We start from the raw sequence: 70,906 nt of genomic DNA, 5'->3' as shown, positions 1-70,906 counted from the left end.
GCTCTGCCACCAGAGCCCTCATTAATAAGATCATTTTCTTCTTCTTCTTCTTTTTTTTTTTTTTTGGTGTGTGTGACGGTAGGGATTGAACTCAGGGCCTTGTGGATGCTAAGCATGTGCTTCACCCCCAGCCCAGTGGGGTTATTTTCTAATAGGACATCTTGTTTGTCCTTCTTTTTTTTTTTCTCAGTAAGCTCAGCAGAGTCTCCCCGAGCCCTTCCTTGGTTGAGCTGTGTAAGTTTGTAGCATCTTGTTTTCCAGGAATGGGCTCTGCCCTCAGTGACTTTTGCTCTGTCTGAACCTTTGTGGTGAGCACAGCTCATTTGGGAGTTAACGGGGTCCGCAGCCGATGGAGACTTTGAGGAGGACTGACTGCCAGGTCTTTTAAAGTGGCCCTCAATTAACCATCTTCTGGCATCTCTCTCACATCGATTGATGGGTTATCATGGCCCGTGGAGGAAAATCCTGTCTGGATGCTTGCCATCTGTCAGCCATGGGAAGGTTGGTCTCTGCTCCCTCAGTCAGTCCTGCTGAGGGCGGGCTGCAGGAGATGGGTTTTTAGGGTACATGACAGGGTGGTTTAGAGAGTCGGCTGGGCCTGGAGAGTAGATTTTCTGTCCGGTGGAGACCCCACTATCTTCTCCCCAGCAGTTGTCCAAGGCCTGGGATTGGCTCTGGACTGCCCCCTGGGTGCCCCCCGTTCTTGTCTCTTGATCGCATTTCTTTGGATGGGTCCTTCCAGACTTCCCCCTCTGCCCACATTATTTGCTCTATGGGGGGACGGTCCTCAGTGGCTCTCACGTATGTCACTTCAGGAGTTTTCTGCTAGGACTCCTTTTGCCATCTCTCCTGCTAGAACCGTCTCCTCGAGACACGATTCAGAATGTTTGCTTTCTTCTTTATGCTCTTCAGGGGCTGTCCCCTGCCCAGGGGCGGAAGCCCAAGCTCTTCAGCATGGCACCTGAGCCTGGCCCTGGCCTGGCCACTTTCTGCTGCATTGTCTTGGTCGTCCCTTACCCCTCTGCACCACCATCCACCCACTGTCGTGAAGCTCCTGCATTTCTCTGGACTCCAGATCCCTGGGTCACTCTTCATGTCCTCAAGCTGCCCTGTGTTGACACCCTGCATTACACCTGAACCTCCATCCAGAAGGACCCACTCCTCCTGTTGAACACCTGGCACAGGAGACCTCTCTTCTGTGGGTCCTTCCTGACCCGTCCCCCATAGTTAGAAGGGACCCTTGGCTCCATTCTCCATGTCCTTCACAGCACCATTCATATATCTGTCTCCCCCTCCTCCACTGTGAGGATGTGGGTCTTGTCACCTGGCCCTTTGACACTGTGACCATCAAAGAAGAGGCACCATAAATATTTGTGAATGAATTCGTGAAAGGAGCCTGGAGTCAGAGGTGGTGGGTGATGCTTGTTCTGCATCTCTCTCTGGCAGTTTCTTGGACTCTCAGTTTGCGCATATCTGTGAAGAGGAGACAACACACTTTTCTCACCAGATGGTAATAAAGTTAAAATGAGAAGACACCACCGGGTTTGGTGGTACATGCCTATAATCCCAGTGACTCGGGAGACAGGAGGATGGTGAGTTCAAAGCCAGCCTCAGCATCTTATCGAGGGTCTAAGCAACTTAATGAGACCCTGTCTGAAAATAAAATATAGAAAGAACTGGAGTGTGGCTCAGTGGTTAAGCATCCCTGGGTTCAATTGCTGGTACACAAGAGAGGGTGGGGGAGGGAGAGAGAAGACACCTGTGGAAGAGCTAGGATTGTGCAGACTTGGGCAGTGCCTGCGATAGCAGGTACAGAGTCCTTTCTCCTTTCATGTCTATTTCAGGATGATACATCTCCTTGTGTCTTTTGTCTTCTTTCGGAGACAGCTTCTTAAACATTGCCCCCCAATAAGAGGGTGTACCCAGGGAGCTTCTTACAGAATCTGAACTAGGTTGGCCACCAGGGGCAGAGGCTTTGAACCCTTGCTGTGTTGTCAGGCCCTGCAGCAAATGTTCAAAGCCCAAATCCTGAAATCTCAGTTCCTGCAGGGCCTGGCGCTGGATGGGGATTTAGAAACAGCCCCGCACCGCGTGTCTCGTCCTTGGCCCCGTGTAAGTCAGCGAAAGCCTGGACGTTGATGCCTACACTGGTGCTTTCTCAGGATCCTCAAACCATCTGTCATTCAGGTGCCTTCACTGTGCCCCAGAAGGATGATTTTTATCAGGCCTGTGGTATCTGTTAATGCTGCATCGAGGCGTCCGATTGGAAGAGGCAAGAGCAGAGACGCAGTGGAAGGCTCAGAAGGGATCAACGTGGCATTGAAAGTTTAATAATTCAGAAAATAAGGAGTTTTTAGGGAAGTCACTAAACAGCTTAAAAAACTTAAGTAGATGAGGTCAAACCTGTTCGATCAGGCCCTAGGCAGTCAGTGTCTACATAGAGGGCAACTGAAGAACCCTCGGACCCCTCGCTCGCTCACCTGCCGGGTTCACCTGCCAGCCTGGCCCCGGCCAGTTTTGCCATCACTTCCTCTCAACCCCTTCCCTATCTCGCACGGGCTCCCTCTCCCACCTGAGGCCCTTGGCCACCACTCCTGTCCTATTACACAGCCCGGGAGTCATCTGCACCAAAATTCTGATCTCTGACTCCTTTTGGGGGTTGTTAAGGCAGACGATCTGGGGAATCACTGATGATCGTTTTCCTAATAATGAAGGCAGTCCATTCAGGGTGCAGGGTACTTAGAAAACTCAAAACACAGAGGGGGAAGTCCCTTGAACCTCCACCAGCTTTTAACATCTTATTTATCCTAAAAAAAAAAAAAAAAAGGCAGTATTCCCCCCCCCCCAAAAAAAAAAAACACACAAATATGTCGGACGGTTATTTTTCTTTGCAAAATATTTTCAAACCCTTTATAGCCTTTTCTCCCTTTTACTTGATAACATGCTACCAGCACTTTTAGGTGTTTATGAATATTTGTCTCTGTGATTCTTATGGTTTTATTGGTGCATTATAATTATACATTATAATGGGATTCACTGTGACATATTCATACATGCACATAATTTGATCCGTTTAATTCCCCAGGACCTCCCTTGTCCTCCCCCTCATTTCCTTCCTCTATCAGTCTCATTTTTCTTTCTTTTCTTTTTTTTAATTTATCCATTAGTTGTTTACCAAAGTGGAATATTTGTACATGGACCTGGCATAATTGGTCAGTTTTATTCCCCAGTACCTTCCTTAGCCTCCCCCTCCTCTGTCCCTCTTGGTCATTTTGTTCTTCTCGGTTGGTCTCTGTTTTCATGAAATCCCTTTCTTATTCCCTTTTTTCCTCTCTCATTTTCACATGTGAGAGTTTTTCTCTGTGATATTTAGTGGCTACATAATACTCACTGCCTGGGGAAGTGCTGTAATTTACTTAATCTGTTCTTTCTCCGTGGACCTCTTTCTGCTTTTGTGAACTCCCCCATGGTGTGGTGCTCCTTCTTCCCTGCACTTCTCCTGTGGGGGCTGCTGCAGGTTCATCCCGGCCCCAAGGGTTCTGCTTCCTGTGTTTGTGATGCTGTGCCCTGGTCAGGACCCACTACCTGTCCATTGTCATGCTTAAAGCACGTAACCTTGAATTCACAAAGGTGCAACCCCACGGCTGCCCACAGATGAGGGCAAAGGGCAAGAGCCCAGAGCACCAACAATGAAAGTCAAAGTCAAGGAGGAAGGAATGGCCATGGGTCATTTATGACAGTGATAGGTACTGGGAAAAACCCCCAGTTGAGTATAGACAGTGCTCTGTGAGGGTGCTCTGTATTTCCAAGGTCCCTGGCTGCCCACACTCACTGCAGGGGGAGGTGGTTGTATGCTGAGTGATGGAATACAGATGCTCAAATGGGCACAGCTGGCTACACCTGGCTAGAGTGAAATGCATATCATTAAAGGCCCTCAAATCTACAGTTCTGGAAAGCTGGTTAACAGAAAAAGTTCCTTGGCCATTGCAATTGCTGTCTGGGGAATTTGCACTCGAGACATTTGAGTCCGGCAGGGCAATAGACATGTGTGGGCTGAATGTTTGGAGCCCAGGTCTGTGGCCAGGAGAATAAAGGGGATCCCTGGAGAGCAGAGGGACAAGGGGACTGTCCTGAGGAGCATGGTTGGAATTAACAAGGCTTTCCAGTTCTGGTCTTCTGAGACTTCACGGTGCCCTGAGCTGTACCCTTGGGCTGCTTTGAAGTCTCATGCGCTTTTTGAACCCTCTTTGCCCTCTCTGCCTCCTCTACTCTGTGATTATCCAGATGACATCCAAGAGGACATGCTGTGGGCTCATTGCTAGTGATTCCACCACTAAAGGGTCACCACAGTTCCTCCAGGAGACCAAGGAATGTCACTGAGAAGGCTCTGGCTGGTGGGATCCCACTTGGTTTGGGGAGAAATGCATATCATTAATGGCCCTCAAATCTACAATTGAGCATTGGTGGTGTGTACAGGGGTGCTTTCAGGGGTGGGTGCTGGAGGGCTGCTCCTAGAGCAGGCTCCTCTGAAGACCCTCAACTCAGAAGTCTACAGGTTCCTTGACAGCTCAACAGCCCTGTTTTCTATGTCCATGGGGTGGTGGGAGACGGAAGGAAGGGACATTGTGTTGAGGGATGTGCTGTGCTGACTTCTCGCGGCCTCAGGGAGCCGTGGGCACGTCTTCATATCCAGGTCTGTTCCCCAAGCCACTTGAGAAGGTCCTCACGGCCCTCTGCCTTGTTTACCCCTTGCCCACGAACGCTGTCCCTGTCTGTAGTCACCGAGGTGAGTGACATCCTGATGCTGCTGAAAGAAACCCTCTGCCGTGTTTTCAGAAAGGGCAGGCTTAGCAGTCCTCTTCCTGGGGCCCCATGAGCATCCAGGGATGCAGGGGTGGAGGGAGGGAGCACACAGAGATGGAGCTTGACAGGCGCAGAGGAGGAGTTATTCCAGGCCTCAAGCTAGCAGGGCGGCAGGGGGGGCCAGTCTAGCAGCCACCTTTCTACCAGACTGAAAATCTGGAGAAACTTAGGGTATCCTAGGTCCAGAAATGAAGCCTACAATTGTAGCAGCAGCTGTGAAGGGGAGCGAGCCACCGTCCCTGCTGTGAGGGGGCGTGAGCCCCCGTCCCTTCCTGGAACTCACTGTGAGCTTGAGGTTCTGCAGCCCACTGGGCTTGGCAGAGCAGGCGGGGCCCCAAGGCTGCCCTCCTCAAAGGAGGAGCCCATTTCCGCTATCTTCGAAACCAGATGGAAAGGAAAAGTGGTCAGGGTAATTACAGGGAGAGCATTTACAGGCAAGTAATCGGATCCTGTCTTTTAATTTTTTTTTTTTTCTCCTCCAGAAAATAGAAGGCAGATACTGGCACTCGTAGTCAACTAGAAGGGTTTGGATTGGGTGCTGGTTGAGTCCAGGTGGAGACGAGGAAAAGGCCTACCCTGTGGCCGTGGGCCTATCCTGCTGCCTCTCTTTCCAGATGCTTCTTCCATGCTACCCTTAAGAAGGCCATGAGGGGGCATGCAGAAGATGAATAGAAGTGGAGGGCAGGACTCTGGGGCATGGTCCCCACCTTCTCTGGAGAGGAGTTGGGAGTCATGGCAAGAGGCGAGTGATAGGAGAGAGGGGGCAGAGTTAGAAGAGCAGGAGGTATATGGTCCTAGTGCCACATATGTTATGGGATGGAAGAGTTAGGGGCTTCCAAGTGATGGCCCTTGGACTAGGACTCACACTAAGCTTATGGTGCATGGAGATATTTTTATATCTCTTCCCCATGGTTTAAATGATTATGGTGGGTATGCAAAGAGAGAAGGGCTCATTGATATAGGAAAAAAAAAAGAGAGAGAGTGAGAGAGAAAAGAAAGAATAACCTAAATATTCACCAATGTGGTATAATCCTATGATAGAATACTATATAGCTATCCAAAAGGAAAGAACTCGAATTTTATTTGATTTAAAAAAAAATTTGAGGAGGAAAACCAAGAAGTGTTAAAACAGTATAAGGGATGATGATATTCATGTAAAAATGCTGGACGATACAATCTGTTATCAATGGCTAAAAGTTATTTTTTTTAAAATTCTGGGTTCAGGAGTGTAGCTCAGTGGTAGATGGCTTGCTTAGCATATATGCAAGGCCCTGAGTTCTATCTCTAGCACCAAGAGAATTCTGGAGAGCTATATCCCTAGGTTACAGTTGTGGTATTCGAAGAAAACGAAGAGGAAGCTAGATGACCGGTGGTGGTAGTCTAAAGAGATCGAAGGCTTGTTATAGTCTAATAGCTAAACATTTCTAAGTCAGTATTTCTAACCTAAGTAAATGTTAGATTATGTAAGAATTTTCTGGAGTCATAGCTTAGCAATCCACTCAAGAGGCAGCTTCTGCATTTAGTAATGAGACCATTAGGCAACGGCGGAGCAGCAGCCCTGGGCTCACTAGGCTGAATGCCTTGATCGAGGACAATCTGGCAGCCTGGTGACTCAGCAGTGTAGATGTCAGGGAGATGGAAGCCGGTTGGGGTGAAGTGAATCATTGGTAGTCACACCTGAGACGTGGCATCAATAATTTAACATTGATTAATCATTGTCTTTACACCAGCTCTATTTTAGGCACCACTGGAGATTCAGATAAAAGAAAGAAGAAAGAGATGAATGAACAGTATTTTTGCCCTTGGACATCACACCCGGCCAGGCCCCATCTTGTGTCCCTTGACTGTTAATTGGGTCTCCTGCTCCCATTCTTGCCGTCTCTCCACCCATCCTCCAGCTCCACCAGAGCTGTGATTCAGAGACCTGAACCTGAGCTGTCTCTGTGTGGACCTCTGGTAGTCTCTTTCGCAGCATCCCTGGCCCCAAAGGAGCTGCTTCACTTTATTGATGTGCCTTTCAGTGCCCTCTTCCTCCTGTGCTGATGCGCCCTCCAGTCGCCTGGCAGACCCGGGCCAACCTCTGCTAATCTGGGGACGTTCTCCATTGTTCACATGTGGCCTGGGCTTCCCTGGCCTCACAGATCCACTGCTTTCATGAAGGCTTTTGGACCTACTTTCTCCCTCTCAGAGGCTCAGCCTTGCCCTTTGCACCTGCCTCACTGTTGGCATATTCTGTTGTACAATAATAGTTATGCCTATTTTTGGGGGGGAGGGGGAGGATTATCACCCCCGATTAAAACTCTACCTCATTCATCTCTGCCTTCCACTTTCATTCTAGGTATCCATTGAAAAATAGGTTCTGAAAAAAATCTTGATTGAAAATGTAGTGTATGTATCAGTTATTTTTGCTGTGTAACAAACCATTCCAAAACTCAGTAGCCTAAAACAATTATTTTGTTATGCTCACAGAATCTGAGGGTCAGGGAGTTGGGTGGGGCACAGGAGGTAAGACTGGAGCTTTAGCCAGGGAGATTGCAGGGCTGGGAGGTAGAGGGGTGTATACTCATGTGGCTGGCAGGCACTGTTGGCAGGTGCTTGGAAGCTCTGCTAGGGTTCTGGACCATGGCTTCTTGAGGAACCTCAAGACCACGTGACTAGCCAAGTGGAAGTTGTGTTGCTGTTCATGGCCCAGCCTTGGAAGTCACACAGTCACAAGCCTGCCCAGATCCAAAGAAAAGCGAATTAAGTTCTACTACTAATTACTACTATTACTACTACTACTTCTTCTTTTCTTCCTTTTTCTCCTCCTCCTCCTCTTCCTCCCCTCCCCCGCCCAGTTCTGGGGATGTAGTTCTGGGCCTCATGCATACTAGTCAAGTACCATACCATTAAGCTGTATTCCTGGCCCCAAACTCTACCTCTTGATGGGAGTGTGGATGGTGACATTGCAGAAGAGACCATGGGACAGGAGATACTTTTATTTTCATGTTTGGAAACTGCAACCAATCATGATGATTGAGAGAATCAGTCCACATCTAGAGTTAATCAATCTCTCTCTCTCTCTCTCTCTCTCTCTCTCTCTCTCTTTCTCTCTCTTTTTGGGTGGGGGGAGACCGGGGATTGAACCCAAGGATGCTTAAACACTGAGCCACATCCCCAACCCTTTTTTTAGGTGATGCTGGGGATTGAACCCAGGGCCTTGTGCATGCAAGGCAAGCACTCTACCAACTGAGCTATATATTCCCACCCCTCCCAATCCTTTTTAATATTTTATTAAGACAGGGCCTAATTGAGTTGATAAGTGTTTTGCTAATCTGCTGAGGCTGGCTTTGCACTCATGATCCTTCTGCCTCAGTATCCCCAAGTTGCTGGGATTACAGGCATGCACCACTGTGCCTGGCTGGAGCTAACATACTACAACTGCTGCTGCTAAAGTTGGTGGCTTAACATTTGTTGAGCATATATTATATTCCAGGAATTAAGTTTTAAATATAGCAAGGGCTATGAAGATTACACCATTTTACAGATGGAGAAACTGAGTCTCTGGGAGGCTATGTAATCAGCTCAAGATCTCACAGCTATTGCCTGTGATGTGGGAAGTCAGCAAGGGGGGAGGATTAGGAATTGGCTCCACCCTTCAGGTTTGCTGTTGGGTTGTTTAGAACTGCACTTACTATATGGGAGTTGGTGGCTATTTCAAGGAACATTGGATTTGAGATGGGACACTGGGTTGCCCAAGCTGGTCTCGAACTCCTGGGCTCAAGGGATCCTCTTGCCTCAGCCTCCCGAGTAGCTGGGACCACAGGGGTACACCATTGCACCCAGCTCAAGAGACAGCTTTGATGAGAGTAAGAACCCAGAGGCAGGTCCCTGTGCCTGTGGTCTTGTGAAGCTGAGTCTCCAGTTGTCTTGGTTTTGTGGCTCCCCCTGTGCCCTTGAACTTTGACTATACTGTCCCTAGAGGTGGTGACATTAACCTGGCCCTGGCCTTCTTCGTTAATGTGCTTTTCATAATGCAGGTATATTTAGCCCTATTTTATTCACTCCCCAACTTCTTGCCTCAGGTTCAGTATCTGTGCAGGGAAGTCACTGAGAGTGTCTGTCTCATGGGGTCTCTGTGAGGGTTAAAATTAGTTAATGCATAGTTGACACATGCACAGAACTTGGAATAGTGCCAGATACCTGGCGGGGACTCCGTAAGTGCTGGCTCTGGTTCTTGGTAAGGCCCAAGCTTTATGTTTGTCTGTTCCCTAATCTGGAATGGGGTCAAACAGAGGATCTTTTAGCTTATGTTACTTCTTGTCCTCCTTTAGCTGAGGCTGAAAAACAGGAATCCTCAGAAGTTGACTCTGATGTTCTGGCTGACGCTGCTTTCCGGAGCTCCTCTCTTTGAAGCCTTTTAGTTATGTGAAGCACTTATTGGCCTGGTCTCCACCTATCCAGCATGCTGCACGTAGCTGTTCCCAATTTTAACTTGAGGTTACAAGGTTCCCCACTGTGTCCTCTAAGACCAGGTGGGCAAGAAGAGGCAGTTGGCGTTCTATCACTTATCACTGATGCTCTCGGAGCATGTTCAGTACGAGCCATGGACTACGAGAACCATTAGTCATGTTCTGTGTCATGGAGAAAGTTATTTAACCTTGAAGACCGTTTCCTCCTCTGGTAAATGTGGCTGTAATGAAATCGACCTCGTTCAGTTGCCGTGAGGATTCAATGAGATGATGTATGCAGAGCAGTAAGGACGGTGTCTGGCTCACTGAAGTGTTGATCATTATAGCCATTTATCTTCATCGTAAGAGTACCATGTACTTGCTTATTTAAAAAATGGAGCCCGGCGCAGTGGTGCATGCCTGTAATCCCAGGGATTTCAGAGACTGAGACAGGAGGATCACAAGTTCAAAGCCAGCCTCAGCAATTTAAAGCCACCCTAAGCAACTAAGTGAGACCCTTTCTCAAAAAAAAGGGAGGAGTGCTGGGGATATAGCTCAGTGGCTAAGCACCCCTGGGTTTAATCCCAGTACCAAAATAAATTAATTAATTAAAAAACAAACAGAGAAATAAATATTAAAAAAATGGGATTGAGTGTGGTGCATACCTGTAATCCCAGCTGCTCAGGGGGCTGATCACATGTTTGAGGCCAGCCTCAGCAGCTTAGTGAGACCTTGTCTCCAAATAAAAATAAAAAGGGCTGGGGATGTCACTCAATGATAAAGCACGTCTAAGTTTAGTCCTTAGTACCAAACATAAATAAGCAGGAAAATTGGGGGAAAATAGAGAATAGGAGACATTGATATTCCTGCAAAGGGTGAGGGGGAAATCACTCATATTCACATCTCTGTCATTCAGCCCAATATAGTGTTTTGTATGATCATTTTCTAGGTATAGGTTTTTTTTTTTTTTAATTTATTGCAAATGTAATTTTAACTCAAAGTTAAACAGTAATGTTCTTTTTAATACTCTTATGTTTATAAAAGTTTTTTTTCCTATTTTTAGATTGATATTGGTAGAAATGAGGCAAAATTTTTAAATATTCATTTGCTGACCTACACAGTATTATTTGATCTGTTGGGTTCCCTGTGAGATTGCTACATTATCTATTACATTGTTTCCGTATTACAGACAAAGAAATATACTAGTGGGACTGAGTCACATGCAGAATTTGGGACAAGGGGGTGGTGACAAGGGGGTGGTGGATGAACTTTGGTGATAAGGTAGGCCTCCACTGGAAGAGTAGACGTGAGATGGCAAGGTGAGTCCTCCTGACGCTTTGACGTGCTCCGTCATGCATCTTGATCCTATAAATTGGATCCTGTGCTTAGAGATGTAGGTCCCTGAGCCAAGAACGGGTTCCAAAAAAAAAAAAATGCATGAGAAGCACAGTGTCCTCTCACTGCTGAATCAAAATGCCCCTAGCCAGGATCATCTAGGACTTGGCCACAAAGCAAAAGTTGGAGCATCCTTGGGTAAGCAATATCTTGAGAAACTGTTTAAGTGATAGCATGTGTTTGCCAGGGACTGTCAAACTCCATCTGAAAAGAACATGGCCTTGTGCACTCATCATGATTCTTAATCTTTTTGGGGGTTGTAAATCCCTTTTGGGGGGGGTGTTTCGAAATTTGTGGACTCTTTTTCCAAAAGAACTCACATGCACATGCATCATTGTTTTTCATTTGTTGTAACTAATGAAAATGCTCAAGGTATATTTTGGTGCAAAATGAATTACCCCCAAAGGCTTAAAACCACAGTGAACATTTATTATCTCAGACTTCGTGACTCAGGAATTCAGTAGCCTCTGAACTGGGCAATTCTGAGCAGTCTCCCTGGAGGTCCTCTGGGCCCACTATCATCTGAAGGCTTGCCTGGTGCTGGAGAATCCACTCCCAGGTTTCTCAGACTCATAGTTGGGTAGGTTGGTGCTGGCTGTTGGCAAAAGTCCTCATGTGGTCCTCCCTGTCAGGTTGCTTTGATGCCCCACTACATGGCATTTGGTTCTTCTTCAGAGTATGTGATCTGAGAGAGCAAGGAGAAACCCCAGTGTCGTCTTATCACCCATGAAGTCACGAGCCATCCATTCATTGTTCATTTCCTGTTGGATACACGGGTAGCCCCATTCAGTGCATAGAGCAGGGTTTGGGGGTGGAGGGTGATGGAGCTTCAGTGCCTCTCCAGCTGGACCACTTTCCCAGCACCTCAGGGTGCTCACTAACCTGTACATGAGGATCTAGGGTTTCATCACTTGAGCATGATTGGTTAAATCATTGGCTTGGTGACTGGACTCCATCCCCAGCCCCACTTCTGTCCCTGAGGTCTGGCGGCGGTGGTGGTGGTGGTGGTGGTGGGGTGAGGGGAGGTGTTGAAATTTCCAACCCTGTAAGCATGACCAGCTCCTCTCTGGGAACTCTCTAAGGGCCCACCTGGCGTTGCTTCATTAGCATAAACTCTTGTATGGCCCAAATCAGCTCATCATGAATATGGAGAGATTCCTACGATTCCGCCAGTTCCAAAGGGTCAAGGAGTTGAGGGCCAGGAACTGGGGCCAAAGACCAAATACTCCCCCCACACCACACCACCACCATTGCACACATTTTACTGCAATAGTGAATACAGAAAAATATTTAGGCAGCAATCATGCATCATTTTTATTTTTTATTAAAAAGTCTTCCTAGTTATAAAACTAGTTCACGCTCATTGCAGAGGATTCGGGGAGGAAGTAAAAAAAAATAAAGAAGAAAAAAACCCTTTGCCACCCTCTAACCCAGTATTTTCTCTCTAGTCCTCTTTATATAGTTATGTATAACACTTTGATCTTTCCTTTTGCTTTACAAAAGTGATATTTGCTTATTGCAAAGGAATCCAAAGAGTACAGAATGTCTGAGGTTTAAGTTTTTTCAAAAAGCAATTCTTGCCTGGGAGGAGCCTTCTGTTGTCGACTGAAGATGGAAGGGGCCCCAGGGCTGGAGGATGTAGGGCAGGGCAAGAGACTAGGGTCTGCGTGAGGGCGGCAGGGACCACAGCAGGGACAGTAGCAGAAGGGCATTGTGAGGGTGCAGTGTGGAAGGGGAACTAAACTCTCCAGAAGAAAGAGTTAATTTTTATTTCTATGCTAAAATCCACTTCCTAAGTACAGCAGTGTTTTCCGGGATCAAAGGCCCTTCATGGGGTGGGAGGGAAATTAAGGAGACATTTAATAAATGGGTACAGCTGAGTATGTGTGGTTGCAGTACAATCCCAGATTTATTGGTCAGATTGTTTATATATCTTTTCCGGCCTGGACAAGTTGTTTTGACCCTGCTGCCCTGGCTCATTCAACGGCCACTTAACACTATTTACCTTGTGTGCGGCAGGTGTGTGTGATCCGCTTACCCTGGTACGGTCTGTGAGTAGAATGCACTCTGGCTAAACTCCTCGTTGCAACATCATGGGCCGGGTCTGGTAGGTCTCAGCTGCATTCCTTGGACAGGGAAAGACAAGAGGAGAATGAAACTTTCTTGAATCAACTCACTGTACAATCTCTAGAAGGAAGGAACTTAAAACCACGGAGAGCCTTAACTTAGGATAGGTTCATGTGAGCATCTGGCCAGCACCATCTTGAGAGAGACATTTTAAAGCAACCTTTCTTGACCCTGGGGGAGCTTTAAGATATCCTATTGCCCAGGCCGCGTTCCAAATCGGTCACGTTGGACAGGTAGAGCTCGCCCTGTGCCCTGTGATTCTCTTGTGGATCCAGGGTTGAGGAGTAGTCCTTAGAGGAAGGTGCCGCGGCCCTGACCTACCTGCAGCCTTCTTTGCAACGTGTGGGGCCTGATTCTTGCTTCTCTGTCATGGAAGGCTGAAATGAAGGAGACCCAAGTGTTATGATTGTCGTTAAGTTGTTTTCAAAGTGTCAGCATTTCAGAATGACTACAAACATTTGATTCAACTGTCACAATGTGTGTGTGGGTGGGTGTGTATTTAAAATTGTCATTAAGAGAGTACATATAACCAATGTTATGTGCCAGATTTTAACATTCTGAAAATTACTGACGAGTTCTCTTCTCCATGGTTTTAAATATAGTCATGAATGTCATCAGCCAGAATGTATCACAGTCACATAGCACTTTGCTCCTGTATTCCCCTCCTCTCGCTCCACCCCTCTTTTCCATTTTTTTCTTACTTCTCCTAGAGCCAAGATGGGGTTCTGTGTAAGACTTGGGGAGAAACGGTTCTGTGTGAATTGGATTAGAAGCCACAGACCTTTCCTTGTATAGCCAGCGGTTTTGAGGTCTCTCATCTTGCAGATGTCAGCTTGCTTTGAGGCACAGCCAGCTGGGCTGGCCTGAGAGCTGCCTTCCACTAGGCTTTGAGCATCCCCCCAGTCCCCCCACCAGCTGGGTCCACTTTTGATAGGTTTATGCTGGGGCAGCTGCCCTTCCTATTTGGGGATAGAAGGGAAACTGCCATGGGAGTGATCTGTAGCTAGGAGTGAAGGTAGGCACTGAAGTGTTCTTGAGCAGTCGTTGGCCAGAGCCTGTCATCTGTGGATCCAGAGCCACAGAACGTCCAGTCAATTTGGGTCCTAGTAGCAGCTCTTTATTGAGAACTCATTGTGTGCCAGGCACTGTGCTAGGGACTTTATTGACATAGCCAGTTCTGATCCACAGCTACTTCTATGAATAGAACTTGTGTGCTTTTTCTACTATGCTGCTGTGCCTGGCTACTGCTGAGTGGGGTACAAAGGGGAATGCCTCCTCCCACCTTTCGAGTAGCTCAGATACAGTGTGCTGTAACAAAAAGCCTGAGACCGAGCACTGTGTTTTGAAAAAGGTTTATTTAGCTCACGGTTTTAAAAGCTGCAACTCTAAGACTATTGTCCCCATGAGTTCTGCCTCTATGACATTGCTCCATTACAACATGGTGGATGGCATCATGGCAAAAGCCTGTGCAAGAGGTCACATGACGAGACAGGAGCCCAGAGACAAGGGAGAGGCTGGTCTTGCTCTTTTTATAAGGATCCACTCTTGTGGAACCAGTACTCACTCTTCTTGGGCCTTATCTCACACTAGGCCCTGTCTCTTAACGATATCACCACCCCTCACATCACCACACTGAGGACCAAGCTTCTAGCACATGGACCCTGGCGGGGCTGCCGAGGGACGGGACCCACAGTCAAACCATATCCAAGCTAGAGCAGTTGGCATGTAGTGAGAAGTTCAATTCACCATATTTTATCTGTGTCCCTGTGAAGGGATGCCATGTGACAGAGAACACGCAGAAGGCAGGCAGAAGTGACCTTGGAGAGCCATATCTCCGCCAGAAGGCCGGCGTCCCGGGCAAGTCGGGGCTGAGCGCTGCGGGGCGGCCTGTGGCTGTCCTGTTACACGTTTCGCTGTGCACTGTCTGCTTCCCGCACTTGGCCAGTTGGTGGGAATCTGGGCGGCAGGGATCTGCCTCGGCGCTTCATGTTCCTATCAGCGTGTGCTCAGCTCCAGCTGGCAGCAGCGTGTAGGAGCTCCGCTTCCATTTATGGAGGGAAAGGGAAGGAAGGAATGCTCCTTGGGATGGTGGCGGGGAGTAGTTACGTTTGAAAGTGTAGAGCGTAGCCCCCCCAAAAGGGCCTCTCTCCGGCCAGCCTTCTAATTAAGGAAGAAACGTTCAATTTCAGCTAGATGGTGTGAGAAGGTTGCTTTCGTTTGTTTTCATCTGAATTTGTGCCAAGGGTTCAACTTTTCCTGCTCGTTTTGTTTAAAACTTTGTAAACAGCCATTAATAATTAGATATAAAACTGCTGCCTAAATGACAGAGGGGCTAAGTGAAATTCACAAGGGTCAGCCGCCGAATAAGTAACAGGACCACGTCCTTGCATGATCAAGTTCCCACATATGCAAATTAGAGACAGTGCTTTAACCACAGAGTGTTTTAATTAATATTTATAAATCACACAGAGCCTCTGAAAGGGCCAATAAGCTATTTATATTATCATCGTGTCACACAAATAACAAACCCTCTGGAGATGGCGGCCTGTGTTTGGTCTGAAAAGTAAGCGAGTGTGTTGTGTGTGTCTGCCTCTCCTACAGGTGTGGTGTCAGCACAGCGGCAGGTCACAGTCCAGGAAGGACCCTTGTACCGAACAGAGGGCTCCCACATCACCATCTGGTGCAACGTGAGTGGCTACCAGGGACCCTCCGAGCAGAACTTCCAGTGGTCCATTTACCTGCCGTCCGCCCCAGAGCGGGAGGTGCAGATCGTCAGCACCGTGGACTCTTCTTTCCCCTACGCCATCTATACCCAGCGTGTCCGAGGTGGAAAGATCTTCGTGGAAAGAGTCCAGGGGCACTCGGCTTTATTGCACATCACAGATCTCCAGGCCCGGGACGCCGGGGAGTATGAATGCCACACGCCCAACACCGACGAGCGCTACTTTGGGAGTTACAGTGCCAAGATGAACCTAGTGGGTAAGGAGATGCTGTTTTCATGTGCCAGTGTTAGGCCTGAGTCCCCGTGTCTCGTACCGCGTGTTTATCAGGACTCCCTGGATATTTTAGAGGTCAACAGGTGGCATACGTGAACAAAATTTCTGTGCTCACTTGTAAATAATAGCATGCTGGTGTTAAAACTTAAAAGAGAGCTCATGCAAATGTTATGCACTTCAGAGGCTGACCAGACCTCCAGCTGGTGAAAGGGATTATGAAAAAATATAAGGCAAGGACTTTATAGGTGATGCTGATATAGAAATGATATACAAGATAGAGACTATTACATCAGCCAGAAGGGAGGTAAAACCCCTGTAGGGACAAAAGAGAAACTTCCTTTGCCCCTTCCAATAGGCAGATGAGTAGAATAGTTTTAGGAGGAGGTGTTCATGGGCATGAGGGTAAACTGGAGGAGAGTGACCACCCAGATAACCCAGGGAGGCCCAGATGCTTATAGGTCCCTCTTCACAGGGGAGAAGGGGATGGGGAATGAGGTAATTTTGAGGGGTAATAAGTGATTTTAGGTGAATGAACTGGCCAGTGTTCAGACAATAGTTTGTAAATTATTCTCCCTGGGAAGTGAGTGGGCCAAGAAGACGGACAGTAGCTTGTGACAGAATCTGCCCAGGTGTGGTTGCATTCTTCCGTCTTCCTCCCTGTGGATATGAGTTTAGTTAATGAAAACCCAGGACAGGGACCAAAGGTAATTGCTTTCTTCTTTGGCAGGTCTGGTCTTTATGCAGATAAGGGAATATCAGAGTATAACCTCTTGCAGCAGATGCTGCTTTCCCAGGGCCTTTCACTGAAAATAATCAGCACATGAGGTTGCCCTATTTTGAGGGGGAATTCCCTGGACTCTTTCAACTGTCAGAAAGGATGGCCCATTTGGACAGGCTCTGAGATGCCCGGGTGCTGCTGAGTTAGGAAGAGAAAGCGGCTGCAGGTCCTTGCTCAGCCCTCTGGCTGCCCGAGTAAGGAGTTGTGAACCCGCTGTCTCCCTCCATGTGTGTTGAGTGACGGGGAGGAGTGGGGGGGGGGCGTCTTTCCACGTTGATGGCCCTGGCCACGGTTTTACAAAGCTAGTGTGAAAGGTTAACAAGATCAAGGCTGTTATTTCTCTGCTCAGGTCTTTAAATCTCTGGTTTTTTATTATCACAATTAAGCAGGAGTGTTGATGGTTCTTTGATTAACAGCAACACGGAGTTTTGCTTATTTTTTTTTCCTTCCTCAAATAACAGGAGGACTTTAAGACCCAGTTCTGAGATATACAGGGAGAAGATGCCACACTGGTTGTGACTGGGGTGCCCTCATCAGAGAGAGGGGTGGTATTTAATCTCCAGAAAGATGTAAGGATCAGGGTCAAATTCCCACCATGGGAACGCAGGGCAGTCTCCTCACTTGCCTGAGTCCTCCCACACTGTGGCTTCCTTCCAGTGTGGACCATTTTGGCTGAAAAATTATATGTGTTAAAAGTAGGGCCCGGGCGTGTCGGCGCACGCCTGTAATCCCAGGGGCTTGGGAAGCTCAGGCAGGAGAATCGATAGTTCAAAGCCAGCCACAGCAAAAGCGAGGCACTAAGCAACTCGGTGAGACCCTGTCTCTTTATAAAATACAAGATAGGGCTGGGGATGGGACTCAGTGGTTAAGTGTCCCAGAAATAGGGGATAGTGAGGATTTTCTCTGCAAAAATCAAAACAAAACCAAAGCTTTCCAAGGGCAATGCGTTGTTGATTAAGTTGTGGAATAGAGAGGACAGTGAGTTGAGGAATAGGGAAAATGAGGCCAGCCTTTGCAATTTCGCAAGGCCCTAGGCAATTTAGCAAGGCCCTGTCTCAAAATAAAAAGAGCGAGGGGTGTGGCTCAGTGGTAAAACACTGCCAGGTTCAATCCCCAGTACTAATGAGTGAATGGATAAAGGAAGGATATCAAAGCAATACGGAAATCAACAAGAAGTCAGCGAGGTGTGGTGGTACACACCTGTAATCCCAGTGATTCAGGAGGCTGAGGCAGGAGGATTGCAAGTTCAAAGCCAGCCTCAGCCACTTCTTGAGGCCCTAAGCAACTTAGTACGACTCCCTTTCAAAATAAAGTAAATAAAAGGGCTTGGGATGCTGCTCAGTGGTTGAGTGCCCCTGGGTTCAATTCCTAGAAACTCCCCCCGCCAAAAAAAAAAAAAAAAAGCCTTATTAGACTTAAAAGAAAACTTTTTTGACACATTATGTTTAGGAGAGTTAATTTATCACAGTTAATTAAACTGTTAAAGGTAAGTGTGATGTTTCCCTGCCCCCTGAGTGTGTTTCACAGCGAAGCAGAAAACTCTTCCTGTGTATCACCTTTCAGGGTTGTCTGTGGCCTTGGGACAACTGTCAGAGGCCGACTCCGTTGGGAACAGAGGAACAGTCGTGCCTGTGTACACAGAGCAGGGACCTTGCTTCCAGTGAGTCCCAGACGCTGTGGCTTTGTGTCGGCTCACTATTGGGACGTTTTGTGTTGCAGTGATCCCAGACTCCCTGCAGACCACCGCCGTGCCCCAGACCCTGCACAAAGTGGAGCAGGATCCGCTGGAGCTCAGTTGCGAGGTGGCCACAGAGACGGTCCAACACAGCCACCTGTCTGTGACCTGGCTCCGGCAGAAGGGTGGCGAGAAGCCGGTGGAGGTCATTTCCCTGAGCCGGGACTTCATACTGCACTCCAGCAGCGAATACGCCCAGAGGCAGAGCCTGGGGGAGGTGCGGCTGGACAAGCTGGGGAGGACCACCTTCCGCCTCACCATCTTCCACCTGCAGCCTTCTGACCAGGGCGAGTTCTACTGCGAGGCCGCTGAGTGGATCCAGGATCCCGAGGGGTCATGGTATGCCATGACCCGGAAGCGCTCCGAGGGTGCCGTGGTCAACGTCCAGCCCACTGGTCAGTTTCTCTGAGCCTCTTGTCCCTGTTTGTCACCTGGTAGCGAGGGTGGTCAGACACTGGGAGGGTGCGGGGACATCTTTGGCTCTCATGTGAAGTTAGAGATGATCTTGCCCGCAGCTGGAAGACACAGGGACATAGGTCTCCTGAGACCTGGTTTTCCAACAAGTTCCAGACAGGTACTGCCCAGGCTGAATCTTGCCTGTTGTCCTGGTTTCTTTACCTACACGCTATTGTACATTTTTTAAAAATATGGAATTCATTTTAAAATTTGAGAAATTTCACAGAAAGCAATTCTACGTCATGACTCTGGTTCCCATTCCTGTTTAGCCACATTCGATACCCCTTTGCTGGTATTGCCCTTCTTCAGGTACCAATTCATAGAAGACCTTGTGGTTATGAGCCTTTCATTGGAGGCCTAGAATTATGAACTATAGAAATTATTACTTTTTATATTAATATTTCTTTAGTGGTGTTTTACAATTCCCAAACTGCTTTGTCATTTGTTGTCACGATCCCTCAACAGTTTTGTCAGGTGATTAGGTAGGAGCATTTCCATTCCATAGGTGAGGATGTGGAGTACAGATTACTTTATGGAGGGACCTGAGGAAGAGGCCAGTCCAAAGAGCACCGTGTCCCACCATAGATGCTTTCTCAAGGAAGACCTGGGTAGGGCCCCTCAGGAAGTTGGGTGATGTGTTGAAGACTGTGGCAAAGTGATAGTGGCCTGGTGAGCTGTATTGATCTCCGGCTTCTCTTGGTGTCTACCACTCTAGGCTCCTGAGCCTGCTAAGCTCCAGGTCAGAGCCAACAGCTCTTGCTATGCTTATTCGGGGCTGGGAGCCAGGATCTCCTGTGGGCTACCAGCCCCTGGCTTTGGTTGGAGGATGATCATTAGGTATCCTGAAAGTGACAGTGGCCTGTGAGCCTTTCCTTGTGTTGACACTCACCACTGGTGAGGACTTTGGTGGTCCTGGTGAGGGAGTGGAGATTTGGGTTATAGATGGGCTTCTCTCATCAAGACCTTCTCTTGACCTCCTTTCCCATTTGTTATAGTCAGTTGTCTTGGTTCTGTGTGGTTCCTCTGACATTCAAGAGCAGTGCTTCAGACTCACCAAATTGGACCCTTTATGGGCCTCATCCCAGAGTCCTGAACCAGGGGACCCTTGGGAGGGACCTGGGAATCTGGGTTTCTGGTGCACTTCTCAGGTGATTCTTCGATTGTCTACAGTTTGTCAAGTACAGCTCTAGAGGGAATAGGGCGGAAGGGCTTCTCTGGACATTTATTTAGTGGAGGGACCCCAGGTTTGAAGACTTTTACCAAGGGATTGGGTTCCTAGACATGGAACAGTGATCCGCTCTGTAGGACCCAGGGCTTTTAGCCTCTTCTGGATCTTCTGAAGTTAAGAAGTCTACCAAAGGGGCTTTATTTCCTATTTTGAATCTTAATGCTTTTAAATTAGGTTGCATCAGTTAATCTTCTTTATTTTAATCTTACCAATTTGGAATTAGGACTTTTTGAATTTGCCCTGCAAACGTATCTGGACTAAGCCAGCAAGGGGAAAATTAACATCACCAAAAGTCGATGACTTTGTGTTCCTGTTCAGGCTCAGTGGTTGCATGACTAACTTTGTCCTTTGCTTTGTTCATTTTAGTCAACACCAGTCAGTCTCTACGGCACTGAAGTCGTGGTGCAAGGCCATAGGGGATGCAGAGATGAGTAACACTTAGTCTCTGTACTTAAGAGTACTTGCAGACCTGGGAACCAGTGGCCAAGGAGAAGGTGCTGAGTGCTCAATAGCATTTGCAGAGTGTTCTGGAAACACAGTAAATGCAAAGATTTTTGCTGCTGTGATTTTTCCCTGGATGGAATATTGGTTAAGAAAAATCCAAGAAGGTTGGTGACTTGATCTGTCTCAAAGCTTGAGGAGATGGAAAGAGGAAGAATCTGAAGGCACAGAATGATTTGTTTGGCAAGTGGAGAAAAGTCATGCATGACTAGATGTTGAGTCGTAGGTATGGGTGGTGGGAGAAGAAAGGAAAGGTAACCTAGGGCCCTAGATCCTGTGGTGTGGAACTTGGACTTGACTCTGTGGACCAGGAGTTTCCAAGCCTGGTTCTTTCTTCTGGGAACTTCCGAGGGGAAGACACCGAGGAACCCCCGGGAGGTGCCTGAGAAGGTCCACCTAGTGCATACACATGTCCGTATGCATATGTGTGCATCCTGGGGCTCAGGGGGAGGTGTGGGAGGGCCTTAGTCTTCCCCTCTTGCTTCAACCGTGTTGGGCAGCCAAAAGATTTTATATGAAGAAAGGAGTTCTCCTTCCACTGCCTCCTGATAAAATTTGAAAAGGGCAGGATAGAGATTTTTAAGCAGTTAGTGACCGATTAGGGGTTTGGAAGGAAGAACTTACGGGGGCCACCTGGAGGCTGCCCAGACAGGTTGGGTTTGAGGTCAAGAGACCTGGTAGAAAAGAGCTGTTACAGCTAGAGCAGTGGCAGTGGCCTGGAAGGGATGCCGTGACCAGAGGCCGAAGGATGGAGGACTTGATGGAGGGAGGAAGCCAGCTGGAGGGAGCCCTGGGGCTGGGCCTGGGGCTCCTGTGGTTCTGGGCACCGTGGGGAGGTTGGAGGAAGAAGCAAGGGTAATGAGACCTGCAGAGTCCTGCTTGAAAGTCAGTTGGGGTGACGCTGGCTGTTCTTTAGTCAAGGAGTCCATCCCTCAAACTCTTAGAGAGATGCTCAAAATGTAGAAGGAGGCCTGTGAGTGAGGAGGACCCAGGGAAAGCCCGTGTGGCCACAGGAGGAAGAGGCTCAGGAGACCTGTAGAGGGGGTCCCTGGGGGGTCAAGGCTCGTTCCAGTGAGAGACAAGACCAGAGTGTTCAGGCAAGCAGGAGGAGAAGCCGAGGGGGAGACGCCAAGGATCCCAAGGGACTTGGGGGGCTCCAGAGGCTGAAGCACACTTGAGAAGAGCCTTTGCTTATGGTGGGGTGGCATAGGTTGAGCCACGGGTGCCATTGGCTAGGTCAGTTACTTGTGGGAGAAGGGCCAGAAGCCAAATTTCAGTGACCGGGACTCGAAAAAGCCTAAATTAATTACTGTCCATTTACTTGACTGGACATAACCGAAATCTAATTGCTCTTCTGAAAGGGGGCGGTGTTACATATCCTCAACCTGGGAGCATGAAGACTTCCCTGAGCCAGCGGGCATTCCCCTGGGATGCAGTCTTTGGCTGGCAAAAGAAGAAAGCCAGTTGCAGCCAGCCTGACCCAGGGCAAATGGAAATTTCTGAGGTCTAGTGCACCCCCCATCATGTCCACACTGGCGTTTATGTGGAAGGAGTGCTTTTTTTAGCATTGATGTTGGGTTGTGAATCACTGTACTTGGGCTGACCAGAGGGCTAATAACAGAGCAGATAGCATGGACGCGGTCCCACGTGGGTGTGCTCATGTGGGCAGATGGTGACAGAGTAGCCACGTCTTTTAATACTGGTTTCTTGGGAAGGGGACGCATTGGCAGGCACCGATACATTGGAGGTGAGCCCTGGAGTTGTTGAGTATAGTTTGCTCTGTCAGGAGGTTTGAGTAAAGGCAGGAAGGAGTTAAGTTGCTGGAGAGAAGGGATGTGTGGGGCAAGACACTGTCCCACTCGGCAGGGGAGTGGGGATGGGGAACGGGTGGGTGCAGAGCTGAGCTGAAGGAACACACACGAAGTATTTGGGTCACGATTCCTGTGTTTTCTCAGGGAAATGGGATTCTCCTCTGCTGAAAGAGTGGGTGGGATCAGGGACGAGTGAGGCAAGGGTCCTAAAGATAGATGGTGGTTCAGACTGAATGCCATAGAGGGAGGGCAGTTCATGTCGAGACTATGAAGTCTACAGGGAATTCAAACAGCGTTGCGATGGGATTTCCCTTTGATGTTCTCTTTTGGAGGAAGGAGGGGAATTTGGGAAGTGGTCACAGCCAGGGCTCTGTGACTCCATGTCCTAGGACAGAAGTCTCCTCCATCCCTCAACTCCTACGTCTTTCCCCTTACTTCTGTGTGGGTGCCTCTGAGATTGGATAACCGCCTCGTGAGTTAACAACTCACTGTGCACCATCATATAGAATGTGGTCCCCATGACGAGTCCTTCTTGCATCTCTCCCCCGTGCCTGGTTGGACACCCAGCTCTTTGGAGAGTGCTTGGGTTCCTTGGCTACTTCGAAGGTGGTCAGGCTGTCAGTGGAAATGGATGGGCACAGCCCACATTTAATCTGGCAGGTGATAGGCCAGCGAGAAGATGTTAGTTTTCATTTTCCCTATGCCGTGCTGTTGGGGCTTGTCTTATCCACGTCTTACTTCCAGTATTCACATAGGGGTTGAGAGAGAATTTCAGTAGATTCATTTTTGAGTATTTATTGGGATTGGGGTCAGCACCTAGGCCACCATAATTTTTTTCTCACTGACGTGTGAGGTAAATCCTATAATATCTGCTGAAAATACTTGCAGTGGCATTGCTTCTGTGGATATTCAAGGCAAGACCTTTGCAATCTGCCATTTAAGTGATATCAGGAGCTCCTATTGGGTTCGGGGGAGTCTAATCTAGGGCAGTATAAGCTTTGAACAGAGCCTCATTGGTCTTAACTGAGATAACAAACTCCTTGGAGTGTCTGGGTCTAGGTGGGACTTTGTGATATTCATGGGTTTCTTTGGGCCTCAGGTAACCTGGGTCTGAATTGGATTTTCTCTCAGGTGCCGGGACCCTTCCCTGTGGTTAGCATTAAGAAGGGCCAAGGGAGTAGGGTTTTTCCAATGTAGTTTATCTGCAACCCTCATTCTCCTAGAACAATTCAGTCTTTTTTATTGTTATTTGTTTTCTCAGACAAAGAGTTCACCGTTCGGCTGGAAACGGACAAGCGTCTGCACACAGTGGGTGAGCCCGTGGAGTTCCGATGCATCCTGGAGGCCCAGAACATTCCCGACCGTTACTTTGCTGTCTCCTGGGCCTTCAACAGCTCCCTCATCGCCAGCATGGGGCCCAACGCCGTGCCCATCCTCAACAGTGAATTTGCCCACCGGGAAGCCAGGGGACAGCTTAAAGTGGCCAAAGAGAGTGACGGTGTCTTTGTACTGAAGATCTACCACCTGCGCCAGGAAGACAGTGGGAAATACAACTGTCGTGTGACTGAGCGAGAGAAGACAGTCACTGGGGAATTCATTGACAAGGAGAGCAAGCGTCCCAAGAACATTCCCATCATAGTGCACCCCCTCAGTAAGTAGAGAGAGCTCTATGTGCTTGTTCCCGTTGGTCCCTGGTTCCGTGCCTAGAGCCACTTAGCAGGAGAGAGAATACAGCTGGGGTGGGGGAGTGCAGGGAGGGTGGACTGCAGCGTTAGAGCAGAGCAGAAGAGAGCCCCTCTGAGTCCCTCTGCCTCCTCTTGCCCACCTTCCACGCCCAGCAGGCCCCCGGGTTCACAGGCATCAGGCTTGTGTGTCTCAGCTGGAGATGGGCACCAGCAGACCCTAGCTGGAGCAGCTCAGGGTAAACGCCAGCCGTGCCAGCTCTGCTTGGAGCAAGACCAGGATTCCTGGAGAGCTGATAGCTCCTGAGTGGGAGTGGCGTCCCAGGAGAAGTGGGTTGAGGCCTGTCTTGAAATCTCACCGAAGGAGAGTTGGTCTTTTAGGGGAGGATTTTAAATGATGAAGTGCATTCTTAAGAAGGGTTTGCTGTCTGGGTTTTTCTAAGTAGAAAGGTGGGCATTTCCCACTTGTTTCTTCCCTGGGTTGGAAATTGCTCTGATCAAAGTCAGCGGGTGGTAGAGGTGTCATTGCCAGCACAAAGGAAAGGAGCAGTTAGGGGATGGTCGGGGTCTCCCACGTCCTCCCGGAGCTGGCCTCGGAGGAAAGCCCAGCCTCCGTGAGGCTGCTGCAACAGGCCCCGCCTCCGTGCAAGCTGGCGTTGTCCGGGTGGGGTGCAGCCCTTGCTGGGGACTCCGGAGACCACCCAGTGTCTGGGCATGTTGTGTTCCAATGTCCATAGCGTCAGGTTGTTCTTATTAATCTCCTGTCTCTCGTAGTTCTGTGTAGTAGAAAGATAATAAACACTTAACAATGCTCTGATTGTAAACGAGAGGATGAAGTTTTAAAAACTAACCTTTAACCTTTCCTTAGCTGCTCAAACTGTTCTCTCAGTCTTCTAATGATTTCCTTTACATTTTTATTTACACCTTTACATATTTAAAATATTTCTCTCCAAGTGGAAAGTCAAAAATAGACTTGGGATTTGCGATTTTTTTTTTCTTCTCCTCAACAGGGTTATTTTCTTTCATGCTTGTTGTGTTTTTAAAAACCACACAGGTACACACACACACACACACACAGACACACACCTAATTACCTTGAAATTTCTTCTGTTTCTTTGACCTTTTCCCCTGTAATGCCTAGCATGGTGCTTTGCATAGAGTAGGTGCTTGCCGAATATGTGTATGGTTGAAACTGTGGAATTGAATGCCCACTCTTCTTTACCATTTTCCTGTCTGTCTGTGCTTGCCTTAACCACGGACTCTCTACTTTAAAATCTACAACTAATTCCTCCCTTATTAAGGATCCAGCGAAGGGCAGCCACACTGTTTACTTCCTGTATCTTTTGTACTGAAAGATTTCCCCCCACCCTTTCCAAGAACCTGTTTGATGATCTGTGGCCTGCTATATTGCTTTTCCAGCAGATAACTGGGTAGTTAAAGTCCCCCAGCACCACCAGATCCTGCCCCAAGGCCACTTGGGTAAGTCTACCAAAGAACAACAACAATCACATCGGTAATGGTGATGATACCTTGGATTTGAATGGCGCTTTTTCTCCGAAGAGTCCAATGTGATTCTGCTTAAATTATCTCCCTCTTTGCTCCCACCTCTTAAATCCCTGTGGAGGTCGATATTATATCCATCCTGTGATACAAAGAAGTCAGAGCAGCACAACAGAGAAGTGACTGAGCCCATTGACCACTCAGGGGTTAAGCTTGCATTGCGTTAGAGATGTTCGCTTCTAACTCCAGATCCACCGCTCTGCGCTTGGCCTGTGCTACACCATCAGCCTCCTGTTTTGAAGTTTCATTTTTGAACCTGCACTCAGATCCTCATTAGTTCTGTCCTAGTTTTCACTTAATCCAGAGAGTTTTAACTTGTTGGTTGCCTTTTTATAGGCCTTGGAGTCCTTGTAAACAGTCAGAATGGGCATCACGGCAACAGGTCTGTGCTCACCTTTGCCTCGCCTGCCAGAGTGGTTTTCCTCCCAAACCGTGTGGTTTTTCCAAGCTTGCTCCACACAATAGCCAGAACTTATACCAAAGTCCACTGGGGTGACAGTAGGGTTAAGAGTGACATCCTGCAAACCATTCTTCTGCATGAGACAGACAAAAGGATGTTCTCCCTCGATGCCGAAGATGACCTTTCATCCCTTACTTTGAATCAACAACAGTGGGGATGAGCTTTGAACCTAAAAAGGAATATTGATATCATTAATGATGATGAAAAATAAGTATCTCTTCTCCCTCTCAGCATCTTGACCCCAAGAAGTAGGCACAATCAGCATCTTCACTGTGTACATGAGAAATCAGAGTTTGAGTGGGTTATGAAATGACACCGGACTTACAGAGTCAGGAAGTCGTGAGCTTAGCCAGATCCATGCTTTTAACCACCAGTGCTGCAGCTCTTCAGGAGCCTCCTCATATCCTTGAATTGTCTCTGCAAGACCCTCGAGAGAAGTTGTCCTCCGGGGAAGTTGCTATATTCCCCACCTGTCCAGCACCCCTCACCACACCCCCCTCCCATGTAAAACAAGCAAATCCAGAGTAGGTAGCAAGCACACACACTGTAAGAGGAGCGCAACGCTGAGCCTCAGTGCTCGTCTTTGTCTTTTTCTGCCTATGGGAGACATAAAGAGGAGAAAAGATTGATTCAAATGCATTGTTATGTGTACGTGTGTGTTTCCCTCAGTAATTGGGTGCGCTTCTTAATCGGGGATTTGATTGAATTGATTGGTTTAAAATCACTGAACATGTTTTTGTGTGAGTGGTCTCCAGAAAACTGGAGCCAAATTAGTTATGGCGCTGCACTTTGTGTTCCTTAATGCTTACAGGCCTTTTGAACTCACTGTAGATAATCGTATAAAATAGCGTATGCACCATTCACATAGATGAAAATGTACTTGCTGTTTACGAAAACAAGGAGTTTTTGCAAGGAGTAAAATTAATCATGATCATGGTGGGCACTTTTGAAAAGCTGCTCTGTTAGGTGATCCATAGGCATTGTCTCATTTACTTTTTACTATTGAAAAGTTCTACAATTACAGTAGCATTCTACCTGTCTTACCAAAGAAGTGATGGAGGCATGTAGAGTTTAAGTTATTCAGCTGAGTGAGATTGGCTGGCTAAGTGAGTAGCTAGCCTGAGGTGGGAAGGGAACGGGATTGTCTTCCCAACTTTGATTGGCGGAGTCTTTCGAGGTAGGGAGCAGAGGAACCCAGGGCTGAATGAGGACAGGGAAGAGAACAGTAGATGACAGGCCCCTGGCTTTGGTTTATTCCTGTGTTGATGAAAGTATGAAAGCTCACCCCCGTGCACTCTGTTAAACTAGACCATCTGTGCTCCGTTATTATCCACCCTCAAGCACATGCCATCTTCCAGATACTTCCTGACATTTTTTTTTACTTCCTAATATTATCCTGAAGGACTCAAATGGCACATTATGGATATTTAACTTTGATTTGACTGCTGTAGCACAGGATGGTGGGAAGACCGAAGTGCAGCAGGATTTGGGACTTCCTCATCTTGCTAAAAATTCAAGTTAAAAGTCCTAAACTCCAGCTGAAGAGGTTACCCCCATACATTGTTTTATGCCTTAAATGTCATGTCCTTGTACTGCGATTCGGTCTCAGGTCCCAGAACCCCATTATCCCAGTTCTCTGTATGTAGCAAAGAGCATCCTGGGTCATCAGATCTAGAGTCACAGGAGCAGTACCCAGAAAGAGCCAGGTCATGTAGCAGCGAGTGTCACAGTATTTTTATTCTCCATCAACAAACATGATTGCCTTTGCACCTCTCCTCCGGTGGCATCTGTGGGGAGGGCACCATGGAGACCATAAAGCCCCCAGTGTGGCACTCTCTCCTCTCCACAGAGAGCAGCATCTCCGTGGAGGTGGCCAGCAACGCCAGCATCGTCCTTGAGGGCGAGGACCTGCACTTCTCCTGCAGTGTCCGCACAGCCGGCAAGCTGCAGGGCCGCTTCTCTGTCATCTGGCAGCTCGTGGACAGGCAGAACCGCCGCAGCAACATCATGTGGCTGGACCGCGATGGCACCGTGCAGCCGGGCTCGTCCTACTGGGAGCGCAGCAGCTTTGGGGGCATCCAGATGGAGCAGGTGCAGCCCAACTCCTTCAGCCTGGGCATCTTCAACAGCAGGAAGGAGGACGAGGGCCAGTATGAATGCCACGTGACCGAATGGGTGCGGGCGGTGGACGGCGAGTGGCAGATCGTGGGGGAGCGCCGAGCCAGCACCCTGGTCTCCATCACTGCTCTCGGTAAGCGAGTCCCGGGCGGTTATGGAGGCTGCTCTGGTGTTGCAGCACTCCACCTAGACTTTTATCGGTCTGGAGTTCTCGTAGGGAGGCAATGGCACTTCAAAAGTCCTTGATTGAAGGGAGTCTTCGGGGTGGTAGTGGCAAGGTTGAGAGAACCAGCAATGGATGGGGGAGCTCCTGGGGCCCACAGTTGCTGGGAGCAGTTACTCATCCTGGGACTGGCTGGTACAAAGGGGTGTTTATCAGTATTCTAGCCAGGTTAGTGTCACCACCCAAGAGGAACATGGCCACTGCCTAAACTGGCCTTGCAGAGAAGGAGAGGAGCCCTCAAAGTGGTAGCGCTGGGTAGAAAACCCCACGTCGCCATTTATTTGGCATTTTACTCTGTGTGTGGCTGAGTCTAGGCATTTGAGCTTAATTGTCCCCTTGAATCCTCACCTAGCCAAAGGGGGACATGTTCATTTTACAAGGAAATGGAGATGAAGACAAGCTCGTTTGCCCAAGGTGGTGGCTTTTCAATGACCAACCCACAGTCTGAACTCAGGAAACAAACAATTCTGTCTTAATATTTTTCAAGGTCTGTTTTTTTTTTTTTTTATTATCTATTCCTCTATAAGGCCCCTACTTAAGAAAGCCATTTCCTCATTGCACGAAAAGATATCTTGAGATTTGCTAAAACCAAAGAATATTAGATTTGCTTCTCATGGGGTGGTTAAAGAGGCTTCTGTCAACTTTTATCTGTCAAAGCCAATCAGCATATTAAATTTTAAAAGACCAGCCTGCTCCTTTGCTGGGAAGATAACGTGGCGTGGCACATCTTCTGTTTACCAGGAAGCTGGCCTCAGTTATCCTCAGCAAAACTTTACGTGTCATTTCTGGGGACCATGTCACTGCGTTCCCACAGGGAGGGCTGGTGGCACTGTCGGAACACCCAGTAAAGAGCAGCCCCAATGGATTAGCCTGATACCAAGTCCTCCACTTTCTCATCCCTCTGAGATTAGGATTACATTTGTTTTTATAAGCTTAATTCCAAAGGTGGACCTGCTGTCTGTAATAATCAAACAGCTCGGATTTCTGCCTCCCAGAACTCCTCTAGTGACCGAGTTTCCTAATCATTGCTGCCCCGTGCTCAGCACTAGTGTGGACCTTTGGAGACAGAACTTTGGGTAAAGCTCCAGGCATCAGTACTGATGTTTCTCCCCACCCACGGTCCTGTGAGGTTAAGATGTCTGAGGAGTGGTTGGAGTTTGGACTGTTTCTCTAGAGGTAATTTCACGGTATCGGGTCATGCCCAGAGTGATTTCAAACTCACCACGTGTCTGGCCAGTCCCACAGCCAGGTCATACTGAGCAGCCTGCCCTGGGCTCTGGTGCCTCAAGATGCCTCTGGCTAAAGCCACATCAGTGCAGACCAAAGAGGTGGATTAGAAAAGTGCAGGAGGGCCCCCTGGACTAAGGTTGTCTCTTTAGTCTAAAATAAACAATGACCCACACACAGATTTTCACATTGGTACAACTAGGGTATGGATCTGCTCAGCCGGGAGGTGGCAGCCTCAAGGTTGTGGATGAGGTTGTAAGCGGGGCATCTTCCCCACACCTGCGGGCCTCAAGACTGCTCAGGTAGGGCGGCTTGGATGCTGTGGCACTGTGACCGTGGTGCGCCAAGCAGATCTTGTCCCCCAAGGCCCTGTTCTACATCACTCTTGTGATAACATGCAACACACAGGTTATAGCCATTTAGTGTTTAAGGATGGGCCTCTGAGTCTGAAATCTTTCTTTTAAGAATATATAGTAGGAAATCCAAATTGAAGATCCAGAGTTCTCAGCAAACTTTGCCTCGTTATTCACTGACAATCTCCCATAGAAAGCCCAAAGGTTCATTCTGTATGTCCACTTTCACCTATGGATTTTAAAGTACTTGACTTGGTATCTGTTTTGTTTCCTGAACAAAACACATATTTAACAAAATATGTACCCTGTGTCAGGAACTGTCCAAGTATTTTACAAATACTTCTTTGTTTAACTTTCACAAACCCATTTTACGTATGAGGAAACAAAAGCAGAGAGAAGCTAAGTAACTTGTTGTCACACAACAGGGAGGTCTCACAGTCAGAAGGCTGGCTCCAGAGTCTGTGCGTTTAACTACTGTGTTACGCTTCCCATGGGTAAAGCAACCTCAAAAAGCCCCTGGAATCAGTACAGTCAGGTCTGCAGCCTGATGGTGCTATTTACTAGCATTTTAACTTTGGGCAGTTTAATTTCACTGTGCCCTGCAAACAGGGACAGTAAGCTTACCTGTCCTGCAAGGTTGATTCAGTGAAATATGTGAGCAAAGCATTGGGCACTATGCCTTTCATGTAGATGGTGCTGGATACATTCCGGCGGCTCTTAGATCCATGATTACAATGGTACCCTAACATGAACTAGCTTAATTGAGGTGTGACCATTAGGGATTAGTCATGCTCCTTCATTCTGTAGGGAGTGTCCAGACTCACCAGCTTACTGAGATTGCAAGCCCTGAATTCAGGACCATTGTCACCACCTGCTGAACATCATTCCCTCCTGCTGGGCATCCCTTACTGCCTCCCTGCTCCTGGACTTTGTGGGGGAAGTGGAGCAGGAGCTGGGGGCCTCTGTCTGCCTCCCTTCCAGGGCACCCATGCACTAGGGGGCTAGGGAAAGATGTCCAGGTGGGTGGGTGTGCACTTCTTGCTAGCAGTGAAGAAAATTGGCTTTGGAGCTTTTTTTTCTCCAATTTTTGCGCAGAATTCTGGGATTTCAAGGAATGGCCCTGGCTACATGGAATCAGCCCCCCACCCCCCACCCCCCCAGCGAATGATAGCATCCAACTCTAGAGGAAGGTCTAATGCAAATCCATGTGACAGTCTCCTGAAAGGGTCTGGGCTCTAGAGTTTCTCCAGGAATTGCCTAGACCTCTTTCTGTGAGGTCTTGTAAATTGTCAGTTTGTGCCTCCATATGACATAGAGTTTTATAAACCCTCACGTGAAAAGAATGTTCCAAAGAGAGCTGGTGAGCCTTGTCTTGGCCAGGAGCGCCACACTGCCCCAGGAAAGCCAGGTGCCTCCTCTGGCTGATTCTCTGCTCTCTTCTCCAGAAACGGGCTTTGCGGTCACAGCCATCTCCCGGACACCAGGGGTGACCTACAGCGACTCCTTTGACTTGCAGTGCATCATCAAACCTCACTACCCGTCCCGGGTCCCCGTGTCAGTGACGTGGCGGTTCCAGCCCGTGGGCACTGTTGAGTTCCATGACCTGGTGACCTTCACACGGGATGGAGGGGTCCAGTGGGGGGACAGGTCCTCCAGCTTCCGAACCCGGACCGCCATCGAGAAGGCCGAGTCCAGCAACAACGTCCGTCTGAGCATCAGCCGGGCCAGTGACACAGAGGCGGGCAAGTACCAGTGCGTGGCTGAACTGTGGAGGAGGAACTACAACAACACGTGGACGCGGCTGGCGGAGAGGGCCTCCAACCTGCTGGAGATCCGCGTGCTGCAGCCAGGTGGGTGCTGCCGGCCCAGGGCGTCCCTGTTATAGGACCTGTGGGATGTGCACTTGCACTGTGTGTGAGACTTTTTTTTTTTTTTTTTTTTTTTTTTTTAATTTTTTATTGTTGGCTGTTCAAAACATTACATAGTTCTTGATATATCATATTTCACAATTTGATTCAAGTGGGTTATGAGCTCCCATTTTTACCCCATATACAGATTGCAGAATCACGTCAGTTACACATCCATTGATTTACATATTGCCATACTAGTGTCTGTTGTGAGACTTTTGTTCTTGGAAAACAAATTGTTACTTTTTGATTTGTTCTTTTTAGATATTCATGGCAGTGGGGTGTATTTTGACATACGTACTTGGGACTATCCCTTCCCGTTCTCGTGGTTATGCATGATGTGGAGTTACACTGGTCGTCTGTTCACACATGAACATAGGAAAGCTAACAACGTGAGATTTGAGGACATGAGCTTGCATGACACAGGAGACCCGTGAGGAGGGACAATACGTGTGGGCTGAGCCCTGCCATAGCTTCAGTTTCCCAACTCAGAGAAATTTCAAGTCAATAAGAAGTTGCAAGAATTGTGCAATGAACCCTGATCTTCTCTTTCCTTGATGGCCAGTTCTTGATGTCCCACCACACTTGTGTTGTCCCTCTTAGTATATTTTGGTTGTTTCTGAAGCATTTGAGGGTAAGTAGTAGACATCAGGACACATCCCCCTGAATACTCAGGCATGTAACTCTAAGAACAAGACGTCGTCCTACCCAACCACAACACCACTGCCACACGTGGGTATTGAGTGTTAGTGAGTGGTCCCTTACTTACCTTTCTCCAGTTGTCCCAATATATATTGCCCTTTGGGATATGTGTGTGTGTGTGTGTGTGTGTGTGTGTGTGTGTGTGTGTCTGTTGTGTGTGTTTTCTTGCCAACAAAGGATTCAGAGAGCGTGCATCACATTTAGTTGACCTGTCTCTTTAGACTCTTAATCTAGACCAATTCCCCTTCTTGTGTGTTTGTGTGTGTGTGTGTGTGTGTGTGTGTGTGTGTGTGTGAGAGAGAGAGAGATGATATTGACCTTTGTGGAGTCTGCAGGCCAGTTGTTTTCTGGAAATCTCCATCTCTTTACTCAACCTTATCTCCTATAGTCTTTGCAACAATTGTGTAAATGAGATATCATTGTCCCCCTTTGTAGACAAGGAACTCAGAGGGGAGGGGAAAGGAAAGGGGATGGGCTCTTTTTGAGCATCTGCTTCATGCTAGGTGCTAATCATCAGTTACTTTCTGAGAATTTTACAACCTTGGGAAGGATGCATTAGCCTAAGGTCTCCTAGCTGGTCAGTGGTGGAGGTGGGATTGAACTCCTGTGGTCTTTTGTCTGTAATGTTTCCTTAACCCAGGTTCTCTCCATGAGTTCCTTATTCCATGGAGTGTGAGACCTCTCAAAGTAGAGATAAGTAGAGTTTGGGGGTTTCTGCCATCTCCCACCTCAGGGCCTTCCATGAACATGGAGTGGTAGCTCAGTAATGTCCTGCTCTGTGGGCTTTCCCCGTCTCTCCTGGTGGCCTGCCAGGTTAGAGGCTGGTGGAGGGGGAGCCCAGGCTGCAGGCTCCTGCATGCCTCCCGTTGTCCAGCCCGTACGCAGGGTAGAGCAGTCACCCACACACTGAAAGGTGAGAGTGGACCTTTGCAAAGACTTTTTTTGTGACTTTCTGCCCCGACCATTTTGCAAAGATGATTTAAATGCCTTGGAAAAAAAGGATTTTTATTTTTTTCTGCCCACTAAGAGCTGCGATTAGTGCCCTACCTGATCTGCTGGCTGACTTTATATAGCCACAGGGTTGTTTTCAGCCGTGTGAGGTTAAATAATGGTAATGTCTGCGTTTTTCCTTCCCCGTCTTCTGTCGCCATAACAGAGGCCTGTTCTGTACCGGTCTTGTAACAAGTGAGTTGTATAGATGATGAGATGTTCCCGGGTCAATTAGAGCCTGAGGCTGGGCTGAGAAGGGCCGGGGAGAGGATGTTCTTAAGTGGCGTTGCAGGTTAATGGCAGGTTAAGCGGGACACATTTGATGTGAGCCCTTGTTGAGGAAGCTCTGAGGCCCCCACTTGCCTGCCCTATTGAAGAGAACATTGGGATCATAATTGTGCCTTTTGTTGTCTCCCCTGTCACTCAAGGTCTGTGTTCTGAGCAGCAGTGGCTGTCACATGGTCCTGTGGCTGTGGAAGGTAGAGCTGAGGCTCCCAAGACCTTGCCTGTCATTGCCTCTCTGAATAGGCTCCTGATATTTGCTCCTTTCTGTTGCGACTTGGACTCTTGGGTCTGAGTGCCTCAGGGATAAATATAGAGTTGGGTCATTGAAGGCTCTCATTATTTGGATTCTGATTAATTCACAGTAGCGCTAAAAATAGAAAGGGACAAAAATGAATGAAGTTCCACCTGGGCGCTAGGCTCTGTGCTAAATACTTACACTTTCTTTTTAAACTCATCCCACAGGCTGATCATGTGGATGTCTGGGTCCCCATTTTGCTAGAGAGGAAACCCAGTGGTTCGGAGCCCTGATGGAGCCACCACCTCCTTAAATGGCAGAACCGAGAGGCTTGAACTGAGACTGGAGCCCGGTTCCCACTGACTTGTGCACATTTGCATTTTCCATCATAACCGTTCCATCGCCTCCTAACAGAAAAGTAGCTGGAGAGTGCAGGGACCCCGCCTCTGCTCTCAGGACTGTCCTTGAGCCTTATGTATGTCGGGTGGCTTCTGTTTGTGTTTTCACTGTACAGTGAGGACCAGCAGTGGTTGGCCCAGGGGACTTTCGAGCATCCCTGGGCTCATAATGTTGCGAGCCCTCTGCTCTTCTAAAAGTGCGCCGTATAGTTCACTTTCCTGACCCTCTGGAGGCTGGGAAAAGCAAAGGTAGGAGCTCGAGGCCCCTCTTGACTCCCAGCGTGGCTGAGGCACCAGGGAGAGTGCATGCCCTTAAGTGTTGCTGTCTCTCCTTATTAAATATTTATACAGTTAGCACTTAATATTTTCCAAAGAGCTTCATGTCCATTTCTCCTCTTTTTCCTAAATATGTTGGTTGGTACTGGTGTTTTTATGTTTTGGGGACATAAAAGTGGAAAAGTACGTGAAGGCTGACTGTGTGTCAGAGACAGTACTGAACACTTGGTGTGTATTATCTCACTGAATCTTCACCGCAAGCGTGAAGATCCTGTTTGAATAATGAAGTAGCAGAGGCTCAGAGAGATTCTAATTTTCCTAAGTCAGATAAGCAGTAAGTGGGGAGGCTAGGGTTTGAATGTAGGTGTGTCTTATTAAGAGCACTCAGGGTGGGAAGAGTTGGACACCTCCTGAAGCCTTATAATCACAAGTTATGTCTTTTGCATTCAGCTGATGGCACTCTTTATAGAAGAGGCTTCCCCTTGTAGGTCGCTAGTGCAGAAGAGTCTTGTCACTGGTGAGGCTAGCAGTCACAACAGCAGTGGCACCAACAGCAAATGGTGACTTTCACCATTTCTTGTGTGGCCATCACCATCCTGAGTGCTTTGCATGCAGTATCTTACTTAATTCTTTCTTACTCTGTGCACTGCCGCCGGGAATACTGCCTCACCCATTTTACAGAAGAGGACAGTGCAATAGGGGTTAAATAAATAGCCCAGTGATTCATAATAATGGGCAGAGCCAGGATTCAAATCTGGACAGGCAGTCTGGAATCCAAGTTCTTAATTTTATTATTTTATGTACTTTCTAGACAAAGTACCATTTATTTATTTAATTATTTTAGGAATCCTTTGGCACCACGTACTCTGTGTGTGTGTGTGTGAGTGTGTGAGTGTGTGTGTATGTGTGTGTGTGTGTGTGTGTGTGTGTGTGTGTCTGAGAGCACACATGCTGGGGAGGACACCCAGGGCTGTGTGCGTGCTAGGCATGCCCCCCACCTCTGAGCTACACCCTAGCACCATGTATTTCTATTTACCATTTCCTCTCTCTGTTTTACCATCTTGATTTCCCCACCCTTAAATTTGTTTTGTAGAAGTTGGGGTCACACAGCACTCAGAGAGCTTCCTCAGGAAACAGGTTGCTAATGGCAGAGAAGTTTCATCTGTGCCCCTTCAAGCTCCTTTGTTTCTTCTAACTTCTGCCACAAGGTGGCTCTAAGGCTTGGCAATATCAGAGCCCCCAAACAGTGCCAGCCTCCCTTCCCTCCACCGTCCCTGCATACCTTGCTCCCCAAAACATGAATTCTTGGCCCTGCTCTGACATCTTCTATAGAAATGTCTCCTGTCCTTTGCCCCCCACCTTTAAAAGAATACTCTGTCGAATACTTTTATTCTGAGAGAATCAGTAGAAACCCAGGGGCTGGTGAGTGACTCAGGTTGGTCCATTTGTCATTGGCTTTGCTGCTGTGATGTCATTGCCCCCAGCAAGCCTCTGTGTGGCCTGTGCCCCACTGGTCCCTGCCAGGGCCACCTGCTGATCCTGACCACATCGCGGGTATTTGATTCTTCAGAACCTGGGGTGGGTCAACTTGCTGTGGCTCTTTTACCGCCTGCCCCTTGGCATTGCTGATCCCTGGACACATCCTCAGAGAAGTCTTCAGGGAGTGAAGGCCTCCCTTTCTCTTTTTTGTTGCTGATTAAGCTCAGGCTTACTTGCCTTGATCTGCATAGTGTGACCCCCACGGGGCATTCAGGCAAGACGGTTAGCATACTCTATTCTTAATTCTTAATCAGTTATTTTCTCTTTTAATTGTAAAGCATCACCTTGCTTCCTTCTGATTTTCTTTCATTCCAAAAACACCCTCCAATTACACATTGCTAAATACAGAAGCAATAAGGGAAATGTCAGCCCTCATTTTTCCAAATGTTTACGACCATATCTTGGCCTGGCTATTAAACATTGCACATTAAAATCGACAAAGCAATAAACAGGCTTCCAGGAGGACAGCCTCCGGTGGTAGAAAGCCGACTTGTCGGTGGGTATATTCTGCTGGGATTTTACTGATGGGTAGTCAGGATGAATATTTAATACCCTCTGGATGTTGCCAAATCCTTTTCCTTCTATTTCTTATTGCTGACCTGGCAGATTAGGTTAGCTGAGGGCTTTTTCTTTGACTTCTAGGAGTCCAGGCCACTTGAACACTGGCTCTCTTTATCACAGTGCAGTAGGGGCTGGCTGCCCCGCCCCTCCCCAGAGTGGTCCCAGCTTTCTTTTAGGGAAGCCTGGGGTTCTCCTTCCGTTCCCTGTGGCTTGTGCCTGTCGTCTGCATAGAGACAGAGTGAGCATGAGGACAGGAGCCCTAAGAGGAGCCCTGGCCCTCTCCCCGTGCCTCACGGCTTGTTATCATATTGACACCAGGTCCTCTTGCTTTTGGTGTCAACCAGGAAGGATCACTGGTCCCCTCTGCAGACAGGTAAGGCAAGGAAGGGTGTGTCTGGATTTCTCCTAATGAACTCTTACTCCCTCCTTGCTACTTTACCTTTATTCAGCTCTGCCTCCTACTCACCAAGCATCTGTGCAGCTTCCCTGCTGGGTGCTAAGGCTGCAAAGACCCTTGAGCTGCTGCTCTTCAGGCTTCCTGGAGGAGGCAGCAGGCGGGGAACGCAGGAGTGCAGTGAGGCTCACGGGTGTGGTGGCAGAGCCAGCGCAGGGAACACTGGAGCATGGAGGTCGCATGTGTAATAGTTAAAAGCAAATTCGAACCAGGTGGCCTGGGCTAGAGTTGCAGTTTGGCCACATAACTGGCTGTGTGACCTTGGGCAAATGTCTCTGTAAGAGGATAATAATATGTATTTCATAGGACTGGAAAATACGTTCTATTTGTAACATGCTTAAAATACTGCTGAGCACAAAGTAAGAGGGGGCTATATGAAAGTATGTTAAATAAACAAGAACACACTGAACTGAGGGATTAGGACTTTAGATCTTATGCAGATCATATACTCCTTTTCAACAACAATTTGTGATATTCTCTTTCCTGCCCTGGAATGAAACTCATAGACAATATAACATTCCTAATCACATAACCTTTAGAAATTGTTATATTACCCTAATAGTGGGATAAAGGGAAAAAAAATTTTTTTTAAGAAGCTCATAGTAAAACAATGTGCTTCACTATGTAACTGCTCAGGGACAGTGACACTAGGAGACACACTAACCCTCACTACTACAGCTGGCAGAGGCGCTGTAAATGTCACCCTTAAATGCAGAGTGACAGTCACTACCACAGATCTTTGCCCCAGGCAGCACTGCCCACTGGGACCGACTTTCTGAATCCCCAACCAATTCTGAATGAAACAGGAAAAAAACTCTCATTTATTGAAACCGTGAAAAACAACAACAAAAAAAATATTGTGCTTATGATAAAATCAAAGTTAGGTTCTAGGCTTAGGGACACACTTTTCACCCCTGTGTCATTCGAAAGTCATATCGGATGCAAGGCAGAGCTTTGTCGTGTAGTTTTCCCCAAACATCTATTATTGGCTTCTGACCATCAAATATTTCCAAATCAATTTGACAACCAAAGACAGGCCTCCAGATTTTCATGATGTTTGGGGGCTTTGGCCACCCTGTTGAGAACTGCCTGGCTGTGGGTGGTGAGTTGAGGCAGGCTCTTTGCTGGGGAGTGACTGTTCCCGCTTGCCATTTAGGAAGACCTCCCTGGCTGTAGCTAAGGCTGGGGGACCACAGGTTGCTGGGCCCCATCCTGAGTTTCTTTCTGACCCAGTGGGTTCTAACAAGTTCCAGATAATACGTGCTAATCTGTGTTGATCTGTGCCACAGGGATCTTGGCCCGGGAGCCACAGGTAATCAGGATCAAATACCAGCTCTGGGTCCCTCACAGCCTGGCTGAAGCTCACCCTTCTGACTGACTCACCGTGCCTGAGCACTTGCCCTTCCCTGATAACAGTGCACAGAGGGGTTATCTTCTTCTCAGGTGCCCTTTCACTTCCTTCTCCACTTGTTGATCACCTGCTCATCCGTTTCTCAGAACCAAAGTAGCCGAGGTCACAGCTTTTTGAAAGGCTCTCTGCCTCCCATCACAGTCAACATTCATAATCCTTCTTTAAAAGATTAATCCCATTTCCATTCAATCATCCGTTTGTTAATTTGTTTAGCAATGACTGAGTTATGTAGTCCTTGCCCTTTGGTCCTAGAGAAGAGAAGACCTTAAAAAAAATTACCTTCAGAGCAAGGCATCATGGAACAGAAGTGGAGTGGGGTTTATGGGACTCCTTTATTTTGGTGGAACGAGTGAATCGTCTGTGGGGAGAGCACACACAGAACAGAAGTGGGTGGGGAAGCTGGCCGGAAGGCAGCTGCTGTTTCTTGCTGCCTGTTTCTCCTCTCTCCTGTCTGTCCCCTTGATACCACCCATCCTGGCTCATCACACATGTCTCCATGCTGTGATCCCAAGCCTGGGAAGGAAATGTCCAGCTTCAGAAAGCAAGGGCCATTCCTGCAAATGATGGGAGCTGTTCAACTCCTGGAGGGAGCTGGAGCGTTCTCTCGTGGATGGGGCATCGCTGCAAGCCACCCTGGCCCTTCTTCCTGCCTCTTGTTGGGTTCTTTTTTTTCCTCCTACTTATTCACTATTGGGGATTAACCAAGTTTCAGTCCTGGGCATCTTTCACCTCTGCATTTATTGCTTCGCTAAAGCCAAACACTGACACAGCCAAGTCCGGGGTTTCTCAGGCTTTCACACCTGTCTGAATCACTGGGGCATCTTGTTAAAAATGCAGATTCTGACTTAGCGGGCTTACGAGTCTGCCTTTGTGACAAGCTCCTACTTGATTTCATGCTGCTGCTCTGTGGCAGCACTTTCAGAGGCACAGGTGCCACTGAGGTTTGACAGTTTCCATCTAGTGTGGAGCTTGGGACTTGGCACCAGGCACAGAAACCAAAGGGAATGAGAATATCTAAAAATTCACTGTTTTTGTACACCAGGACTTATGCTAAACTCTTTCTGTGGACTTATTGCTTTGAATCTGTACAGTGCTCCTAATGAGCCAGACTGCTGGTATCGCTCTTGTTTTGCAGAAGGAAACACCTTCAGGCCTTCAGGGGGCTGGGCTCTCCTAACTGTGGAGGGAGGTGAGGCACAGACGCTCACTGCCCAGGGCAGTGCTGTGACAGGGCACAGGAGTGTTTGCTAATTAGCTGTGGAGCCTCCAGTCTCCCCTGGGCCTTAGGAAAGGTCCTCCCTGCCCTTGAGAAGTGGGCGGAAATTCCGAAGTGTAGGATAAGAGCTGCCCCCTTGCCCACCTGTCAGGCACGCACCCAATTTCAAAAGTGCCTCTCTTTTTCAAGCCTCTCAACACTTCACAATATTTTGACATGGGAAGGGGGAAAAAAATGGAAATGCTTTGAAACACTTCTCTTCCTTGGATTCTCGATCTCAGGCCATGTGACCAAATTGAAGTTTAGTCATAGGATTCCAGTTTAACATATGCAGTTACTATGGCAATGAAGGTTTCCTTAGTAACAGTTGCAAAAAATAATCTGGCCCCAATTAATAATACATTTTAAAGCTCTTTCTACTCTACCCTGAAGAACCCACCTTTTTTTTTTTTTGGCCAAGAACCAGATAATTCAGGTGGTGTCATTTGCATGGATAGAGATATCATTCGCGTGCGGTGAATTGGGTTGGAAAGGAAAGAAAAGGGAGCCGGTTGCATCAAGCACTATGGGAATCCCCTCTGAAAAGTCGACTGGTGAGCCAAGGCTGGGGAGCTTGGTGGTAAACCCTTCCCTGAATGCCTAGCATGCCCTTAGGGGACTTAGGAAGAAGGGAGAAGGCCGAAGACTGGACTTGTCAGCAAAAATGATGAAACCAGAAGGTGGGGCCCCGGGTCGAGGGATTTCTCTCAAGTTGCTGTGTTCTGGGTGTGAATCTCACCTCTTGGCATAAAGAGAAAGTCTGACTTAGCACCAGGAGTCGTGTCCTCAGAGATGCTGTTGTAGTGATGGTGCTGGGGTTGGGGTACTGCCACACCTTGGCTTGTTAACTTTCCACCCATTCAGGACCTTGCCTGTGTGGTACCAGGGGACCAAGTAGCCACCTGAGGCCTTTGATTCCTTTACACAAGGCACTCAATCCTTGCCACTGTCTTTGCATACTTAGAGCTGACTGGGGCTGGCAGAGGACCCCGGGGTCCCGCCCGCTCAGTCCTGTGTCTGGTTGTGCTTGCTGCTCCTGCAGCGGGACTCTGGCCTTAAGAAACAAGAGGCTGCCCAGCAAAGTACTGGAGACCGGCCAGGGCAGATCTGCCCTGCTCCTTCCCTCCCGGCTAAGCAGCCCAGTTGGAGGAAGCCCTAGCTACTTTCCCTGTGTGGGGTCTGTACCTTGCCCCGGGTTTTTCTCTCATCTGGCAAGTGGCCAAAACTCAAAGCAGAAAGAAGTGTAAAGAGAGGAGTGGGGTAGAATGCGGCTCTTACTCCCAGTTCCCTAAGACAGACTTAGGATTGTTTCTTCTCAGTAGGGAGGAGGAAGGTGGGTAGGAGGAATCAGAGCCAAGTGTGATCACGATGGAGTGGGCGAGAGCTCACATTACTTTCATAAGATATATTTGGTTAGACGTTGGCTTCGGGCCACCGAAAAGGTGAACATGGTCGTTCATTCGCAGCTGGGGTGGCACTCTGGAGTCTGGCCTTCCTGCTGTTTTTGGAACAGGGGAAGGGGACACCGGAGTCAGCTCTGCTCTCCCTTGCTGCTGTCATCTTCCCAGCCTTCTCCCCTCACCTCGCCCCACGAAGGTCCCTGCAGCACATTGGCATCGTGTGCTGCCTCGGTTCCCCAGAACGCACTCGTTCTCTCTCCCACCTGAGTGGGCGAACACTCTGAGTGCTCTCTGAAGGCTGGACATTGTGCTAGGCCCTGGGCTGTGGCCATGAGGACGTCCACTAGCAGAACTGTATGGGGCTGGGACTCTGTCTTGTACTTCAGGGCGTCCCCAGGACTTGGCAGCCTGTGGGAAACGGTAGGTGCTCAGAAATATCGGCTGGTTGAGTGAAAAAAGACTCGGTCAGTCCCCTCAGATACTCACAGTCTAGGATCAAAGAAAGACAAAAGGAAAAACAGCCTGGGGTCTTTATAGAGGGCTGAGCAAGGGCACCTGACCAGGTGGAGGGACAGGAAGGAGGAAGGAGGGCCAGAAGATGAGTGGAGAAGGGTCAGGGTGGGGAGGTGGCTGAGGAGCTAGGCAGAGGACAGAGGCCAGAGCTCAGGGGGAAGCTGCATGGGTGTTTGGGGCCAAGTTGTGGAGATGAGTCAGGACAGCTGGACAGAGGCCAGGTCTCAAAGAGGCTTTGCGCTGGAAACAGGAATGGTTTTCTTTAGAGCCTCTAGGCAACTGGGAGCCGTTAAACTTCATCACGAGAGGCAGGATGGGGTCAGGTTTGTGTTTTAGCTACAGGGTCCTGGAGGGCAGGGGAGACAGCGGGGCCGGGAGAGGTGGTGAATGTCTAGTTCAGGGGTGTGGCAAGGAGAAGTGGATGGCGGGGTGTCCTCATACTGAGCCACGTCTTGGAAGAAGCCTGTTCGTGTCTGCTAGGAGCAGTGCTGGACAGAGGCAGGCCCCGAGCCTGAGGTTTAGAGTGGGCCACGTTTCCAGGAGGGGGTGTGGCGGTTTTCCTGAACTGCTCCCTCTCCTTCACAGTGACAAAGCTGCAGGTGAGCAAATCCAAGAGAACCCTCACCCTGGTGGAGAACAGGCCCATTCAGCTGAACTGCTCAGTCAAGTCTCAGACCAGCCAGAACTCGCACTTCGCCGTGCTCTGGTACGTCCACAAGCCCTCCGACGCCGACGGCAAGCTCATCCTCAAGACCACCCACAGCTCCGCCTTTGAGTACGGCACCTATGCTGAGGAGGAGGGCCTGAGAGCCCGGCTGCAGTTCGAGAGGCACGTGTCTGGGGGCCTGTTCAGCCTCACTGTCCAGAGAGCGGAGGTCAGTGACAGCGGCAGCTACTATTGCCACGTCGAGGAGTGGCTGCTGAGCCCCAACTACGCCTGGTACAAGCTGGCCGAGGAAGTTTCGGGACGCACAGAAGTCACCGTGAAGCAGCCAGGTGAGGGCAGACGGTGTGACCTTCCTGGGCCTGTGGGTTTCCAGCACAGGCTGCCCGGGGCCAGCCAGGGCTCTGCGGGGCCCTGGGGAGAGGTTGTCCAGAGTGGGCACTGCTACACAGACCATCATGCTGGTGCCCGGAAGTCCTTCTGCTCTGCTCAGTGGGTCCTGTTTTTGGTGCAGACTCACAGAGAATCCTCAGCTCTGCTCCTGCAGGTGCCATCTTCACCAGGGGTGCTGAGGGGTGGCTGGGTCCGTAGAACGCGGCTGCAGTTTCTAGGGCAGACTGCATTTGCCTTGGGCTAGCAAGGGCTCCACCCGCCCAGTTCCTGCCTTGAAGCGTTCCCTGGGCCCCCTCAGCTGCCTCCCCTTCTTCCTGACCTCCCATCTCAGCCCAGGCAGGACCTTGCCGTCTCAGCCCTCGTTCCCCTCTCAGCCCCAGGGTGGAGCCCTTAGCCTGCCCAGGAGAGGGGGCTGCCTGCCTTGGCAAGCCTGGGCTCCACTTTGGGGCAGCCTCGATGGTTAAAAAGACTGCGTCCCTGTCGTCTCCCTCTCAGGTTGTAGATCTGTCCCTGGAACAACCCAGGGTAAGCCAGGGTCGTCTCCTTCTGCAGGAAGGCTGCACCTTGCTGTCTCCCTTCTCTTGGTTAAGGAGCCCCTTCCACTCCCTGCTCCTGGTGTGGCCCTGGTGCCCTCTCCATCCCTCCTTCCCACACATCCCACAGTCTGTTGTCACTCCATGCCTTCTGAAGGGCCTTTGCTGAGGCCGTTCCCTCAGCACCTCCTCCACGAAGTCTACTCTGATTTCTCCTGTATTGCTAAGAGTGCCTTAACACATGGTATAATAATCATCTGCATTTCTTCTGTACTATAATATACATATTAAGGAAGGGCTCTTGTTATATCTTTAGCCACCAGCATGGCATCCTTAGTGAATACTGGTTGAATCAGGAACAAATGGTTGATTTAATCCTTGAACACCACAGGGCTTTGGATGTGCTGCTCTCAGCCTAGAAAGAAGTTGGTCATAGGTACTTGCTGTTCCACCCTTCCTCTGCAAGGTGTTGCTGGCTTATTTTAAGTTAAAGAGCACCCTAGAAGTCTTTCCCATTCCCTTTACAGTACATATCAGCACCTGGCATTCCACTCGCTTACTTATTCTCAGGTAAGTAATTATGAAGCACTTACTCATGTTTGTGCTTATATTCACTCATTCCAGCTACTGTGTATTACTTAATCATTATTTACATATTCACATACACACATATACATTTGTTGTGTGTATTCACATACACACACATATATATATATATTTGTTGAAGCTCCCTGAATGAGCCCAGGGGCTTGGTTTTCTTCACCTGGCTTGACTCCCAGGAGGCCTCAGTGCGTATTTGTGGAGTAAAAGCCAGGGGGCCCAGCCGCCCTGGTCCCCATGTGGCCCAGCCGCCCTGGTCCCCATGTGGCCCAGCCGCCCTGGTCCCCATGTGGCCCAGCCTGTGCTGAGTACAGTGGGACTGTTGCCCACCTTCCCCCTGGCCGTGGTGCGTCCTCTGCTAGCCTTGTGCTGATGCGCTACCTGGAAGCCCTGCTCTTCAGCGGCTCTGGTGACCTGCGTCCCGACTACAGGTTCTTGGGCCACCAATGCGCTCTGGGTTCCTATCCTCTCCGCTCCCTTTCTCTGTACTTTCTCAGCTGGGAGAATGTCACCCCTGTCCCCTGCCCTTCCACTCCAGCCACCATGTCCTTTCCCTTATCCTCATTTATTCTGAAACCAAGAGACCCTTGGTGCCTCCTAGATTTATCAAGGGAATACCCCCAGCTGAGGCTGCCGTCAAGCTAAGCAGGGCAGTGCCAAAGGACAGCATGGATCCCTGTCCACACGTTTAGTGACATCTCTGTCACAGGGAGTTTCAAATCTGTAAGCAGAAATCTCACAGGACACATATTAAAGCAGCTTCCCCCCTTATATCAATTGAGATTTGGGGTTCATTTCTATTTCTTTTTTTTTTTCCTGTTTAGAAAGTATATACTTACAGAGCTTTTGGGAAATACAAAGTAAACAAACAAAATCCCACAATGAAAAAAATAATAATCTTGCAACCCAAAGATAACCAGAGGTAACTTCTTACATGTATGTTTTGGGAAGCTGGCTATTTCAAGTGTATGTTCATTTTTTAAAAACTTTTAAATTGAAACAGCAATCCTGAGCACTGTAAAACATTCAGGCCACACTGAAGTGTGACGTACTGAGTCCCAGGGTGAGGCCCCCTTCCCGTCCCCTCCTGTCACCCGGGGGTTGCTCCCCAGGTGCCTCTGTGTTTACAGTGCTGTAGCTTTTAGATCCCTCTGGTCCAGGGAGGCTCATTAGGGCCCTTTATGAAATTACAGGCCTGCTATCAGTGTGTGCCATTGTTAATGATACTTTTTCACCGGAGGAGCATCTCGTTAGTGAGCTTTCAAACCATCGGGTCCCATCACTATCAATCTTTTCTTTACTGATGTCAGATCCGTTCTCTTCCCCCCTTGAGAGGGAGGCGATTATGAGGGAGCACGTGAGCTTATTATACTGGGTGTCCTCTGCAGTCTTTTATGATTGACACCAAGCCTTGTCTAGCCATCATCTGGTCAGTTTCTGAGGTTGACTCTTGTGCAAGAGGGGTTCTCCCCGTGCCCTTGCCTTCCCCTTCCCGGCCACCCCATCAGGCAGCTGCACCCTTTGTGATCTGTCGTCCTGTGGATGTGTAGTCTCCTGCACCTTGTGTTGCCTTCCTGCAAGCCTCTGAACCCGCGAGGGTAATGTACTGGGGCAGTTGCTTCTAGAACACTGGGGAACTGGAAATTCAGGTCCTCTGTTCACATGATCCAGAAGCTCAGTGTTTGTCTGAGAACGGTGTCTGCCGAGTCAGCCTGAGCTTCTGTCCTGTACTTGGAGGGCACCCGTTCACCTCTCCTTGGAGAGGGTGCCTGTGTGGTGACATCTCTTTCCTCTCTGATCCAGACAGCCGCCTGAGGCTCAGCCAAGCCCACGGGAATCTGTCGGTTCTGGAGACCCGGCAGGTGCAGCTGGAGTGCGTAGTCCTGAACCGCACCAGCGTGACCTCGCAGCTGGTGGTGGAGTGGTTTGTGTGGAAGCCCAATCACCCGGAGCGGGAGACCGTGGCCCGCCTGAGCCGCGAGGCCACCTTCCACTATGGAGAGCAGGCAGCCAAAAATAACCTGCAGGGACGGCTGCACCTGGAGAGCCCTTCCCCTGGTGTGTACCGACTCTTCATCCAGAACGTGGCGGTGCAGGACAGCGGGACCTACAGCTGCCGCGTGGAGGAGTGGCTGCCCAGCCCCAGCGGCCTGTGGTACAAGAGGGCCGAGGACACTGCCGGACAGACTGCAGTTACGGTCATGAGACCAGGTGAGGGCGATGTCCCCAACCTCCACTCCCTTTGAAGTGTCCCCTTTAGGTATAATATTTCATACGATGAATAAGATTAGTTTATTATCAAATTACATTCAGTTAAGTATATGCACGTTTACATTATACGTTCGTTTTCAAAATTGTCTCAGGGTTTTGTTTCCTTGTGAGTGGAGAATTGCACATCGGCATTTGGCCTAAGGTGATTTGATTTCTTAATGAGAATGAAATGGCAATTCCTTATTGCAGGGTATGGAATCAAAAAAACGTGCATCCAGATCTGGACAAGTGGTTGAGATCACGAAAGAATTTTGAAACGACAGCGGGTGGTTCAAAAAGTTAAGCTGGTCGATTTTCAGTGGAAAGGAATCGATTCCTTAAATAGAAATCTCTGACCACCTGCAGCCTCCACTCTCGCATCCTAATAATTCTGTTGGTTCTAATGACTAGTCCGTGTGACCTTTGGCTTTTCCTGCCTCTGTTGCTGTTTCTGAAACACCTGAATACTTATAATTACTGGGTGTGATAATTGTCACACACTTAATTGTCACACAATCAAAGCTGAGTTGTGCAGATTCCCTGTGTATTTCCCAACATTGCACCGTCATTCATCCGCATCAGGGCAAAAAGTCAGCGGTTCCCAGGAGGAAATGGAGCAGAAATTAACTCACCTCCGTCAGTGTGAGCAGCTTGTATCCTCTGGGCACTCTGCTGTTCACATTTGTGGTTTGGCCCCGCTGGAAGTCTTGGTCAGGTTTTCGTGTCCGTCAGAGCTGCTCTTTCCCTTGGTGGCACATAGGAGCCTCCCGAGTCCGCTGTGCCCCTTCGTCATAGAACATGCTTCAGGGAGGCGAAGTGCCTTTGTTACAGGACAGGGACATTTTCTCACTTGCCTGTGTCTTCCCAAAGTTGGAGGGGAAATCACTTCTACTTGAGTTACATTTCCTTGGAGTTGTTTTGTTTTTTTAATGTAGTTTTCTGCATTCGACCTCATCTAGAGACTAGTCTTTCCTGACGGGAAGACTGTAGAGTGTGGCAGCGGAACGCCCTTCTCCCCCAGCTCCCACCCATTTTGCAGATCGCCATACTCACGCCCCTGCGTGGACTGGAGGAGACAGGCGTTCCTTGAGTACGATCTGCACCCTGCCACAGTCAGGAAGTTTGCCTTCAGTCCTCCTAACAACCCTGCCACGTAGATTTTACTGACCTGGCAGAAAGGAATTGCAGCACATCCAGGAAGAGCAGAAGGGGTGCCCACCTGCCTCCCTCCACCGCATTGTGTGCTACCAGCACAGCCCTTATGACCCTGTGACCTGTGACCCTGTGACCCTGCAAATGGCCTCGCCTCGACCCACCTTCCTTCCTTCCCCCTGGCTGTCCCTGATTGTGTAAGTCATGCTAATTGCAAAACACACTGAAAACAGAACAATGTAGAAAAGCCACTTGTAACCTCACTACCTGTGAATACCTCCTGTTAATAATTTGGTGTATTTTTGTTTTGGGGGGTTGGTGGGTGGGTTTTGGTCTTGTGTCTTCCTATCCTCACTGACTCTTGGCTCTGAAGGACATCAAGGTCCCACTGTCTTAAGAAGTGTTTTTCCCTACCCTCTCAACATTCTTGGGTGAGCATGTTCTAGAAAGCATTTCCTAGCCACTGGTTTTGCTGCTGTGCAGCGTTCATCATGAGGATGTACTTTGAAGGCTTGTTTTGAGCTGTATGTTGAGCATCTGGAAGGCTCAAAATAAATAGCTCTCTGAGAGCTGTGCTCACAGTGGTTTTGGGGGGACGAGAGCCTGCCATCCTCCATGCATGGGATCTATGAGGTGATCTATGATCTATGATGGATCTGTGATGGCTCCTGCCCTCAGCGAGGTGGTTGTTGGAGAGGGTCAGATGCTGTGCTTGACGTGCAGAACCCGGGAGGAGGGAAAACCACGTTCATCACACACCCAGGCCAGAGGTGGAGGTCAAGGTGACAGCTGGGGAGCAGTGGGCTTGAGATGGAGGGGACGGGCTGAGATGAATTGCTCTCTTGGGTCTTATCCTTGGGAACGTATGGAAGTCAGCATGAGGGGGGAAGGGTTGGCCTAATTTAGAAGGGGACAGACACAGGGATCCAAACTGGTAAAGAAGCATGTTAAGGGGAAGGAGATTGTGGAAAAGTTAAAGTTAACTTCATTCCAGAAACTTGTGTGGAGTCATGAACGCACACAAGGTATTCAAAAGGATCACGCAGAAGAGAAGAGAGCAGAGGAAGGGTGAATGGGGAAGAGGACCCGAGGAAACGAAATGCCTGATGGTCTCTTTCCTCCTGGCCACCTGGCCGTGCTGGACTCTATCACACGTCACCACTCCTTTGACACCATGCAGTTGCCTGGAGCTTCGGAATGCCGTGTCGGATGCCGGAGATTAAGAAGCTCCAGAGGCACCCTTGGTCTGGGGGGAGCTTTCTAATGGCTCCGAGATTACATTTTCACTGTCCTCTCTGGAAAGAGGCTGCTGAGTCGTGTGAGTTTGAGTCACCTGTGGACTGATATTCTCCACCCTGACGGTGTCTGTTCTTGAGCACATTCTCCTCCCTAAGATTGGGGCTGATGCGCTGTGCCCACCACCTGTAGCCGTTTACGAAACCTTTGTGGGCTCACAGTGCACACTGAGATTCCAGATGGGCCCAGAAGATGTGGAGGGGCCTGGCAGAGCCCCACAGAAGCAGTCAGAAGCCCAGCTTCGTGTTCACCTGCAAGTGACATTGAGCCAATTCATCGACAGCCCAGGACAGTCTTTGGGAAGCACTCCTTTTGGTCTCTATCCAAGTACAACCTGATGTGGTGTGTCGACGTCTGCCCATGTTACGTCAACATTTTTCATGAACGTTTCATAAACAGAGCCAAAGGGAGGTCTTTTAGAAGCTGGGAAATGAATCATTTGTTCAGAACCTACCACAGCTAGTCAAAAGGAAAAAGTCCACAAAACACCCAGATGAGAGACTGACCAGTGGTGTCCAAGGCCTGGTTCACCAGCCTGGGCACCTCTGTGGTGATTCTGTGTCTCCACCTGACCTGGGAGGGCATTCCCCATGCATGTCCTCTGTGAGCCGGTGCCCAGGAGGAGGGGCCTTTGCAGGCCGGAGGTCTAGTATTGGGCTTCAGTCCTTGGGCAGGATGTTTATCTCCTTGGGGTCACTGTGGCTTTATCAGTAAGCTCCATGCACAATTTAAATTCAAGAGTTTCTAAGTGGATATATTAGTCTCCTAGGGTTTCTTTTGCATAAAACAAAAGAAATTTATTCTCTCACAGTTGTAGAAGCAGGGTCGTCCTCATAGCCATGCTCCCTGGTTTCTAGGGGAGAAGATGCCCTTGCCCCTTCTGGCTTCTGGTGGCCCCGGGCATTCCTGGGTCATAGCGTAGATGTGTGTCCCTCCAGTCTGTTCCTCCATGGTCTTACAGCCTTCGTCTCTGTGTCCTCTCCTGTTCTGACTAGGACACCAGTTGGGGGTCTTGCTCTGCTACATTGTCATAACACAATACCATAGACTGGTGGCTTAGACAACAGAAACGTATGTCTCGCGGTTCTGGAGGCTGGAGTCTGAGGTTGAGGTGCAGTCTGCTCGTATTCTGGTGAGGGCTCCCCTTCCTGGCTGGCAGATGATAGATGGCTGCCCTCTTACTGTGTGCTCATGGGGCCTCACATGCCTATACCTGGAAAGAGATCTCTTTCTCTTACTATAAGATCTCTTTCTGTGATAAGGCCACCCATCTTATTAGAGCGCTACCCTTATGACCTCTTTTAACCGTAATTATCTCCTAAAAGCCCTATCTCCAAATAGTCACGTTGAGGGTTAGAACTTCAACAGATGAATCTGGCAGGGAAGGGGATCACAGTTGAGTCCATAAGACCAGTCCCCGGATTTAGTGCCCACCCTAGTCCAGCATGCCCTTACCTAGCTAATTACATCTGCAAAGACTCTCTTTTCAAGTAAGGTCACATTCTGAGATTCTAAGTGGACATGGATTCTGAGGAGACATTGTTCAATCACTACAAGGGGTCACAGTGAAAATAAGTGGCCCTTCCTCTCTGGATTCCCACAGACAGCCACTTTACCAGCTTCTTAATTCTGCAAATATAAACAGAGGTGTATGTCAGAAGGGGATATTTTTCTGCCTATGATGATGTATAGAGCATACAGCGTCCTGTACTCCAGCCGTTTTCCTCGACTCTCCTTCCACATCTCTGTACATAGCTCTGCCAATATGTCCTTCTAATGGGTGCACAGTACTCGGTGTGGGTATTTCTACAGTATAATGTGGTTAGCAGTGGACATTTAATTTGTTTCCAGCAAAGAAATCAGCCTCTTCTTCCTTCTTTGTCCCCTGTCCCTCCACAGATGCCGCCCTGCAGGTGGACACAGTGGTCCCCAACGCCACGGTGTCCGAGAAGGCGGCTTTTCAGCTGGACTGTAGCATCGTGTCTCGTTCGAGCCAGGACTCCCGCTTTGCTGTGGCCTGGTATTCCCTGAGGACTAAAGCCGGAGGGAAAAGGGGCAGCCCTGGTCTGGAAGAACTAGAGGAGAAAACAGAGGAGGAGGAGGAAGAGGAGGAGGAGGAGGAAGGGGAGGAGGAGGACGAACCAACAGAACGCACAGTGCTGCTGCGGGTGGGCCCCGACGCTGTCTTTGGCCCAGAGGGCAGCCCTTGGGAGGGCCGGCTTCGCTTCCAGAGGCTCTCGCCCCTGCTTTACCGGCTCACGGTGCTGCAGGCCAGCCCCCACGACACGGGCAACTACTCCTGTCACGTGGAGGAGTGGCTGCCCAGCCCTCAGAAGGAGTGGTACCGGCTGACAGAGGAGGAGTCCGCCCCCATTGGCATTCGCGTTCTGGACACCAGTGAGTTTCCCCAGTTACAGAGGAGGGATGGGGGCTGTTGGTTCCAACTGTCTTGGAGATACATACAGAGCTCTATCATGGGTTAAGAAGCAGCTTTCCTAACTGTCGTGGGTAGGTATCAGGGTTGGAGATATGGCAGGATTGGACATGTAACTGTCCATGCAGTTGACCCTCGATTGCCCGTGCAAAAAAAAGTGGGGGGATCAGAATTAAAGTGATAATATGCCATCTAATCTTTATAGTAGACTTAATGCTCCACCAGAGTCTATTTTAGGAAGATTTCATTGTGCATGTGTATTGCTAAGATATTACTTTGTTTCACTTTGGAATACTGACCCCAGTCTCTCTTTAGTGAAATAGCAAGTGTTTCAGACTCATTAAGAGAAAGGGGAAAGAAGGAAGCCTGACTTCCTCACTGTCAATCATACTTTTTCTGGGTCAGTTTTATTTCAGAGGATGACTTGGAGGTTTAGGTGGATTTTTGCGTGGTTAGTAGGAAAGGAAAGCCTCCTAAGGCAGTGATGTTACAGGAGAGTCAGGAGAAGCAAAGCCACAGCCTGTTGCTGCAGAATGTTCCAGAATGAAATTTTCCTCATGCAGAGGGACTTTCACTCTCAACAAAGATTTCGGAAAATTCTTGAGGGCCTGACTTATTTGTTCTAACAAGGCACCCTTTTGATTGGCCTTCTGTCAAAACGTGGAATGTATCAGACTGAAAATAGTGTTTGCTGTTGTAGAATCAGCCTATCCTGCAGAAATAAAAAAATTGGCTCGGATTTTCAACTTCTTTTCAATCAAAACATTTTACCCCATAATCTTGATTTGAGGTTTTGAGTTTTGTCAGCTCTTTCTTTGCCTCAGTCACCTCCTGTAAGCGCTGCATTAAATAGAACCATATGAAATCGAGATTTTTTTTGTAGGTCAAAAGTGGTTGACGATCAGCAGTTTCATATACTTTGGAAATCCAATAAGTGTAAATATTTGTTAATGTTTCTTAATCATACTGATGAGCAGCAGCTGTGCAATGGAAGGAGAAACCGAAAAAACCTAAATCGGGCTTAGCCTGCTGAATGGTCCACCGAATCACCCAGTGTCCAGAAGTAAAAGAGAAGATGTTTAGGCTACTTGTCATCTTCCCTTTGTGGACATCTATGATTATGAGGCTTCCTAGAGCAAAGGGATCTGGCACCCTGATTTTACAGAGAAAAAACATAGATTTTCTGAGGCCACCTCCCTCCAAGGTCCAATGCAATCCCTCCGCTGGGGCGCGGGTGTGCCTGGGCTCTCGCTGTTCCACGTCCAGCCGTAACTGTGTCTGTGCAGCCAGACACACTGGGCATTGTGAATGGTCCATAATGGCATTTTAATTGCTGACGTTAATCAAGCAGGCATCCTCTCTGGTACAACTCTTCTCAGAAGCGGGCCGGAAAGGATCCTGTTAAATTCCCTAAGAAGGAAGTTTAGCAGGACTGAGTGCAAGGGGGACATTTAAAATAGAACCCCACAGGAGTCAGCTTCTTTACCGACCTAGACGCCATTGTTTGCAATCGATAAGCTCCATTTTATTATACGGCCTTCCAAGCCGAGGTAATGGATCTCAATGGAAAGTGGAAGCCTGGCGTTATCTGAAATTGCAGCTGTGGATTGGAAGAGGCGTGGTTATGAGGAAAAGGATACAAGGGCTCTCTCCTTTGGGAGCAGACCCGTGGGGTAGCAGGGGAAAGGCAGGCGGGTGTGGGAGCTGCCCGGTAGCTTCTGCTGGGTTAGGTGAGGTCTTCCGGAGCCAAGGGTGGACGCTCCGGGCTCTCAGTGCTCACTGTCCGTCTCCCTCGTGTCCTTTTCAGGTTCCACCCTCCAGTCGCTCATCTGCTCCAACGACGCGCTCTTCTACTTCGTCTTCTTCTACCCTTTCCCCATCTTTGGCATCCTGGTCATCACCATCCTGCTGGTACGCTTCAAAAGCCGGAACTCCAGCAAGAACTCGGAGGGGAAGAACGGGGTGCCTCTGTTGTGGATCAAAGAGCCACACCTCAACTACTCCCCCACCTGCCTGGAGCCCCCGGTGCTGAGCATCCACCCAGGAGCCATAGACTAAGGGGGATGCGCAGGGGACATCGGCCACAGAGGGGCTGAGGCCCGCCCTTCCTGCCTCTTGCTCTGTGATTGGACAGTCGACAGCACCCAAACATGGGGGTGCCGGTGCAGAAAACTGTCAGCCTTGGAACGTGTTCAGAGCTCCGGGTCAGTCACCGAGACGGACTGCCCCAGGCGGTGGTCTTGGTTGGTTAGCTATTTGCGCCCAAATGTCGTGATCCTGCCGTTATAGGTTTCTAGTTTTCGGTTTTGGTAATGTAGTGAGTAGCTCCAGGTGCCACATCTACTCACCGATTTATCTAGTATTCCCAGATAGATGTTACGCGGGGAGTGGGGGGGTTCTTATTCTTTGTACTGTACTATTTTTAAACCACTTTGATTTATCCCTTTTGGATTCCATAAGGTTGTGGACGAATTTCTCTTACATACAACCGATGGCAAGAGGAAAGGACCACTTTGTAGTAACAAGGAATCTCTTCCAAGACTTTTTGTTTTTTTGCACATTTGAAAATGCCACCCGTGGATCAAAATACAACCCAAACATTTTTTTACTTTCTTAACGAGACTCGAAAAATATGGGTAGCGTGGGCCCAATTTGTATCTTATCTTTTCCCTCATCTGGAGTTGTTGGAACCACTTTGTAGTCAAGATGAAAGCATTGAATTTTGCTTCAAAGAACTGCATATGTGCAAGAGAAATCCTGCACAACCCCATTAGGAGTAGATGGTGCCTGGCCAGCCTATCTGTCAGGGAGGCAAAAAGGCTTCATCCTATCCTTGCCAAAAATAAAAAAATAAAAAAAAATAAGAACACTGTCTTGGAGAATGGGTCAGAAGTTCCAAGCAGCACATGCTTTCTGAGCTGAAGTGGAGCAGGGCGCTGCTTTTGGCAGCTGCTGACTCTCCCCTTGATCAAAGCCAGTGATTAGAGAGAAGGAAGGAAAAAACAGCTGGTTGTTGGCTTGATCCATTCTGCATGGGCAGCTCCAGCTGATCATGGTGACAGGTGGCTTTTGTTGGCAGGTACTTTGCCAAACTTGAGGGAAAGTTTCCAGTGATCCTAGAAGCAGGACCACCCTGAGGTCAGCACAGAGGCTGAAGCAGCGGCCATCTGTACCCCATGGAGGGCCCTGGGCCTGCAAGCACAGTGAGGGAGGATGGGAGGGGGCTTCCAGGGCCTGATGCTGAAGGGCCTTGAGGAATATCTGCCTCCCTGGAGGTGTGAGGACTAGGGTTTTCTTGTTCTTCCAATGACATATTGAAGTCTTCCTCATTCACCATTTCTGTCTCCCCATGTCACTTCTGGAAGACTGCCAGCCTTGGGGACATCCAGACATGGCCCTTTGTAACCCTTTCGTTCACCTAGTCTCAGCAGACAGTGAGCACATGTGTTGTCTTTGCCCTTCCCCCTCCCATTTTTGGATTTTTTTTTTTTTTTTGGTGGTTTTAGGTTATTTGGTTGGTATGGTGATTTTTTATTTTAATGCTCCAAGGGCCAGTGTCACTATATGTTGGGCCAGTTGCCTAGGTCCCCTGGAGCATCATCAGTTGCAGATACTTCCCTGTGCTCACGCTGTGAAGATGTCTTTATACCCTGCTTCCCCATATTTTGCTGGCCAAGTGTGCCATGTCCTTTTCCCTAGGAACTTGTACCTTGAATTATGAAGGGAGTCCCATTTGGAAGAAGCCACCCCGGATTCCAGAACTAAGTCTAACAAAAGAGATTCCTGTGAAGCCCAGTCCTGAGAATGTACCCACTCCAGGGAAGGCTGTGGGATTCCCCAGGCCACACGGGCACGGATCCGGGTCAGGGGTCTGCAGGTGCCCAGGCAGGGTGGGCCGTTAAGTGGACACTGGCTGGGAGCAAGATGACTGCTCCGCCATTTTCGGAGAAAGGCAGACCTGTCTTTTTTCTGCCCAGTGCTCCAGCTCTGTCCTCTGAGACAGGGTGTAGGCACTGCCACCTTAATCCCACGGATGCCTACTATGCTGATTCCCACTTATTATGCTGCATCAACATGTTAGAGGTACCGAATTGGCTCAGTCATGAAGAAAGAATGTCTTTTGCCCTGTTTCTTCATTTCAGGGGGTGTGGGCTTTCCGTGGAAACTGCTGACTCCTGATGTTTAGGCTGAGTCAACAAGGGGAGATGACTGACTTTTCCTTTGTCTGAATGGAAAGATGCCAGAGGGCTGGCCAGGACTAAGATTTCAGTTTGAATTGGTTCATAGCAGTAGAAAAGTAGGTGCTGCACGTAATTAAATATGTGAAGCAAATGCAGGAAAATCGAAATGAAAAAAGAAACCGAAGCCAGTATTTTAATAATTGCTTTTTCTGTGTATTTTCTACTGGGCTAGGGGATTCCATCAAAGGTCGAGCTTTTTGAGCTTTGTATGAAAAAAAAAAAAAAAAAAAAAAAAACAAACCAACCCAGGACCTTCTTTCGTTGGCTATTTCTATGGGAATGTGGTATCAGATGAATGGTAATGGTGCCCTCTAGTGGCTGCAAGACTTCATTGCACATTGTCCACTGGAGCTCAAGTCTTCTGAGTTCAAGAGAGGAAACCTGCTGGACTCTCTCCACTTACCTACGTCTACAATGTTGCATTTATGGAAAACTACACTGTGCTAGGCGCATCCCAGGACCTGGATATAACCACACCCTCTTTCACCAGGGTGTTTCTGTAGCAAGTTTTCATATTCTTTTCAAACAATGGTTTCTCTGCGTTCATTGTTGAAGAAAAAGAAAAAAAAAAAAAAAGAGATGGGGTAAGAAAACTACCCATGCATGATGTAGAGGGCTGTTGATTTTTGTTTTGTTTTGTTTTTTTAAAGGAAAACTATTTGTAAGATGTTGCACTAAAACATTTTATATACACTTCAGAGACCTGTAGTAAATTATGTTGACCATATGGGTGTTTACATTTTCTGTAATCGGCTGTCTCCTTCCTTTCTCCCTTAACCAACCACTTTTTCCCATGGAACTGTGATGTGGGGACCCAGAGTTCTGCCCTTGGCATTGGCCTGCGAGGCTCAAGGTCCGTGAATCGAAGTCTTTGTGATCGTGCTACATCCCCACCTAAATGATGCTTTTGTACAAACAATTTAAAAAAAAAAAAAAAAAAGTCTCTCCCAGAAATTCCCTCAAAACACCCATTGTCATCTGTTGAAATGTATCATAAATATGCACGTCTGCCTTGACCATCAGTGCATGGTGCCCCTGGAGCTGTGAAGACCCTGCCAGGCAGGGGCAGGGTGTAGAACTTATGGGTGTTTTTTTTTTTTTCCCTTAATCTTGGTGGGGAAGGTAGGGTGAGAGGGAGCTGATGAGAGGGAAGAGAGAAAAGTGGGACAACCCTCCTGGACCACCAGGGCCTCTACAGCAGCAAGACCACACCCACCTCCTCAAAGTGTCTAGCATACCATGGCCAGGGAATTGTCAGCAAGAATTTTCCAGGTGCAGGGAAGGGCAGGAGCTGGATGTTCCCTATTGAGCAAGACCACACAGCACACCAGTGTCTTTTCCCCACACAACTTCAGTGCTGCTCGGAGCTCACCACCTGTGCAAATTGAGAAGCGGGTTGGGATGATTAAGACCAAGGAGTGATTCGTGGTTCGTTGGAGCCCACCATGATTCATTAAAATTCGTAGAACATGCAGAGGGTAAAGAGCAGCTTCTCTCGTCTTTTTCTAAGTCCATATTTGGCAAGGCTTTGCTGGATGCTTTGCCCTGCTCCCCAGCCCTGTCTGCTGGGTCCTTATCAACTTACAAGGCTGGCGTGGCCACAGGCTGAGAATAGGACTGTTCATTCCTTGGGTACCAGGGATGGCTTCCTTATCAGTCTTAGGTGTTATTTTTGCCTGATCCCTGCCCCACGCTCTCTTTGCATAGGAATTGAATAGGAAAGGGGGAAATCGAATATTATGGAACAAAATAACACCTTTATGCCCTTCCTGAAAATTCCCCGAGCATTTCTATAAATGCAGTAAACATATGCCTCCCAGTGAGGGGTATGATGAAGTAGCAGGTGAGGGGCAGCATCTTGCTCTCTCTGTTCTGGGATTCCTATGTTTTGTAGGAGTGGTTCCCAGAGTTTGGAAGAAACTAGATCCGGAGCATCAGAGTGGTGTGTGCGGAAGAGCCGTCTCCACCTCCTGAGCAGGCGGGATGGGCTGTCCCTTCCTTCTTGCCCACGATCATTAACAAGATGATAAAACTGGACCTCACAACACCACAGGATGCTTCCAATAGATCTAGAAACTCTTGTAATGCCAAACTTTCAGTGTGTAAAGGGGCTGTCTTTCTGGACCATGATTTATGAAGTCTGCTGGGCCAGGCGTACAAGCACTTCCAAAATGCCTGGAGACGCATAGCACTTCCTATAATGACAGCTGGCACTGCTTGTGGGTCAGAGTCTAACCCAGAGAGGCCTGTGAGTCATGCCTGGGGTACTCCCCAGCACCAAGTGACTGGGCAGTAAAGTGACATTACTTTGAAGGGTTGACAGCTCTTTGTGGTGAGTCCAATATCCCCTTTATCACAGACCGCGCCTGTGGGAAGGGCAGGAGGAGAGGCTTTGGACTTGACCTGTGTTGGAGTCCCAGTTCTGCCTCCGACTGAGTTTCATTAGACATGTTATTTACCTTTCCCCAGGCACAGGTTCCTCAAGTACAGAAATAAAACAGTGGCGATATTAAAGCAATCCATGTAATGCACGTAATGCAGGGCCTGGCGCATAATGAGTGTTCAACAGATGTGTGCTGTTCTCTCATTTCTCACCTCAAAAACTTTCAATAGCTCCCCAGTACTTGAGGGACTGACCTACCCTTCCTGCTTTCCAAGTTGGCCCGAGTTCCTCACAGTCCAGAGCAGAGGAGAAACTTGACTCCTCACTTTTTGTGCTGTATCCCGCACCTGCCTTGGTTCTCATTATCTATGGATGACAGGAAAAGTCTTAAGGTAGAAGGCTTCATGGGACAGTGTGTGTGTTCCAGAAATTTCACTAATAGAGAGAGGTTTTGTGGCAAATTTAAGAAATGGTTCGTGAATTTCTGCAGTATGGCTTACGTATGTCAAGATTCTGAGGACAAGGCTGGTGTGGTGGCACACACCTGTCATCCCCAGCAACTTGGGAGGCTGAGGCAGGAGGATTGCAAGTTCAAAGCCAGCCTCAGCAGTTTAGCAAGACCTAAACAACTCAGCAAGATCTTGTGTCAAAATATTTAAAAAGGGCTGGGGATGTGGCTCAGTGGTTAAGTGCCCCTGGGCTCAATCCCCAGAACAACAACAACAAAAAAAAAAGAATCTGAAGACAGCCAGGCCCAGTGGTGTACACCTGTAATCCCAGCAGTCTGGGAGGCTGAAACAGGAGGATCACAAGTTCAAAGCCAGCCTCAGCAACCTGGTGAGGTCCTGAGCAACTTAGTGAGATAGGGTTTGCTCTCTCTTAGGGTGCCCGAGTCCTGTTGGAAGGAATAGAATCCTGCTCACATGATAATAAGAGTTCTCTTAACTTGGCTGTCTCGGTAGCACATATCTGTAATTTCAGCAATTCAGGAAGCTGAGGCAAGGGGGTCGCAAGTTCAGAGCCAGTCTCAGCAATTTAGAGAGGCCCCATCTCAACAAAATACAGAAAGGATGGGGAATGTGGCTCAGTGGTTAGGTGCCCCTGGGTTCAATCTGTGGCACCCCCCACTAAAAAAAGAGTTCTTTTAACTCCCTCAGGGAGGCAGAGCCAACCCTGTTGCTTGTCTCCAAGGACAAGAACAGGGAAGGAAGCTGATGTGAGGAGCTTCCCTTATCGATTTAGGGGAAGGGCAAGCCAGTCACAAGGAGGCCAGTAGAGGGGGAGGTCTAAGTGCCTACTGCAGCTTGGGCTGGGTGGATTTGGGGAGGCCAAGTCCTAAGGGAAACAACCATCTGCCTCAGTCTGAGGGAATGGCCAGGGTTGAGATGGAGGAAGAGAGGAGACCAAAGAGGGAAGAGAAGGGAGAAATCAAGACTGATAATCCCAGGCGCTAGTGTAGGGGAGCACCCGGTAACCCTACAGGTTCTGATAGTTGTCCCAAATGTCCCCTTCCTTTTTAATGTTTAAGGAAAGACCAGTTCAAAGAGGTTGTCTTCTCCAGGGTCCTTTAGCTGGGTAAGTGGCAGGAAAAGCTAGCACCAAGCTGCTCCTTCTGCTAGAAAGTGCTAGAGGGATGCAGGGCTTGGATCTACCTTGCTGTCACCCCAGGGTACCAGTGAGTGAGGCCCAGCTTTCTGGGAGCGACAGCCCCACCCCAGCCATCCAGCTTGAGTTGCCACCACCACATCTCCACTGCTAAAGAGGAGCGCTGAAGATGTGGAAGGAGCCGTTAATCTGTTTGGGTAAAATGCTTGTGGATAGAGTGGCATCGGGAATGACCAAGCAAGAGAAAAGGAAGGAGTCGAGTGGTGCCACATGTGCAGGGAAAAAGAGGAACATGCATGGTGCTGGGCCAAGGGGGATCAGACTGAGGAGTCCTTGTGACAAATCCTTATCACCACCAAGGCTGCACCTACATTTAGGCCCTGGTGTCCAGGCTGGCTGGAAGCACTGGGCCACAGGCCATGTATCCTGGGGTCCTCAGCATGGTTTGTGGTTTCTGGGGGTTAGTGAGTGGAGGCCTTCCCTGGGGTCCCTGGACAGCACTGGTCTGTTGGTGGCCCCAGGACTCTGGCCAGGTGGGCAGGCTGCCTGAAGTCAGACTTTTAGGTGGAATCCAGGCTTCTAGGAGAACCTCCGCCTGTGAGATCTTTTCACAGAAGGTTGCTTTGCCACTGAGGTGCCCTCATGCTGTCAGGAAGAAACTTTGTTCTTGGGCATCTGGGTTTGCAACAGTGGCTGCTCTTTTGCAAGCTGCCCTTGGCAGATGACAACCCCCCCACCCTTTGCCCAAACTACCATTTAGATGGTTAAGATGTTAACTGCTAAATAATCTTTCTTTAGATTTGCAGAACTCAACATCTGGTTGATCTTCAGATTACATCAGAATATGTGACAGCTCTTAATTAGTTCTGTGCATCAACCAACACAAAGTATGTAAATTGCTGGGAGCTTTAGTTTGCAGAAAAGTAATAGGTCTGTCTAAAGAATTATAGGAGCAAGTCCCAAGAGGTCTAAGTTCCAGCTAGAGGTAGGGAGCGGGGAAAAAATGTAAAAAAAGGAGACATAAGCCACAGGTGACCAAGACCGGCTTAACACAGTTTTTCCTGCCATTGCCCCTCTGCTCCTTCTGTCCCTACCTATAAAATCCTTTTATGCCTCTGAGTTTCCTAAGACAGAGCTTTGAGCACAATAGCCCCTCCATCTGCTTAGGGCCATCCCTTGAATAAAACTGATCTACCATTCTCTCAAGAATATTGGCTTTTGAGTGGTGAGCAGCTGGACCTGGGTCAAGTAACAGGTCCTGTTAAGGAGGAAAGGAACTGGGCTCCTGTGCGCTCTGGGATTTTTCCCTCTCTGGGGACCCTTCTCAGGCCATTGCTAGGTTCATCTCCTGAGTTCCTCCAGGAGGGTGTGACTTTTCACAAGTGACCAAGTTACTTCTCCTGTCTTCTGAGGCAGCCTCTCCAAGGACTTAGATGGACCTTTCATCTGCTTCCCCAGCCTGTGAACTCACCCAGGCCCAGTCCAACCTGCCCAAAGTACCAACTTTGGCTCATTCTTTCGGCTGCCCTCCCCTCCTGTCCTCTGGACAGCCACCCATGGCTTTTCTGAACTACGGCATAGAGACACCAGAGTGTCTGAGTGAGCCATGGCCTCACCTCAGGATTCCTAAGTAGTGCTCTTTTCTCCTCCCCCTAAACATGGAAGAACCAGTGTCTAGAACTTTCCATACCTTCCATTGTCACAACAGCCCTCTGGAATAGGTATCTTTGTCTCAGTCTTTATGCAACTCACCCCCATCCACTTTATCCGTCAGGCAAGTCACCACCAAGCTGAGGAGCCTAACAGTAACCCCCTTGTTGGTCGCTCACCTCTCCTTGAGGGTTCCCCCCGGCAGGCCTTTGTTTATGATCATCAGATCAATTTTCTGTCTCCATTCATTTGATCCATGTGCATTCCATGCCCGTGGGGTACATACGTTCTCAGAGGATAGCCTGAGGGGGGCGGGCTGAGATTCACTCAAAAGGACTTACAATATGGGGTCAAGAACATTGTGTCCTGGGAGTGCAGAGGGAAGAAAGTGGCTCTTTCTCTTGTGAAATTGGGTACGTTGGTGAAGCAACAGCCTTTGAGGGCGAGTGGTATGTGGACATGGGACGATATGGAAAAAGATTTTTGTTTTAGTCAGAACAACTTAGAGGACAAAAAAAAATTATTTAGAGGTTCATGGTTTCAGAGGTCTCAGTCTATAGATGGGCCCACTCTGGTGCTCTGGGTCAGAGGTGAGGCCCCCATCTTGGGGAAAGGGCCTAGCAGAGGAGAGCTGCTTGGCTCATGGTCGGGTCAGGAAGGAGAGAGGGAGAGGAAGAGGCAGGGACTGCAGGAAGGACAGTCTTTCCAGGTCACATCCCAGTGACCCACCTCTTCCAGCCATGCCCCACCTGTCCACAGTCACCACCCAGTCCTTCATTTAAGTTAGGATGGACTGGTTAGGTTACGGCTCCCAGTGTAATGATTTTTGCCTTTGAATATTCCTGTATGAACAGTAGTTTTGGGGACACGTCGTATCCAAAGCGACCCAGATTCCCAGAGAGGAGACCATGTAAGAAAGCCAGGTGTGCACAGCGAACTTGGGCCATGGAGAGTCATTCTGTGTACCCATGAGAGCTTGGTGCCCCATAGGGAGCCCGGAATGTTCCCTTTAAGCATTTGGATTTTCTTCTGCATGTAAAGGAGGGCTATTTATGGAGCTGATGGGACTCAGACACCTGCCTGGGAAGAATACTCAGGCAGTAATGAAAGGTAGGACTGCAGGCAGGAGAAGTTGGAGGCAGGGAGGTCAGGACCCAAAGAACAGTGGTGATGTCATATAGAAAAGGAGGAAGAGGAAATTCAAAATCTGAACAGGCAGGAAACTTCTCCTCCAGGTGAGCTGGTCTCATTCCCTGGTACCTTGGTCAACACTGCCTCTACCTGTGTGCTCTCTTTCACTGCAAACCCACTTTACCCACCAACCCCCAACTCCTCCAGAAGATCCTTTGAATAGCCCCTTCATGGTGGGCCCTCCCACTTAATTCATGTATTTATTCTGAGGTCATTTCGTTCTGCAACCTGTATTTGTAATCTGCTCAGCATAGGCCTTAAAATAAGGACAAACCTGAGCGATATGGCCTTGTCAGAAGTGATCCCCTGGGCGGGGACCAAACCTGCCTCCCTAGGGAGCTTCCAAACACCAAGGTTGATGGAACCAACTCTGGATTCAGTCTCTGGCTTTGAACCCTGTCTTCACCATCACCTGGTATGAGCTTGAATAAGTCAGCTAACTGCAGTGTACCTCAGTAGCTTCACCTTTGAAATGTGCACCACTCACGTGAGAGAGAAGACAGTAATGTGGACAGATATTTACTGAGTATCAACTATGTGTCAGGCACTGCATGAGGAACTGGGGAACCTTCGCCCAGCACAGACTCTGTGAAGCTCACAACATGGCAAGGAAGAGAGACAATAAGTAAATCCACAAGTAAATACACAGATATTAGATGTTGGTAAATACAATACAGAAATTGATAAAGCAAAGGAAAAAGGAGACCAAGTGGTTAATGTTTCTTTTTAGTTTTTAGAATTTTTGGAGCATTTCAACTCATAACAGTGCAATAAACATGTGTACACTTTTCTCCTTGAATCACATTACATTTCTTAACATTTATTGTTTTTCTTTTTATCTGCATGCACACTTTCTTTTAAAACCACCTGAGAGTTGCAGACTTCATGACCCCTTACCCCCAAATAATTCAACATGTACTCTTAAGAATAAAAGCATTGTCTAACAAGCTACAGAATTGTTACAACCAGGAAGAATAGTTGTCCCTTGGTATCTGTGGGAGATGAATTCTAGAATCTCCCCAGGAATAACAGAATCTGCAAGTCCCTTATATAAAATGGTGTCATGTTTGCATATAACCTACACTCATCCTCCCATTTAAATCATCTCTAGATTGTTTATAATACCTAACATAATGTAAATGCTGTGTAATTATTCTTCAGGTAATCATGACAAGGAAAAATGTCTCCACGTTCATACAGATGCAAGGTTGTTTTTTTTTTTTTTTTTCCTTCCTTGAATATTTTCGATTCATAGTTGGAAGCCAAAAGCAGAGGGGGTTGACTCTGTAGCATTGATACAATAATGTATTCTGTTAGAGTTCAGAAACCAATGCTGGTATTTGATAATCAAGCCTTTTTAATAATATAAAACTGCTGCAATTTTTTTCTTTCTCTTTTTTTGTACTTTATGACATCACCGTTCTTGAAGAGTCTGGGCCAGCTGATCTACAGAACGAGTCTGGATTTGACAAATCTGTTTCCTCGTGGTTAGATTCTAACTCTTCTGAGCAGCAATATTTCACGGGTATCTTGAGTCTTTCTCAGAGCATCACATCAGGCAGATGTGATCAGGATTCCATTATTTGAGTGGCCAACGTTGACAGTTGGGTTAAGGTGAAGTCCACCAGATTTCTCAGTTGTAGAGGCACCTTTTCTGCCTTGTAAATACCTGATCATGTGATGCTTTGAAGTTGAATGAGGATCCTGTTCCCCAACAATCTTTCATCCAATGGTTTTTATCATCCTATGGTAGTTCTTCCCAGAATCCGTTATCACTAACATATGAGTAAATGGCTCTTTTCTATCCCAGTTTTTCTACATACATTTAGTAGTTGGCCTTCTTCAGTAACGAATAGCCTTTACACACACCCATTTTATTCTATTTTTTGAGCATTCGTGCGAACACAGGGATTTCTTTAAAAAGAATATTCCTGCCACCATTCATTTTCTTGCTCTGTGATCTCACATTTGACAAACGGGAACCTCTTTAAGTGTCAGTGTCCCCTTTGCTACATTCCCATCAGTTTTTAAGCATTTTCTTACTTTCCTGGCCTAGAAAGATCTTCTGGGCTCATTTCGTGGTTTCCTTTAGAGAGTGATAATACTTGGAAATCAAGGTCTGGTTACTAGGTATCCTCAAGGCAACTGAGTCATTGCTTCTTGCTCCTGTCAGGTTTCAGAGCTAAGAAATGAGAGATTCCACAAAGGATGAGTTTGTCCTAATGATGCTAAGATAAATTTGACAAGCCACTTCTTCTGCCTCTTCTTCCACTCCATGTATCTCTCTCCTTTCCCTCAGGGAGAACTTCCTTAGTATCCTCAATATGCTTTTCCTAATTTATCTTAAACCAAAAGCCCGTTATGCCAATACCACTACCAGCCATAAATACACCAAATACAGTCAAAGATTTCTTAGCATTTTTTTGTACGCTTCAAGGTAGATCAGTGATGAGGTATAGAACACCATATTCAAAAGTTACTTTTTTCTTTACCTTTTGTGTGGTCATGTTACCAATTTAGCATTCGATTACGTTAATTTGGTTCCATTTCTTATCAACTTTTGGGGTTTTCCACTCGATTTAATTTTTATTATGTCAAGTTTGGTTCAAATCATATAAAAAGACATGCTCACAGAGATTCAAGATGGCGCATTAGAGGAAGGATGTGTTCCCAGTTGTCCTGTGGCTTGGAATTCAAACAGTGGGAACACTGCCTCTCAGTGAGAAACCCTGAGTCCTAAATTCCTATGTCATAAAGATCTGGAAGGACCTGTCAGAGGAGGTCAGTCACACCTTGCAACCCAGCATGTTGGTTTGCATAAAGTCTTCCAGAGGAGAGGTGCTGTCACTGGGCACTGAAAGTGTCACTGTCACTTTCAAGTGCTGCAGATGACCCGCTCAGCTCCCAGAGTGAAAGACCAACAGCCAGAGCCGGGCTTCCTGTGTGAAGCCAGCACCACAGGAGGACTGGACTGTGGTCCCCGCAAAGGACCTACAACTTCAATTCCCACAGTAACTGGTGTGGAGCTCAACTGAAAAGAGGGATTCTGGAAAATGTGTTCGTATTCTCCCAGGCTGCTTGGCCTCCCTGCTACGGCAGTGTCCTTCCAATTACTTCAAGGATCACATGTGGTTTGTTCCACTTCTCTTCCTCTCTGTACTCCCAGCGATGGTCCCCATAGCCTCCCATTTCCAATCAGCTCAAAATTGTGCTCCCAGGATGGACACGGTCTGGACTTATACGCGTAACACATTGATTTTGGCAGAGTACAAGTGAGACCATCTTCACTAGTGTTTTTTGACAACAGTAAAAATAATTAATATGCATCTAGGTCCTCAGGTTCTAAATTTGACACAAAAATATATGATTGGAAGGATGAGGTAGAAGAGGAAGTCATTTAATAATAGAAACTGCAAAAGATTAGGTCTGATGTCACTAGACCTCCTTTGGGATGCAAGTTCCCTCCGGTTCCCCTAGAGATGAATAAGTGAAGGGACATATGTCTGCTATTATGTAACCCCAAGGCAGTTATGATGCACTTTTCAATTCATCAGCTTGTGATATGGTGATTCTGGTAATTGCTCTGTTTGCTTTTTACTATGGACTTGCTGGATATTTGGGCAACTGCAAGTTGCTCAGAGAAAGGTGAGAAACTATAATGGAAATAATTAGAAACAGACACAGGGAAGTGATTGTGAAGGCAGATGCCTGTTAAAAATAAGAGGCTTAGCCAGCATGGTGGCTGACACCTGGAATCCCAGCAGCTCAGGAGGCTGAGGCAGTAGGATCCCAAGTTCAAATCCAGCCTCAGCAATTTAGTGAGTTGCTAAGCAACTCAGTGAGACTCTGTCTCTAAATAAATCATAAAAAGGGCCAGGGATATGGCTCAGTGGTTGAGTGCCCCTGGATTCAATCCCTGGTATAAAAAAAAAAAAAAAGGGTTTAACCTTTCTCTGTTGAAAATAATAAAGGAAAAGAAAGACTTCCCCTTTTTCCTTAAAAAAAAAAAACATGTTCAGAGAAATCCTATTCCTACACTTGCCCCATAACAATACATGGTTTGTTTTATTTTTTCCTATTTCTTTTGCAGTTATAAATAGATAAGTACGTTTATTCCCAGCTCTCCTTAAATGAGGCAATACTTATGTATTCTTCCGTACCTTAATTCTGTCACTTAATCATGGGTCTGTAAAATCAGTTCATAGGAATCATCTTTATTCTTTTTCAGAGGTATTTTTTTTTTGCATAATATTCCATGGGTTGTATAACTCATTCAGCAAGTATCTGGGGGTTAGTATTATATAGTGTGGTCAGGGAGGGTCTCTTCAATAGGTGGCAGTTGATAGTAGGCTTAAGGAACTGAGAGAGTAGCTCATGTAACCGTCCAGGGGAGTAGTATTGAGAGAGCATAGATGGGACAAAGACCCTGAGATAAGTTTCAGGTATTTAAGAACTTTCAGAGAAACCACCATGGAGGAGAGAAGTAAGAAATAATGTTGTAAAAGCGGTCAGGATCAATCCTGTAGATAAAATGTTATGGGCCCTTTTAAAGACTTTGGTGTTTTTACTCCCAGTGAAATGGGAAGTTTTAAAGGGTTTTGAAGAGGAGTAAAACTATGATGACTTGGGTGTTTAAAGGAGTTATTCTGGATGTGCTGGGTGGGGGACAGTAGTGGGGACTGGTATGGGAGAGCAGGGGAGATTCAGGGACATTAGTTAGAAGGCTTCAGGAGCAAAGCAAGTAAGCTTTGCTTACTTTGCAGGCAGAGGAGGTGAGACAGGGTGGGGGCTTCTGGACATGTTCTAAAGGTGGAGCGGGAAGGATTTGCTGCTGGTTTAGGTAAGTGAGGAGACACCCAGAAAGGATGCAGGTTGCACTGTATAAGTAGCAAGAGCCCAAGAATGGGAACTATTTTATTATTTAGTTCTTAACTTAGCCTTATGCTGCTGTGGATCCTTTATCTTGCCAACTATCTCCCCAGCTGGGCTTAAGTCCCTGGTGTGACTTTTAAAAAAATGCTTCCTTTCATTGATTGGGTTCAACTTTTTCTCTTTGATAGTACAGACTGTTAAATCTGGATGTTAGATGATAAGGTATTTATCAAGTATTTCTCCATTTGATGTTATCTCACATTATTATGCGAGGGTTTGCTGCCATCAAGATGCAGGTAGTCTGTGTTTTCAATTAGAAAAGGTCATTCAAGTCAGAACGGTGGTGCGTGTTTCCATCAGAAAACAAGGCCCAGTGTTATAATGGGGTATAAATAACATCAACGTGAATCATGCACACCCTCCATATCAGGTACTGAGCTTAGATTTTAGATTTTTGTTTTCATTTAATTGTCACACCAGTGCTATTAGCTAGGGACTATTAAAAAGAAAAACAAGGCTTAGGTAGGTTCAGGACCAAGTTCACACAGCAAATAAGTGACAGAGTAGCTTGAGCTCAGGTCTTTGTAAATCAAAATCCACACCCTCACCTGCTCTGTTGCATACCTAGCCCTAGATTTGCTGAGCAACTTTTTCAAAGATTGGTACAGTCATAATTGATCTCTTGTATATGGCCTGTAGACATTGTCCAATGTAATATTTTGCTATAACATGTGAAATTGTACAGAACAGCACAATTACCAATCACATAAAATTGTATTTCATATCATAATCTGTAATAGGTAATGTAGAATTCAGAATAGGAGTTTAAAATTTATATCTTTAGTTATTACCAGCATTTGCTGTATTGATACTCTCTGGGCAACCACACATCACTGCTAGACACTTGTGCATAATCCCAACAACATCATAATGTTTGCAGATTAATCCCATATACCTAACTTTTAAACTGATTCTGAGTTCCTCAATTATCATATGGATGTCTTTGTTTTTTAAAGAAAAAATAAGGATCTAACAAAGTTTCATTCATGGCATTTGTAAATGTTTTTTGGGTTAATTTTGATGGGCATCTTTCAGAAACTTTGAAAGACTTAGAAGCACTTTTTAAGAATTAGATCTAGGAGGCATTTACTTTACTGACCTCTGTCACACTGATGCTTCTTGAGTGACTCCAGGCTAGAGTTAGGTGTCAGCTTCTCTATTTCAAAGCAGAGTTTCTCTGCATGGTCAGCTCTTCTTTGCACAAGTTTTCTGCCTTTGGTTTTTCCCTGGGTTGTTTCTTCTCTATTGCAGGATGCTTCTGGAAGCTTGCACTTGAAGGCTACCCTGCAGATTCTGTAGTCACAGAACAAATCTTCCCTCTCAGGTCTGCAAGTGAAGCCAGGGTACAACCATTTCCTTTTTCCCAGACAAGCTTAGGTTTGACTATGAAGTATGACTAAAAGACAATGAAATTGTCCCCAGAGAGCTGTGAGAAAACTCTTGTGCAGTTCCTCTTTGAGGTTGGCTTTCAGTGCCTGCCTACCCCCAGCCTGGGAGGAAAGTGCCACTCAGTTACCTTCTAGGCACAGAGTCTTCTTTGACCTTATTCTTTTTTTCTTTTTCTTTTTTTTTTTTTTTTTGTACTGGGGACTAAATCCAGGTATGCTTTACCACTGAACAACACCCCCAGCCCCTCCACTCCACTTTTTGAATTAAGGTCTTGCTAAGTTGCTGTGATCCTCCTGCCTCACCTCCCAAGTTGCTGGGATTATAGGCATGTGCCATCACATGCACCAGTGACCTAGTTTCTTTTAAAATTTCTTGCCTTTGGGTTCTGTGGCCTTCCTGTTTTCTGCAGCTGCTGGTGACTGTGCTGGTCACTTTGTTAGTCCTTGAGGTCAGGGGCTCAATGTGAAACCTGTAGAAGTGAGGGGACCTTTGCTTAGAGTCACTGAAATAAATTTGTGTTCCCTGTCCCCAGCCATTAGTTTAAAGTTTATTCTTTGTGATCTTGACCTCAAACCATGGGAGGGATCCAGATTCTTTTGATAAGGTTGATCTCAGGAAAGTACCCATTTTGTATCCCATGACCTTCACATCTTTTAAAAAAATATTTATTTTTTATTCATAGATGGACACAATCTTTATTTTATTATTATTTTTTTAACATGGTGCTGAGAATCCAACCCAGTGCTCATGCATTCTAGGCGAGCGCTCTACCTCTGACCCACCACCCCAGCCCCTTCACATCCTTTTTATAGGGTTCTGCAAAATGTTGATTGAAATTAGTGCTTGACTTTCTCCTGGGCTCACAGTTCTGTAGTATCTTGACCATTTTCCCCTATGTAACGATTAAAACCTAGAAGCAAAAAAGAAGCTTAATACACACATTCAGAAAACAAGCAATTCAGGTTAATAAGAAACTAATGAGGCTGTGCCATCATCAATTAGCTGCAGTGAAGTTTCCCAACTACAAACAGAGTATCTGCAAAATAGCAGGGGTTTTAAAGGAATTTTAATGAAATGATCAATAGTGTATTGAATTACCTTGAATCAGACTTTGGAGGATAGATTTTCAAAGACTTAGAGAGTTTTAAATAGCTCTAGTAAGAACCTCATTCCCCAAGGCATACCATAGATCTCAGCTAGATCTAAGATGTGAGCAGTCCGAGGTAGTATGGCCTTGGAGGGTGATGGGATGTGGGTATGCTGAGTGGACAAACTGGATCAGCACTGGCTAATAGAAACATACTATGGAACAGGTGAAATTAATTTTTTTTTTTGGTACCAGAGATTGAACCTAGATATGCTTAACACTGAGCCACATCCCCAGCCCTTTTTATATTTTATTTAGAGACAGAGACTCACTTAGTTGCTTAGGGCCTCACTAAGTTGCTGAGGCTGGCTTTGAACTCATGATCCCCCTGCCTCAGCCACCCAAGCTGCTGGAGTTAAAGGTGTGTGTCACCATGCCAGGCTGAAATTAAATTTATTTAATCTACTGTACCCACAATATTTTCAATATTCAGGTAACATAAAAAGTTTTAAGATTTTTTTTTAATTCCACTTGTTCATATTAAGCCTTCAGAGTGGGCTGTGTATTTTCTGCGTAGAGCGCATCTCACTTCACACTAACGGCATTTCACAGCTCACTCGCCACACGTGGCCATGGCTCTGTACTGGACCACATAGATCTGGAGGAAAGCAGCCTGGGAAAGAAGGACTCAAAGTGCAAGAATGAGAGAGGAAAGGAAAAAAAGGAGATGATTTCAGCATGAGGAAGACAGCGCCAAAGGAAACTGACGTGGAGAACCAAGAGGTCACTTCTGGAAGAGACATCATCCGAGAGGCAGATTGACAATGTGGAGGTTCCGGCGTTGGAGGCAGCTTCCAGAAGTTCTTGGATCTTTGGGACCAGGGTTCATTGCCTGTCAGGAGGCAGATGGCCACAGTTTCAGTCTGAAATGGACAGAGGCAGGGAAGCTGTGTAGTTGTGCCTGAAACCAGCAGATTTCTGCCTTGAGCCATCGTAGCAACAGAAGTCACTAGCTGGACTATGTGAGGGTGGAATTGACAAGGAAAGATGGCCGGTGGCCCCAGACAATGGTTAGCTCTAACACCAGCTGCCTGAGTCTGGATGCTGACTGGCTCTACTCCTGACTCGCTGAGTGACAGTTGCCTGTGGAACCTCTCTGAGCCCAGTATCCTCATCTGTAACCTGGTGGTTCTTACCCTTCAGTATTCTTCCCCAAAGAGTCTCAGATGCTGATTCA

General features: G+C 47.8%; 1 protein-coding gene and 1 non-coding gene across 2 annotated transcripts; one reads left to right on the top strand and one right to left on the bottom strand.

The window, feature by feature from the left end:
* Window positions 1-8,033: 8,033 nt before the first annotated feature.
* Window positions 8,034-8,111, bottom strand: Trnaa-ugc (transfer RNA alanine (anticodon UGC)). The gene has a single exon. It is a non-coding gene; the product is annotated as a tRNA-Ala (tRNA).
* A 7,581-nt stretch (window positions 8,112-15,692) lies between these two features.
* On the top strand, window positions 15,693-53,249 carry Igsf3 (immunoglobulin superfamily member 3). The gene is made up of 9 exons (XM_071618781.1): window positions 15,693-15,794; window positions 18,309-18,719; window positions 23,582-23,971; window positions 27,872-28,273; window positions 31,389-31,793; window positions 42,455-42,865; window positions 45,863-46,270; window positions 50,657-51,154; window positions 52,999-53,249. Exons 1-9 carry the CDS (start codon window positions 15,782-15,784, stop codon window positions 53,247-53,249), a joined length of 3,189 nt encoding a protein of 1,062 aa, XP_071474882.1. The 5' UTR covers window positions 15,693-15,781.
* Window positions 53,250-70,906: the final 17,657 nt, after the last annotated feature.

The sequence above is a fragment of the Marmota flaviventris genome, chromosome 10, assembly GCF_047511675.1.
Source record: "Marmota flaviventris isolate mMarFla1 chromosome 10, mMarFla1.hap1, whole genome shotgun sequence".
Taxonomy (NCBI): Eukaryota; Metazoa; Chordata; class Mammalia; order Rodentia; family Sciuridae; genus Marmota; species Marmota flaviventris.
This window is presented reverse-complemented; position numbering and strand designations above follow the sequence as displayed.

Coding starts and splice junctions, on each gene's coding strand:
- Igsf3 (XM_071618781.1), top strand. Junction 23,972..27,871: donor CATCATAGTGCACCCCCTCA/GTAAGTAGAGAG, acceptor TCCTCTCCACAG/AGAGCAGCATCTCCGTGGAG. Junction 28,274..31,388: donor GGTCTCCATCACTGCTCTCG/GTAAGCGAGTCC, acceptor TCTCTTCTCCAG/AAACGGGCTTTGCGGTCACA.